General features: G+C 42.0%; 1 protein-coding gene and 2 pseudogenes across 1 annotated transcript; 1 reads left to right on the plus strand and 2 right to left on the minus strand.

Annotated features, from left to right (window-relative positions):
* Positions 1-502: 502 nt before the first annotated feature.
* LOC139471800 (uncharacterized) lies at positions 503-8707 on the minus strand (annotated as a pseudogene).
* A 30132-nt stretch (positions 8708-38839) lies between these two features.
* LOC139471743 (serine proteinase stubble-like) lies at positions 38840-50497 on the plus strand. Its single transcript, XM_071254224.1, has 11 exons — positions 38840-38943; positions 40191-40316; positions 41077-41142; positions 42090-42209; positions 43955-44017; positions 44745-45068; positions 46129-46333; positions 47205-47275; positions 48474-48605; positions 49196-49302; positions 50327-50497. The coding sequence occupies exons 1-11, from the start codon at positions 38886-38888 to the stop codon at positions 50480-50482; spliced, it is 1428 nt and encodes a 475-aa protein (XP_071110325.1). The 5' UTR covers positions 38840-38885; the 3' UTR covers positions 50483-50497.
* A 3327-nt stretch (positions 50498-53824) lies between these two features.
* LOC139471773 (uncharacterized) overlaps positions 53825-59750 on the minus strand; it is a 33424-nt pseudogene continuing 27498 nt past the window's right edge.

Raw genomic sequence — 59750 nt, forward strand, 5'->3', positions numbered from 1 at the left:
GCAAACCCATCCTGGTCGTAAGGGGTGGCTTAGTGGATCGGGTATTTGACGGCTCCGATCGTTGCACATATTAATCACTGGACTTTCTGGTCCAGGCGCAATTATTTACAGGCCGCCGTCATACAGCTAGAGTGAGTGAGTGAGTGAGTATGATTTTACGCCGCTTTTAGCAATATTCCAGCAATACCACGGCGGGGGACACCAGAAATGGGCTTCACACATTGTACCCATGTAGGGAATCGAACCCGGGTCTTCGGCGTGACGAGCGAACGCTTTAACCACTAGGCTACCCGACCGCCCCACATACAGCTAGAATACTGAATATTACGAGTGGGCGTAAAACAACAAACAGACACTGGAAAAGGATGTTTCCGGGCCAACGGGGTCCCGACTGACGAGTTTCACTCCACATATTAGAAAAACACAGCAGACTCAACGTCCGTAATTCTCAGGTTTTATTTGAAGAAGCAACAAAAGTTTTCTGAAAACTGTATGTATTTTCCTCTTGTCCCATTTGCTTGGAAAAGGCCTTTGAATAAGATCTAAGGGACTCATACAATGAAACAGACTTTACTAATAACATTGACAATACACCTCCGGGCAATACTTGTCCCTACAGCTCAGTCGACACCAATCGTCTAGCTGTGGAATCCCTTGCCAGTTGTTGATACCGTGGCATCTGCTGTAGTCGAGGTGGCCAGCCGTGGCGGGTGGGCGGGACGGGGTGGCCTGGGGTGGCACCCAAGGAGTGACCGAGAGGAATGGGTGTTGCCCTGGAGTAATCGGTGGTCTGAGGGTCGGGGCGCGGGTAGGCGCTGGCGTTCTTTTAGTGGAGGGAATGAAGAACAACGTCGGCTTTGCTGTGGCTGCTGGCTGTGCTGTGGCTGCTGGCTGTGCTGTTGCAGGGGCTGCGGTGTGATGTCCCCAAGGACCGGGACAGTCGCACTGGACGGATGGACAGTTACCCTTAGCGCAGTTCTCTATACACCACTTATCCAGATCTGGAAATCCAAACCATAGATTGACACCATGGCATGATTGGAATATCGCTGGAATATGTCCCGCGGGCCGAACCGTTGGCTTGGGCGTGGCCATGGGTGTGACGACGGGTCGTGTGGTTGACCTGCTGCCCAGTGTTGATCTTGGGCCAAATGCGTCCGGGCAGTCGCATACAGCTGTGGGACAGTTTCCTTTCTGACAGTTGGATTTGCACCACTGGTCAAGCTGGTCAAGACCTGCCAAGTTGTTAACGCCATGACACGTGCTGAAGATACCATAATTTGGAGCAGTAACCGGGGGTAGCTGCGTCACGACAATGGGTCTGGAGGTGGGCCTCGGGGTGAAGACTCGGGGCGGGGTTGTCGTCACTGGACGGAGGGTGGGAGGGGGTGTCTGCGGCCTTCCGGTTGTCACGGCAACGGGAGCGGGCGTCAGAGATCCACCACAGTCGCCGATGCAGATGTCGGAGCAGCTGAAGAACTCTTCCTGAGGTCCACATCCCTTGCATTCGTGGCTGTGAGAGTCCCGGCCCTCGTTGTTGCCTACAAAATAGTGATTCAATTAACGTTCTTGCAACGTCTACGACAAAGTGAGTGAGTGAATTTTGTTTAACGCCGCTTTTAACAGTATTCAAGTTATATCACGGCGTGTCAGCTTAATGTGGGAGGAAAGCCCGAAGTGATGCAGGTCTCAGACGTTTACCATTTCGGTGAAACCACGAGCACGGATATGGTGCTGACAAACCTAGAAACATTATCGGGGCGAACCGGGATACGAACCCACAATCATAGATTTCTGGCGTGCCCAAGGGACGCAACTCTGCCCAGCGAATCGCGGCGCCTTAGACCACTGGGCCACCCGTGCCCCCGTCTACGATAAAACCTTCCGGGGATAAATTAGCAAATGAAGCGACTTAGCATTTTTCGTTGGGTTTAATGCCAAAACATAATGGACTTGGTTTTGTTTGTTTGTTGTTCCTTGAAGCAGAAAGCAATATCCCTTCTATACTACTCAACATATGAGAGAGATAAAGGGGTCATTTTGTCATATTGTTACTGGAGGGCGGGAACTGGTGTCTTACTTTCATTATACCCTGACTGGTCGGCTCGGAGTCAGTATACTGTGTCTGAGTGGGTTATTCATGTTAAACTGCGGCATGGTATCTCAGTGAGCTAGCACTATAAATCGGCATCAGTCCGGACTGGTACAAGCAGACACACGTGCATGCACGTCGCTATAATAGTGCAATAATCGTGAACGCGACGATAAATCCCGTTTCACCTCCTTACTTTTATTTGTTTTTAATTGAATGCTTCAGTTGTATTACACCATCTCCAATCAACTAATCACACACACACACACACTCAGAATACATCAGCCAATCACACACACACTTAGAATACATCAGCCAATCACACACACACTCAGAATACATCAGCCAATCACACACACACACTCAGAATACATCAGCCAATCACACACACACTCAGTATACATCAGCCAATCACTCACACACTCAGAATACATCAGCCAATCACACACACACACTCAGAATACATCAGCCAATCATACACACACTCAGAATACATCAGCCAATCACACACACAAACTCAGAATACATCAGCCAATCACACACTCTGAATACATCAGCCAATCACACACACACACTCAGAATACATCAGCCAATCACACACACACTCAGTATACAACAGCCAATCACACACACACACTCAGAATACATCAGCCAATCACACACACACACACTCAGAATACATCAGCCAATCACACACACACACTCAGAATACATCATCCAATCACACACACACTCAGAATACATCAGCCAATCACACACACACACACTCAGAATACATCAGCCAATCACACACACACTCAGAATACATCAGCCAATCACACACACTCAGAATACATCAGCCAATCACACACTCAGAATACATCAGCCAATCACACACACACACTCAGAATACATCAGCCAATCACACACACACACACTCAGAATACATCAGCCAATCACACACGCACACTCAGAATACATAAGCCAATCACACACACACTCAGAATACATCAGCCAATCACACACACACACTCAGAATACATCAGCCAATCACACACACACTCAGTATACATCAGCCAATCACACACACACTCAGTATACATCAGCCAATCACACACACACACACACACACACACACACACACACTCAGAACACTCAGAACACATCAGCCAATCACACACACGTCCCACACTCAGACTACCCCTATCAAGTGTTGAGAAGTATCTATCACCAAGGCTTCTGACTTGTCAATGACACAAACTAAAAATCATCATTTTCTAGTGTTTTAAGCGTTGACTCATCGCGCCAAAGAACGAAGGCTTAACTCACCCATCTGCCCGAGGCAAGAGAGTTAACTGACTATAAAAGTCCAGTTTCCACCCTTGCCGAACTAGGCTGGTATAATGGAGTTATATTTTGACTCGACTAACGAGTCTATGCATAGTCCAATCAAAATCGCGCAACGAAATCGAAATCCGGTTCGTAAAATATAAGCAAATTTCGGTCGATTGCAGGATTTGCACAGCATGTGCACCGCCAACTCGTTATCAACAGATATTTTCCAATCTTTTCATGTTTTTAATCAAGGTGCTCTCGTGATTTGATGTACTTCGCGATGGAAGACCCGTTTTATTACAAGATAGATCTTGACTTGGCGTTTTATTTGAAGCAAATGCAAGTCACACGAGAGGTGGAATCTGATTGGTCCATAGGAGAGGCTTTGAAGGGACATAACTCGTAATAACTCCTGATGGCGCTACGATCGAGCGAGGAATTCCAGCCTAGTTCGGCAAGGGTGGAAACTGGAATTTTAAAGTCAGTTAACTCTCTTTCCTCGGGAAGATGGGATACACCTGAAGCCCATTCTTGGTATGACAAGCAGAAATCATAAAACCCAACTCCTGTGTTGGATTTGTGTATTACCTGCCCGCCATTTCCACTGAAGAACACACTGGGAGCACGTTAATCCCGCCGGAAGTGACGCAGTGAGGTAGAGTTTGCCATACTGGGAGCTTTGTAGATAATACCTAGTGCCGTTGGCGTTCTTCAACTGGAGGAGGTTCTGGTCTAAGCATGCCTGAGTGACAACCTTCTTGACGTCATCGTTCTTACAAAGCCGGAACTCGAAGTAGCCCTGATGATTGGCGGTGATCTCAATAGTGATGGGGATGTCCTGCCCCGTCTTGTACCCCCGGGCAATGATCCCAAGCCCGTATTTGCCCCCAGCTTCGTTATCGCGAGGAGAGGGTTGTTCATAGGGATCTCCGCACACTCCACATTTACCGTTCTCTGAGTACCATTGGTTCTGGAAATAATAAGCATGCACAAGTTCATGAACTCCATAGCACTGATTGTGATACCCAGTTATCTCCCGAAGGCACTTTCAAGCATATCCCTTTCAGGTATTTTTCCCATGGTACTTCCGGGTTGGAAATAGAACCGGTTCTATCAACCTCTGATGCACTAAGAAGCGATTTAACGGATCGAAAACAAATTGTCCCAGAAAATATTTGAAAAAAATGAATATCTTTCTCACTGTTAATTGTCCGCCACAAAAATGACATTGTTCCAAGATCTTTTTAAAAAAAAATATTTAGACTCATAAATTTAATTTTTGAAATATCTGGGTTTGCAGCTGTAGTTGACAAAATATTTAGCTTCCATGCAAAATCACAATCTATCTCTCGTCTTGGTTGGAATATTGCTGAGCGCCGAGTTAAACAACGCCCAAGAAATCCTTGTTTATGAAATATGTCTGGAAACTGTGAACCTACATGATTTGATGTGATTGATCCCGCTGTGTTTGGGGTTCAGCAATGTCAGCATACTGTGGTTGGGACGGAACACAAGTCCTCAAACCAGTTTTATCTACCTCCTCCGCCCTACCACGCCGAGCGGCACAGACAGCCCGATAGATAACTCAACGACTCAGACATGGCAATGCCAAGTAACACCTCGAGACATTTTTACAGACAATTTTAAAATTCAGTGCGAAAAGCCATAGGTGACTCGGTGACTCAGGTGATTGCATGTCATTGTTTCTCAAATAATAATTATTGCATTGATGGATGCTTATGGTGTTATATACTGGATTGTCTGATTGACTCGATCATTTGGAGACACCGAATATTGCTGAGTGCAGCGTTAAGGGACATACAAACCAAAAAATGTCGGATGTCAGTCGTGTTTTAAGATATCTTAAGAGCGCCATACGACTCTTGCTCAAACATCCAAAGATCAGTTAAGCTTTCAAAAAGTTTTATGGTAGAGATGTGGAGGACATTTCCAAATATGACTCATCAATGTCTGAGAAATATTAAATCCAACGCGGTTTCCTATTTTGACTTGCACCATTATGTTCTCGTGTTGTTTCAGGTGAACACTTGACATGCCTTTGCATGTGTTGGGACCACCGGTGAGGCAGGACACACACATTTTCGCGAACATCTGTTATCATCACTCTTTGATAGTGATTCATAAACACATGCTTATGATATAGTCGGAATCGAACAATGAACCCTGTATTTACTAGATACTTCTTAGGAATTTAGAACTTATATAATATAATCATGAAGTATTAATTTAAGGTCAGCTTATGAATCACCTCGAAAAGTCCAAAAGCGGCTTCTTCAACTTTTAATTTTTGTTCTACACCTACTCACGAACTCTTCATCGAGAACTATAATTATATTCATGACCAAGTGTTATTTTGAACCATAAACAGCAAAAAAAACCTTTTGAAATTTCATGAGTTGTCTCCACTTCATCAAGGCCGAGCTTGATGGGTCTCATACTAAGCCTACGATACAAGATGGTTTTACTTGTTGCAATATAGCATCTGAGTGAGTATGGTTTTACGCCGCTTTTAGCAATATTCCAGCAATATCATGGCGGGGGACACCACAAATGGGCTTCACGCATTGTACCCATGTGGGGAATCGAACCCGGTTCGTCGGCGAGACGAGCGAACGCTTAATCTACTAGGCTATCCTACCGCCCCTATAGCATCTCAGTGCACAAGCACAATAAAACCGGCATGTGTCAGGGCAAGTACAAGTAGCCACACACACATGTGCATGGACGTTTAACCCCATTTCTACCCTGCAGGTTGTTATTTTGGGGGATTGATTCTCCGTAGTCCATCATTGGATGTTACAGGTCGTTGTCGCAAGGAAGGAGTATTGCTGTGCTACGTCTGGCAACAAACAAACACTTACTTTTTTATGCAAATTGTGCGAGTGCCAGGACATGCTTACCCTCTTTGCAAACACCTGGTGTCATCACTGATTTTCACTGATCAATCTGTAAATATTTCACCGGGGCGATGATACACATGGTAAGTAAGGCATTCGGCCCATGAAGATCCGGGGTAGAATAGGTCTTCAGCATCCCATGCTTGCCGTGAAAGGCGACTATGCTTGTCGTCAGAAGCGACTAACGGGATCGGGTGGTCAGGCTCGCTGACTTGGTTGAAGCATGTCATCGATCCCAATTGCGTGGATCAATGCTCATGATGTAAATCACTGGATTGTCTGGTCCAGACTCGATTATTTACAGACCGCCGTCATGTAGCTGGAATATGGCTGAGTGCGGCGTTAAACAACAAACAAACAATGTAAGGCATAAATTACTGATAACAATATGTAAGAAATCTTCCTACACTTACCATGAGGGAAAGTGAAAATTTCAAATATCAGCCCAATGAGTAATGTTTCTTTTGTTATTCCCGTAGAGACCCGGGGCAGACTGTGTCCCCAGCACCCCATTGCTAGTCGTAAAAGGCGGCTAAATTGGGAAACTGGGAATTCCGATTTGTCTTATGCTGTCGTAAGGGGTTACTAAATGAATCGTGTGGTCAGGCTCGCTGACTTGGTTGGCGTTTCATAGTACCCCGACGGCTTAGATTTCTGCTCATAATATCGATCATTGGAATGTCTTGTCCAGTGTCGATTATATACAGGACGCCGTCATATAGCTGGAATGTTGCTGAGTGTGGCGTTGGACACACACACACACACACACACACACACACACGCACACAGTGTAAATGGTAACAATATGGACATACCAATAGCCAAGTGGGAATTAGAATGTGCATTTCACAAAATGATAAATGGTGAAGCCATCGGTGATGGCGAGCTACTTCAACTTGTCAGATTAAGTGTTTTAAGTGGAAATCTAATTTGACTGATGTATTACTCGAAGGCATATCCGTTTCATCTGAAGTGTTCCATTAATAAGGAAATTATCACCAGTCGAAGTTCAGCGGTGCTGAAACGTCTCACATGAAAATATATACGAGCGGTGTTTTCTATTTCTCATTTTCACCTCCAAGTGTCCCAGTTTTGAAACTTCGAGAATCTGTCGGTGATTTATGTGTGAAGTAAAACAAAAATATCATTCGGAGGACAATTCATTATCAGTGAGTGAGTGGGTGAGTGAGTATGCTTTTACGCCGCTTTTAGCAATATTCTGTCAATATCGTGGCGGGGAATTCCAGAAAGAGGCTTCACCCAATGTACCCATGTTGTGAATGGAACCTGGGTCTTCGCTGCAATTCATTCTCAGAGAAATATGTTCCTTTGGCGTTATGATGAAAAAAAGTTTTAAAAAACACTTGAAGGAGTGTTGTAGCATATTTGAAACTTAAAAAACCAGAAACAAAACTATAATTTTTATTTGATTAAACCTGTGATATAATTTCACGACTTATGTTATTCGAGCCAAGCCAGAACGTAAAACAGGCGGTAGTTTTTCTTCCTTATTAGAGTCACTTCGGATAGACATGTGGCGTCCTTTGATTGGAACTGGATTGGAAGGTTTAACAAGATTAGGGCGGTCGGGTAGCCTAGTGGTTAAAGCGTTCGCGCGTCACGCCGAAGACCCGGGTTCGATTCCCGACATGGGTACAATATGTGAAGCCCATTTCTGGTGTTCCCCGCCATGATATTGCTGGAATATTGCTAAACGCGGCGTAAAACCATACTCACTCACTCACTCACTTTAACAAGATTAACTTTCGTGTGTTTTCAATAGAACTCGGTTACCCGAAGATATTTTAACTGCGCTAATGTGAATTCGTAACGGCGTGAGGTTTCCGATGTTAAATTTAGCACGGTACAATGAGCATTAACCCCTAATGAAATACCAGTGCACACAGAGGCGTTGGGTAGCCAAGTGGTTAAAGTGTGCACGCGTCTCACACCAAAAAACACCGGGTTCGATCCCGACATACGCGCAATATTTGAAGCTCAATCTTGGCGTAATCCACCATGCTTACCGTATTTCCTCTATTAGACGCCAGCCTCTAATAGACGCCGGGTCGATCAATTGATAGAATTAATGATCCCTTTTGGGGGAAATTTAATAGACGCCGGGCCTCTAATTGACGCCGGGTCAAAGGCTTGTCCGAAGCCCGGGCGTCTAATAGAAGAAATACGGTATGCTAAAATATATTGCAAAAAGCAGCGAAAAAACAAACTCACTCACTCGCTAATACTTACAGAGAATCCACCACAGTTGAGTGAACCCCCATCGCCACATAGTTGACCGTCCCGGGGGGTCATACACATACCCATGGCCCCACGCCCCTCCGACCACGCCTAGAATCACGACAACCGCTGCTAGCATTGTTCAGCCGTGGAAGTCCCAAGTGAGACTGCTGAAATCCTGTCCTTTCCGTCCCTTATCAAACCAAATGGCGGCGTCGTTATCGGCGTTCGTGACCCTACCCTGAACCTCCTGAAATGTATGTCCATATTGAAAGCTTTCAATAACCAGATACCGACTGATTTTCATAATGTCACATCAACGCAGGCATTTTACATTGATAAACATAAGTAATCCCTTAACCTGGGCCTGTGTTACAAGTATCTAGTTTTCAATATCGCTGTCTGCGGTATATACACTACTGCCTAAAAGTTCATTCCCCTAACACGCGTTGAGAACGCGTGTAACACGCATGTGACACGGGTGCTCAACGGGTTGCACACGGGGTGAGCACCCGTTGGACACGGGTGTGCAACGGGTGTGCGTCGCGTGTGCAACCCGTTGCACACGCGTGTGCCACGCGTGTAACACGGGACCGGGTTCCAGTTGAAGTTGACAAATTTATCAAATGAATAGTGAGATAAAACAAAACAGTGAGATGTGAAATTTGAGTTAATGAGCGGCCATTGAGCTGTGCTCACCAGACCGTAAATACAAGGTCGGCCCATCTTAATTAGTGTTCGGTTGCTAGACTTTTATGGCATGAACCATTCTACTAGGGTCCAGTCTAGCCATTGTGGCTAGCCGACAGTAGAACAGTAGTGAATTTAGATGCGAGTTTATTGCTAGGGGAACCCCCGTGTTGACACGATTGTCGCGGGTTGGTAAATGTTCGCCATTAATAAAATGATTGTTTGTGGATTGCGAACATATTCATTTGCCCACACGAGTCATTCCATTTGATTGCAAATATAACGTTTTTCGTTCGCCAAATTTATGCTTTAGACAGTACAATTATGATATAGCCGTCACCACTACTAATGTCTCATTATTTCACGTAGGAATATGTCCCATTTCCCCACACCCCACTTTCTGTGTTGTATTTTGAAAGAATAAATAAAAGAAGGTTTTGTGTGGGACACTTTTATACTAATTATAAGAGGATGTTGTAAATGAATATGAACAGCCATGCTGTCTGACAGTTGATAGAATTTGAGATCTTCACAATCACCGGGTGTGACCATGTTGACAGAATCTCGTTAGGGTTTGTGATTTTTACATTTGCCCAATGACTATGGTGATTATTGCTGGGGATACCAAACGTAACAGTTTATTATTAGAGGTTGTGAGTACCTATACCACGTAGATAGGATATCTTTAGGATTTTAATCCTTCTTTGAGAGGCATTTAGAAGTTGGAGTACTACGTTAGGAGAAGATTTATGGGTGACTTTAATCCTTTCTTTCTCTGTGGGTAATCCTTTCATGTTGATTGGAGGAAGTCACTCAACCAGGTCATGACATGACATCTTTTCTTGTATAAACATAGAAACGATGCTCACTCACTCACTGTTAATCTTCTGCAGTTTGCTGGTAAAGTGGGGATAAACCTCAGTGTCAAAGACGATCAAATTTAGTTCGAATCCTTGTTTATATGTGACATCTCCCAAATGGGGACATTTTCATAAACTTGGCAAGTGATGATGAATTTTAATATTAATATTATTATAGTTTATGAAATTGTTAATAAAACTTTAATAAAATTGTGCTTCACTCTCACGAAAAATATATTGTCTGTGAGTAAATTTATATGTCACGTTACATCGGCATTTTTCAGTGATATTGGGACTACATGAAACATGGCTGGTTTTACATTTCTGATACAGGTGCTTGACTGACTGAGTAGTTCATGATCAATAAGATATGTTTAAATCAGTCAAGTTTGCAACAATAGATGAATAAGTTGATACATTTGGACCGCAGTTAACAACTTAAGACATAGAGACAGGGAGGAGATATATAACCAAACCTATGATCCTGTTGAGACAGTTGACAGTTAGAACGTTGGATTAAATGACAGTAACGAATTTGAACATTCCCCAGTTATATCATAAAATACATCATAACTCATAACAGTACCGAGAGACAGCTTCCAGACTTATACTAGTATTGAAGGGACAATAGCTTTTGACAGTTTTAAAGTAAACTCACCTTAAGGTGCTTGGCAAGTCAAAACTTACCTCCCTGTATATGTTTTTTAGGTTTGACAGCAACTATGCTTGTAGATTTCATAGATAGACATGATTGGTTAGCTAGATGTTATTACAATAAGCGAAAATGTCTTAAAAGTCCACAGTTTGTTGAAAAGTACAAAAAGTGTGTTATAGATCTATCAACGTTTTCTTTTATTGAACATAATATTTGCACTATATTGCTGTAAGCTGTAAATAATCTAGCCTCCCCATGTACGTAACTTACATATATTTATGTATGACCAGAACAGCAAATAAAGTTCTGGTAGATAGGTACCTCGGAGATTTAACGTGCGCTTTCCGACTTTAGCCTATCTCGCACACGGGGAAGCACTTATACTATTAGGGTAAAAAAGCGTAATGATTAAATAAAGAAGTGCAAACACCACCCCCACCCCCGGTACGCCACTACTCTGGAAGAAGTGGTACAAGTCTGTGTAGTTTGTGATGTCTTACTCGATGTCCTGTCCCCCCTTCTTGTGCACCATGACGAAAGGGACTCCTTGTTTGGCGTAGAGATATTCCTTTGGGGTGTTGATCTGATCAACCTTGAGATCCGGCCGGGGCTTGTAGTGGTTGATCGGAATGTCTGATTTTTCCACTAGTAAATAAAGTTCTTTGGTATGAACTCTTTTATCCCTGCTGACGTTATCCTAATGTTCAATTTCAGTCTGCCTCACCAAGCGTAAGAAAGCATTGTACATGATAAACCACACTGATGCAATGTTCTATATATATATTTGTAGATATGAAGCATTCTAGTTAATTGTGGATACACTGGGCAGACAGAATTGTGTTTATTTCCAGGCCATCCTGATCGTCGTTTACTACTATAAGGTGTATGGTTGGAGGCAAGATCAAAGGCGCCGCACAGCATTTATTAGATAACAGACGGGGTCGTCCGTTTCGCTTTGAACAACCACCCCACCTGTCTGTAGGAGTTATATAATCAGTGCGCAAATAACTGTGTCAAGTCCACTGCCGGGCTGATGCGGTGTCAGTGTCAGCGATGAACATGAATGCCCAAATCATAGACCTGTAGCACTCACAAGTTGCTTAGCCAAAATATTTGAAAAGTGTATATTCAATTCTCTGATAACAGCAAATATAACCTTAGAAAAAGATTCAACATACAAACAATCAAATGTAGAACACAGACCTATGCTTATTATAATTTCTTCTGGATATGATCAACCTGCGGAACCCTCTATCCGATGAAGTAACTAATGCTCGCTCATTAAAAGAAATCAAATCCTTAATTAATCGTTCTGATGCAATTATTAATAATTTGGACTTCAAATATTTTCATAGATCATGCCAAATTGTCCACTGTCGCCTTAGGCTCGGCTGCAGTGACTTAAACGCTGATAAGTTTAGACGACATGTATCAGACATACCAGACTGCACTTGTGGATATCACCTTGAAGATGCAATTCACTTTTTCTATAACTGTTAAAAAATACGATAATATCAGAAACACTGTGTATTTCTACACACATGGGTATGGTCTAAACATGATATTACATGGCAGTAGTTAAGCAGTTCTACAAACATGACTCTTCTTAAATCAGTTCATGACATCATTGGCAAAAGCAAAAAGGTTTGAGTAGCTTAATGTTATGCATGTAGTAAAGGAAAACTGCATTACCTTATTTCACAGACACCACTTGCTTCAGTGTACTGGCTTCGTGTATTTCATTTTTGCATTTTGTATGTTTATGTTCATCACTCTCTTATATATATATATATCCAGCTGTTGTTAAGTTGTTACCTGGAGAGGTATTACATAAGCAAGTTTTGCTTGTTTACCGATCCAGATTTCTTTTGAAATAAAAATACGTTTAAGACAACACAGCTAACCCTAAAACACATGATTGTAAACTATTCAAAAAGGAGCACTAATCTCTGGCTTCTTCTCGGGTGTCGAACTCAAACTCAAACTCATTTTTTCTTAGAATAACATGACATACAATTATCTACAATTTTTATCATGTACAATTTAACAAAAATAATAAAAATAGGATACGTGGATACTAATACAATTTACCAATTGTCTCGTACACATTGTTAAGGAATTTAGATAGGCCTTTTAGATTTCTTACACTGTTAGTGGTCATAATTTTCTTAAATGTTTGGAAACTTAAGATATTGCTTATTTAAGAGTTCATATCGCCGTTGGTGTAAAGCTTCACATAGGAATGAATAATGCAATTCATCTCCCACAGCGATAGAATCACAGAGTGGACACTGGCTGTCTTCCCTGGGAATGTTCAGCCATCGACCAGTTTCAACTGGTAATCCTTGGTTAGAAAGTTCTGAATTTTAGTATTGGGAGAAATATTGATTTTAAGAGCAGTAGATATTTCGCAAATGAAGGTTGATTCTTCAGGTAATACGACCTTTGGATTTCCGCTTGGGCTTACTAGCTGCCGTGAGTCAAATTGCTCGTTAACGCAACCGAGCGTGACAAGAGACTGGGCTACCAGTCTGCAAGGACAGCTAAATAAACTTACGCATTTTTGAAAACTGATTGGTTACCCGTGATCTATGAAGATTTCAACAAAGGGCGCATGGTAATTAATTTCTTCAGCCTAAACAAACAGACAAATAACGGCGAAAGCTCATCGGATGTCGTTATTTGGAAATACCCCTGATTGTTACAGTTTGATAATAAAAAAAGTATCCCTGAGTGAAAGCATTTGTGGATTTCGGATTGCGTGGATGATACAATTACTACTCCCTTGTTGTCATCCACATTTTCTGGTATAACCCTACACTTCTGTATTTGTCGTAATTCACATGCTGCTCAGTTAATGAATTTATATTATGTATACTCAGTTGTAGCACCACTCAGATTACCGGATAAAGGTTCAAATTTGGTCTTTCTTGTACCTGGGGTAATTATTTAATCTAAATCCAGGTTTGAAGTGAGGTGGAATGTGAATTATGCACGTGGCAGCCCTGCAAGAGATGTATGATCAGTTGATTTACTTTTTTTGTAAATCAACTGATCATTCCCAGACATCAAAGGATCAACAGGAAATACGTTGATATCTTGCACAGTGGATATGTCAAAAGTAAGTGTTTACATGTGAAGGTAGGGTTACTCAACCTAGGGAATACACTCATATCATGGCGTGAAGTACAGATGTAAAAACAACATACTTTGTTCAAAGGGTAACCGATAATACACTGACTGGTTGTTCATTGTTATCTAACTCAATGTATGTTTTTAAGAACCGTGGACATTATAAAAATAGTTGTCACGTGGGCTTTCTCAGCTAACTTGGCACCTATGTGAAACAATTGAAACAAACTAAGTGATCAGTTAAGAAACAGACACGGGTTATAATATTCGATACATTTAAATAACGTTTAAAAACGATATATTTAAATATTTTAACATATTTCATATATATTCCAAATATTGGTTCCAAATAATTATTATTAAAGTATTTGATTCTCACATAGACATTTGACATCGAATAAGTATTTTTGTACAGCTGCAGACGCAATGGATATTGTTCCTTTATGTTGATATTCCCGGATACATTATAACTTTGGTAGGTTGTAATAATGATATTTGCATTTTGTTTTCATTCATTCGCTGCAGCTTTGAACAGAATCATTCTTGTTCCTTTCCGTTTGGTTGGGAAGTTTTTCGATGCGCGATAGACGTTGTTTTCACAAGTATTTTCTTTTGTAAGCGTGTATATGTTACAGTCAATGTGTAAAATATGATTCACTCAGGCAATTTATTAAATATCTAAATATTTCAGTCATTTTACAAATTGACTGAATAATCCATTCATTTATTTAACCGACTGACTAAAAATGATAAAGACGACCAAAAGAGCTTAAACACATCACAATATATTAATTATGCTAAGAAAAGAAGCCAAACAATACAGAATTTGGAATTCGTTATCATATTAATAAAGATGGACATATTTTTCAGTTAATTTGAAAAATAAACTGAATATTTAGGCGTTTAATACATTTCCTTGGTGAAATCTGTTTACATTTTGAATGTAAACATATACACACGGTAAAATAAGCAATGTGCAGATGAAATATTTACTTTGTGTTGCTAGTCAAAATAGTGTACACGAAGATCGCACAATTACCAAGCAAGTGACTTATCAAAACTGCATCACCATTACCGATGCTCCCCACAAATATACCTACATTTCAAAAACTGTATTTCATTTTTGTTGATCAGTGTGACCATATGTCCTTCTACTTTCAATAAAAATGCGCTTACGAATGGCGAGCACAGGTCGCGAACAAGTCTAGATTTCTGCTATATCATCCGGGTACTCACTGAGAAAATACAGTAATGCACAGGTAACAACTACTCCCGCGGAATTGCTTTAGATCAGTGCTCCTTTGTACGTTAAAATACTATATATTGTGAATGCCAAAATGATGTATCAAGGATCAAGTAGAAGATACATTGACCGTTGCACTGGGAGTTTATTCAACAGACCGTGAAAATAACACTGCTGTATCTTATTATTTATTTTAGATGACGCAGTCAAAGCTCACTTCTCCTGGCGGCCATTATCGAACGGCCAGCTAAAACACAACCCCGCGCTTACGTCTACAGGTCTCTTCCTGTAGTACGGTAATTAGTATTCTCTCCCTCAAGTGTATCCTCAATGATATAACCCACCCTCATTAATTACATGCTGCTCTTTTCCAGCCTCACGGCTATGGAGCTGTGATAAAGAGTCCAAGTCATCATAAAGTAATTAGGGTCCAATAAAAACAATGCGCCGCCAAACCTCATACATATTATCACTGAAAGTCGTACTACAGACGGTTAATGTCAAATCACAATAAAAGCATTTCAATTGCAATAACATGTTCCAGGACCATGTATTCTCTTAACACCATCGGATTTAGAAGCAATGGTCGTATAAAACAAAACACATCTATTTGATCACAACAGTATTCATGTTATTCCCACAAAATCACATAAAGAAAGGAGACATTAGGAAATACATGTGCATTATCATTTTTCGTCAGGATAACAAAATTTTCTCTCCTTGTTACCACCTCCAGGTTCAGCTTAAGACGGGTCCTCCTTTGGTCAAAAGTTTGTTCCCCCTCTAATGAGTGTGTCACGCGTTGCACACGAGTGGCGGACGGGGTGCACACCCGTGTGCAACGCGTTGCACACGGGTATCACACGCGTGACCAACCCGATGCACACTGGTTGCGTAACGCGTTGCCCATGCGTGTAAGGGGAATGAACTTCTAGGCAGTAGTGTACATGCCCCTTGATATGCAGTAACACCACATTACACCAAAACGCGGTCGCTATGTATACGGTCGAATTTCTTCAGCAATTCTTTTGATGTGTTTTTTAATTTAATTTACTTATCAATATTACAGCAATTGTGGTTTCAAGACAAAATAAAATTGCCTCACTTGTTGGAAATCGTAACTGCTTTTTTGCGAAACCTTTTTTAATAAGTCTTAAACTGAGGGGCAAAAGAAACTATACCATTCAGTTGATTTTATCACATGTTCAATTTGCAGTTGAAAATAGTGAGTGAGGGAGTGAGTGAGTTTGGTTTAACGCCGCTTTTAACAGTATTCCAGTTATATCACGGCGTGTCAGCTTAATGTGGGAGGAAAGCCCCAAGTGATGCAGGTCTCAGACGTTTACCACTTCGGTGAAACCCACGAGCACGGGTATGGTGCTGACAAAAAAACTAGAAACATAATCGGGGCGAACCGGGATTCGAACCCACAATAATAGGTTTCTGGCGTGCCCAAGGGACGCAACTCTGCACAGCGAATCGCGGCGCCTTAGGCGACTGGGACACCCGTGCCCCCCAGTTGAAAGTAGCTTAAGTTAATGGTATTATAAGTAAAATAGGAATTGTACTGGCGTTTAGTCGACTCTCAACAATACTTCCACATAGTTTTATTTTTTTTAAATATGATTTGATCATTTGATACACAGCCTCTGATGGGTATCTTGGACACATTATGTTTGAGAAATAATAAATCAGCTTTTTTCGGCCAAACATTTCAAAAATCGTAGATGTCACGTGGTTGCAAATTCATTTCTTACCCAGTCTTCATTGAACCAATTTATTTTTCCACAAAATTACCAATAAACAGATTGCATTTTACTTACTGTTTCAGGAATGTGTGATGGTTAAATAGACATAATCAAATTTAAAAACAAATTTCAATTACACAATACACAAACTCGGTACACTTTGTTTTATCCCTCAGTATATTATCTCTCATAAACAACTGCAACACTATTAGTCCCGACAAGCCGGTCGGATGACAGTGAACTGGAATACAGGCGAACGTCATAGAAGATCAGACCGCCTCCGTGGTCTAGTGGTAGAGCGATCCCCGGCCGCGTCATACCAAAAGACGTTAAAATATGGTACTTGTTGTTACCCTGTCTGGCGCTCGGCATTAAAGGGCTAAAACAAGGACTGGTCGGCTCGGAGTCAGTATACTGTGTCTGAGTGGAGTATTCATGTTAAACTGCGGCGTGGTATCTCAGTGAGCTAGCACTATAAATCGGCATCAGTCCGAACTAGCCACACAAACACATATAAGTGCAATAATCTTGGACGCGACGTTAAACCCACTTTCACCTCACCTCACCTCTTAGAAGATCCGGTAAGGTCATACATGCATATGATTGTAGTTGTGGGATCTGTTATGGACCGCCTCCGTGGCCACATGGATAGAGCGTCCGCCGGACTTTAGGAAAAGAGCAATCTTATAACAGCAATGCAACCTCAATCTGGAAAAACTATTTAATTCTTATGTAAAACGTCACTTTAATCTGTTGTAGGCACATTACCAATTTTTTTTTTTTTTTAAAACGCGCTGATATTTTTATACAGCGTTAAATTATGCCAGTTAACTTCCTGAAATTAGATTGAAATAAGCTCATATTTAAGCTCCCATTTCATGAGTGAAATTTTTAAATAGACTGTGAATATATCTCAACATCTGTGATACCTTTTAAACATTTCTCTGTAAAATATAAATGCTTCATGTAACATACTTTCTGTAATAAAATTTTATTTTAAAAAAGTAAAGCGTCTGCCCGGAGAGCGGAAGGTAGGCAGTTTGATCCATGGGCAGCGCCATACCAACATACTTAAAATATGGTACTTGTTGTTACCCTGCCTGACGCTCGGCATTAAGGGGATAAAACAAGGACTGGTAAGTATTCTGTTTGATTGGGGTATCCATGTAACAATGCGGGGTGGCACTATAAAACCGGCATTAATCCGGACTAGTGTAGATCCGGGGTAGAATAGGTCTTCAGCAACCCATGCTTGCCGTAAAAGGTGACTATGCTTGCCGTTAGAGGCGACTAACGGGATCGGGTGGTCAGGCTCGCTGACTTGGTTGATGCATGTCATCGTATCCCAATTGCGTGGATCGATGCTCATGATAGCAATCACTGGATTGTCTGGTCCAGACTGGATTATTTACAGAGCGCCGTCATATAGCAGGAATATTGCTGAGTGCGGCGTGAAACAACAAACAAACAAAACAAAACAAACACGCACATGGACACGCACACGTACACGCAAACGTGTCGCAATATAAGTGCAATAATCTTGTACGCAACGTTAAGTCCCGTCGAACCTCGCGTCCATCCTATGGACCCTTTCGCGATACAATCTAGACGCTGTAATTGGAGCCGTGTATGCAACTTGAACACTGTGTTGTCAGTGGAGTCTATATTTGAGTTATCGAACGAACAAAGTGTGGAGTCAGGTACATAATCAATATTGCTAGGACTGCTGTTCCCCGGGCCTCGTCCGCCTTTAAAAGCGTGGCACACAAAACATTGCACGACATTCTCTGTGCCGCCCTTCGTATCAAACTGCCCCCAGAACCCTATCCCCCGTCGAGACATCGGAAAGTCAGTGAAGGGGGATGTTCCATAAGCCTGAACTTCAAGTGTGTTGTTGAAGTCTGTTTCAAGCAGCTGTGATTAGAGAACGCAGTAGGTTACAATCAACCCTCCGTACAATGTACTTTATAACTTAACCTGAGCACGATAAAGACACGTTGTTTGTGAGTAGCATGTTCGTGTAAGTCGGTGACATTAAAGCGGTAAAGACCCATGAAGATCCGGGTTAGCATAGGTCTTCAGCGCAATTGACCGCCTCCGTGGTCTAGTGGTAGAGCGTCCGCCCGGAGAGCGGAAGGTCCGGGGTTCGATCCCCGACCGCGTCATACCAAAAGAGGTTAACAGATGGTACTTGTTGTTACCTTGTCTGGCGCTCGGCATTCAGGGGCTAAAACAAGGACTGGTCGGCTCGGAGTCAGTATACTGTGTCTGAGTGGGGTATTCATGTTAAACTGCGGCATGGTATGTCAGTGAGCTAGCACTATAAATCGGCATCAGTCCGAACTAGTACAAGCAGACACAAACACACACACGTGCATGCACGTCGCTATATATGTGCAATAATCTTGGACGCGACGTTAAACCCCATTTCACCTCACCTCACCTGAGCACAATGACTCTCGTGAGAAGATATATTTTTGGATATTCATGGACACACTTTCATCACGATAAAGACCCGTTGTTTGTGAGCAGCATGTTCGTGTAAGTCGGTGACATTAAAGCGGTAAAGACCCATGAAGATCCGGGTTAGCATAGGTCTTCGGGAACCCATGTTTTCAGGTGAAAGGCGACTAACGGGACCCGGTGGTCAGGCTCGCTGACTTGGTTGATGCATGTCATCGTATCCCAATTGCGTGGATCGATGCTCATGATGTCAATCACTGGATTTTTCAGACCGCCCTCATATAGCTGAAATATTGCTGAAAGCGGTGTTAAACAACAACAATCAAACACACAAAGCATTGCCGAAAGATCTTTTTCGACAACGGGCGACCTTGACCTTCGGCACAATAAGCAGGCTTAGATTATCTGATCTCAGTGCTCAGGGTGGAACACGGGGCTGTAGCCTTTTGCACAGACGACCGCCTCCGTGGTTTAGAGGTAGAGCGTCCCCCCGGGGTTCGATCCCCGACCAAGTCATACCAAAAGACGTTAAAAGATGCTACTTGTTGTTACCCTGTCTGGCGCTCGGCATTAAGGGGCTAAAACAAGGACTGGTCTGCTCAGAGTCAGTATACTGTTTCTGAGTGGGGTATTCATGTTAAACTGCGGCATGGTATCTCAGTGTTCTAGCAATAAATCGGCATCAGTCCGGACTAGTACAAGCAGCCACACAAACACACACACGTACATGCACGTCACTATGTAAGTGCAATAATCTTGGACGCGACGTTAAACCCCATTTCACCTCACCACGTTTTCACTGGTTTGAGGATGAATCTATTGTTATCGTGAGCCAATAAAGTTCCTTATGAGTAGGATCTTGCAATAGTGAATATGTAATATGACTTAAGACAGGGGTAGATCCTAGAATTTTACCCACGATCTGATCATCCCGATATTGCGTACCGGCATATAGCATACACGTGATATCTACCTGATGTGCCTGTACGTGGTCACATCGGAATCAATAATAACACCCATGAAACCATGTGTATACACATGAAAATACTTACTCTCTTATCACAAGTTGAACAAATTTCGTTCTCGTAAATCAGTTCATATGCAGCACAATCCTTCAGAAAATATTGCTTTTACAGTGTATAAAATATTAACGGTGGTTGAATGGTATTGACGTGGTCGTCAACACACAAAAACGACTTCGGTGAAACGGAAAATGAAAATGTAAACATTTCCATTATAAAAGATACTGATATGTGTTTTCTATTTGACAAAACCTTATTTTTAATACCCAATCTAAGAAAACAAATGTTATAGTGATGAAACACTGATGCATATTAATCTGTTTTAATGTTTTATGTTGTTTTGTCTCTCATAATCGCCAAATGTCAATTTAAATGTTGTACAGAAGTTTAACAAAAATAAATTATTGCCGCTCTATGAAAATAAAGCCAACAAAAACGTGTGTAGGTGGGTGGGGGGTCTAAACTTACACGTCAACGTCCAACCCAAAGGGCCTGCAGGGGCCCGTTCCACAAAGCCATCTTAGCGCTACGACTAACGTAAGTCTATGTTAAAGTATGGGAGTTACAATCATCTTAGCGCTACGATTGCTTTGTGGAACGGGCCATGGTTTATAAGTTTACAGTTGTCATCATATGATACGCACAAACCTGCGTATATCATGTAGTTGACAGTTATGATATTAAGATATGTATCTATAAGTGATCCGCAAATTTAATACAGTTTTACAATCCCAGAACATTAGATTTACATGTAATTGCATTACAGCATGAAGCACACTTGCACGGGAATATGTTCCCGATACGCTTCACATCCTCCTAAACACGACCCTCGCTCTTTGCGCTTTTCACGAGCAGCCGTTGGGTCGCTCCGTCTTCTAACGTTTGGGAAGACGACACCAGTGAGCAGACGTGTCAATTTCATAGACATGTTGTAATGGAAGATACAGTGTCTTTAGATCCCTCCCTCCTATTCACTGAGGAGCATCGTTGGTTGGGAGGATGCAAAGGAACTACTTTCCCAGTCTGGTTTCTCTGATTCTTCCAAAGTCATGGAGTGGCGCTGGTGTCAATACCAGAATGTTGGATACACGAATACTGGGGTGCTGTTAAGCAGAAAAGGCACAAGGAAAAGTAAGTAAAGTTTGATTTTCGTGGAGAGCATTCGGGACCACGGACGTGTAAGCTGCGTTTTGGCAACCCGTTATATCTATAGTTGTCACTTTTTGGCCGTAAACATTAAATTGGATACAGGCTTTGTCAAACACGACATACCTTCAAAAGTGCATTGATTTGGCAATGGGAACTTCCATGAATTATTTTCATGAAGTGACGTTTCTTTTGCCGTTCCGTAGGCTGGGGCGTAGCAAGCACTTACGTTATCCTTCATAACCATAACATTGACAGCCTGACATGATGCATGTTCACGCGAGTACCCCCAAGTTCCCGGCGTTACGTGATCACTTAACGCCTCAAAGCAGAAGATATTTGTAATGGCGTCGGTCCCTGGCACCAAGGATATAATCTTTATGAATTCTTTGACGATGGGCATTTCTTCGTAAGTTGAAAAAGTAGATACATAACTTCCTGATTGTACTGTAGATTATAGAAACGTGTCTGTAAGATCCCTATACCGTTGTCAAGCAAGACTGACTAGTGTAAGCATGGTACATCATTATTTGTGGTTGGTGTAGGATCAACAATAACAACAATGTGCATGCCTGAGTGAATGCACAGTAACGGGAGGACAATATCGTAACAACGTGGGGCGGTCGCGTAGCCTAGTGGTTAAAGCGTTCTCTCGTCACGCCGAAGACCCGGCTTCGATTCCCGACATGGGTACAATGTGTGAAGCCCATTTCTGGTGTCCCCCGTCGTGATATTGCTGGAATGTTGCTAAAAGCAATCAAACTCACTCACTCACTCACTCACTCACTCACTCGTAAGAACGTGATGGACAGAGACCACCCGAGGAAGCCAATTAAACGAGATAAAATAAGTCAATACAGAAGACAAATTGGTTGATTAATGTCAAACTTTGCAGTTACAAACAAAATTAAAACATAGATATTAATAATAACAGCGAAGTCCAAACTCAAAGGCTTATTAGACACAAAATAACACAAAATAACAAATTTAATTGAATGCAATAATAAGAAGCCGTCACTTTTTCCGCCACAAAAAAAACAGAATTAAACCCTTTCATTTCTGCTGGAAATATCTCTTTCCGCCTACGTTTTTCTCTTTGGCAATTGGTAAAGCCACGGGTGGATCTTACCTTATCTAACCTAAAGAAATCTGAAACGAATCAACCACAATATCAACAAAAATATAATCAGTTTAGAAGCGAATATAACACCATCAAATCAAATCTATATTTACAGATGGATCCAAGGATGGTGATGCTGTTGCCAGTGCCTGTCGCTGGTTCCAGAACTTTATAAATTAGATTAACAGATAAGTCTTCAGTTTTTACAGCTGAATCAAAGGCCATTTTAATTGCTCTAGACTCGCTGGCCTGTCTTCAGGCAATGAAAAATACTTTTCTATATAAAAATTTTGCTACTGGCCAATACAACATCGTCTTTTGTTGGTTAGCCAGCCACGTTGGAATCGTTGGTAACACTTCGGCTGATGCTGCAGCTAAGGCAGCACTCAACAAATCTGACACCACTTTTTATATCAAAGTGTGACTATAAACATGTAATTAGATGTTACATCAGAGATGCGGACGTGGGACACACAAAAAGTATAAATAAATTACTGGCAATAAAACCAACTATCGGTAAAACCTACTTGGGTTGTCAGTTCAGAATTGAATAGGTCTTACTGAGACGTCATATTGGCTATTCACGATATACACATGAATACTTATTAAAAGGTGAAGATCCTGCTTGACTGTTGATTTTTCCATCACAAAGAGATAAATATTTCAAATCATCTCAAGGATCTTTTTAAAAAATATTTACTTTTTTTTTTCTTTTTTTTTAAAGAAATAGAACTTATTGATGAATTTTGAATTGTGTAGATAGTATTTTTTCTATGTATGTTTATTCATACCACAGTTTTAAACATGGCATATGTGTGTAATTTAACTTTGCTTACCATCACCAGAACCTGGAGGGTTGGTTCTAAATCCTGCTGGGGTATCGCGCAGGGAGAGGGAGAATAGTAAGTCCCCTTAGTTTGGTGGCCTAACCTTGGTTGCTGAAGATCTGTAGTCCGCGGGTCTTGTCCAGCGCATTAACGGGGAGAAGTCATTAAAAGTTAATTGTTTGAAGCGCATGTAAAATACCATAGATAAATCGACAACCTATCAAATACGAATTTAAAGCTGTGTGGTTTCACCAAGACACTGTATGTGGTGATGCAATCAGGATTTCTATAGCAAAACAATAAGTGAAAGTGCATTAGATGTACATGAGGACAAACGCATTTCAGTGCAGTATACTTTTTTAAACTTAAATGTTTCTACAATATCCCTCCGAAATGCATGTATTATTGAAAGGATGCAAATACATGTTGATTGAAAACGCCTATTCTAGGAAAACAGGGGAAAAAATAAAAAATATTAGAATATTGTTGTATCGCTGTGGCTCTATATTTGCTGACCATCTTTCGGTGCCCTAGCTGTAGTTGTAATCTGAACATTGATACAAGGATGTAAACTAAAATAACACCAAACATTTTAAAAGACATTTTCCCGATATTTTTTCAGGTGTTTCCAGTGTGTGTGTGGACCACATACAATTTGAACATCTACTTCATCACGTAATCAACCCGGTAAGGTGAGACTGATATAGGAACAAGAGGAAGACCCATCAGTAACCGGACGTCGCCTTGCTGCATGTCACATCCGATGTCATCGACCCTATCGTGAACAGATCTTTGTCATGCGCATCACATCGCACGATGGGCAGCGGCTGGAAGTCATCACAATGCCAGTGGGGAGACGTCATTCACTGATTTTTATGTCGCTCGGCATAATGCCTAATGAGTAGCAGGTCCTCGCAGCGGTAGGACCATTCACACAATAAAGAGATTAGAAATTACTGTTATTATTATTATTATTGTTACAAGGTCATAGTACATTTTAGACTGGTTTGCACTGAAAGCCATCAGTTGGAATATACTCGGAGACTGGGTCGAGAAGGTATGGCTTGCCGTAAAAGGCGATCGGGTGGTCAATGCATGTCATCAATCACTGGATTGTCTGGTCCAGACTCGATTATTTACAGACCGCCGTCATATAACTGGAATATTGCTGAGTGCGGCGTTAAACAACAAACAAAATATGGCATCAATATGTAAGAAGTCTTCCCACACCTACCATGACCTCGGAGACTTTATGCGACCTATAAAACTTTTCTGAGGAAATATTGCTTTGTTTTAAATGTTTTGAACATCGATCCAAGCAATTGGGAAATCCATGAGAATCAAGTGAGCCTGGGTTGAAGACCTATTCTACCCCCGGATCTTCACGGGTCGGTGTTCATGCATGGCATCATGTGAATCACTTGTCTGTCTGGTGCAGACTACAATAATCGACACTGAAAGACCGCAAAAGCAATTTTAAGCTAGCAATCACAAGCGCCAGATCACATGGTAGCTGAAGTATGACAGCAGTATATTCAAAGACAAAGTGTCTGACAGCACTGGTTTTCATGACAATGATTTTGGGTCTTTCAACATTCTGTACTGTGCCGATTCTCGGTGTCACGTCAATATAATGGACAAAGAATGCAGGAAAGGTAATCATGAAATTGTGATGTTGAGTTAATATACCAAAATTAGGCAGAACATTTGCCATGAGCAACACAAAATTTACCTTTTCATTCATATGGAGTCCTTTTCAAAAGTCACTGATTGCTAGCTGGAAATTGCTTTTGCGTGCTTTCATCACATTTAGTATGCCAAATTCACATGAGCATTGGGATACGATGACGTGCATCACCCGATCCCTTTTGTCGGCTCTTACATCAAGCATGGACTGCTGAAGACCAATTCCTATCTGGGTCCCAGAGTATGGTAGTGTTATGGATAACAAAAAGACTGGCGGTTGTTACACATTTATTTCTCCTCAAATACACAATTGGGATACTCGGGTCTGTACATGTGAATTAAATTAATTTCCCAAACACTGGTGTCACGTCCCTAGCAACCACCACAACATGACCATGTACCCATCTCACTATAATGAGAAGGATTTATTGTCAGATATTGTTTCAGTTTATTTGACACTGTTAATTCCTAAGAATATTCAACGGGAAATGTCTATTTTTCCCATCGAACTGATAAATACCATCTTGCACAAGCACTCCGAAGATCTATGCTGGTGATGTCAAACATGTGAGTTGGGTTTAACGCCACTTTTAACAGTATTCCAGTTAAGTCGCAGCGTTTCATCTTAGTGGATGCCAGACGGGTGCAATTTGGTTCAGTTTGACAACCCAGTGTTATGCTTCAACATTCTGCGAACGTACACCTACAAAACACGTTTTACTGAATCACGGCGTGTTTTTACATACTTGGTGCTGACAAACCTAGAAACATAATTGGGGCGAACCGGGATTGGAACCCACAATAATATGTTTCTGGCGTGCCCAAGGGACGCAACTCAGCACAGCGAATCACGGCGCCTTAGACGACTGGGCCACCCGTGTCCCCTCTTTTGGTATGACACAACGGGAGTTCACACCACCAGCATTCTGCTCTCTGACCCAGACTTTCATGGCAAAACAAAATCCGAAAGATTGAGAATACATCAAATTAATGTTGTGAACCAAACCTGCTCCCGTGTCCAGGAACAGGGCCATCCTGGACTGCTTACTACGGAGGGGCCGACGCCATCAACTGAAATTGAGAAACCAAGATGTTCTACGCTTTCCTTAAAGAATGACACTTTGAAGGTCAAATCCACATGCTCAAGTGTAAGCCTGAATGTATGACCATGCATCCTGTCTAAACCTGTGTAGTTTGGTGGAATCGCAAACGCATGTTGAAGACTTAGTTCTTAAGATGAGCGTTTCTTCATAGCTAGGAAGACTGATGACAGGCCCTGTGGACAAATAATACAGAGTCAAGTTGTGCAACGTACACATAAAACATTACAATCTGATATCACATATTGACGCCGTTTAACTCCACTTAATACTGTCATATCACAACGTGGGAGGAAAGCCTGAAGTGATGCAGGTCTGACGGACCTTGAAACAACCGGGACGAAACGGAATTCGAACTCACGATCAAGGGTTTCTGGCGTGTTCAAGGGACGCAACCATGTACAAGGAGGACTGGGCCACCCGTGTCCCCCAAACAACCTTTGTCATGTAAACTGACAGTTTACATAAATTGATAATGATTATATTTAGTCATAGCACACTATCTGAATGTATAAAATATAAGAAACAAGCATGAAATATTCACATCCCCCGCCAAAAAGACATGTCCGGTTGTGTGCAATGCATTAGCTCCTGTGAACTATGTTCACTGGGCCTTTTTGTAAATAGCGTAATTGCAGCACTAAAAAGTTGTTATTGGTGTTGTTTTGCCATGTGCTGTTTATGATAGAATATGTAACTGAATTTGTAATGAGTAAGGATGAGACATATGGACGAACAACTTCTTTATTACAATTAGGAGCGATGGTTTTGGTGTAGGTTCTAACACCCTTATCTAGCAAGTGAAGTACAGAGTATGGTTGACAAGAATATATAGTGTTTACACAGTTGAGTAGGTTTAAGATCAGTTACACTCTTGTATTTTGTAATGAGTTGTGTTTCTGCATGAAGTTAGTCAGTGAATGCAACAACTGTGTCCATGACACTTTTGGAGGAACATACACTCAAGCAATGCAGAACTTACCAACAAGAAAGAAAATGTATTCAATACTATGAGATGACTGTGAGTATGGTACGGTTTTCAAGATCTGCTCCGGAAACGAGGACTACCGCCATTTTCAGACTAAATCAAAGTTGTTGCCATGGAAACTCTAAAAAATATATTTTTTTAAAATCCCAAACTATCGAAAGGCACCAGTTCACCGGACGGAAGGACAGGCGGACGGCACCCATTCCTATATCCCCCTTCCACTTCGAGGCGGGGGATAACTCACCGTGTGCATGACACCGAGCCCAATGACGTCAGATACGCCAGGTATATAATTAGTCATGGTGACCCACCTGAATGTAAATATGTCAGTACAAAATAACTTTACCTAAATATGTTAAACAGGTATGATCCGACATTCTATATCACGCACAGCACAAGATGGAGCTAACTTAAGGAATTTTTAAGTAAGGAAGTATTGAAGTAAACCAAGAAAGGGACCGACCGTTTGATGGCTTAGATTTTATCGGAAAAATTAATTATGCTTCAGACTGAAAAAGATAATATTGTCGGCCACAAGGAATACATTGTTGCAAGACAGTTTTTGTTTTAATATTTCCACTTGCACCCAGGGGAGACACCAAAGAAAATTTGCCAACGAGTCATACGGTACCCTGTTACTGAATATGAGTTGGGGCAAGACAGTGGTGACTGCTGGTGTCGAAGTGCAGTAAGTTAATTGAAACTTAAGTACACTTGATAATATATACGTAATGACATTAGTGCATTTCTATTCACTGAGCAATGCTACCGTCTGCAAGATACTGTCATATGTGGGCAGTTTCTGACAATGTCTTGGAATACAGAACATCACTTCACGTCCAGCACAAAGCTCTTCCTTATGCAACTTTGTACATGCAAGACAAAATCATCAATGGTTTGAGGAGCTTTCTGAGCCAAAGTATGGAAATCAGTAGCTGCGTTTTGTTGATGTACAACAGTTCTGTCAGTTTCTTCTATCAAACATTTCTTTTATTTATTTCAAGTCACGGGAACAGACCTAGTCACGGGAACAGACCAAGTCACGGGAACAGACCTAGTCACGGGAACAGACCAAGTCACGGGAACAGACCAAGTCACGGGAACAGACCTAGTCACGGGAACAGACCAAGTCACGGGAACAGACCAAGTCACGGGAACAGACCTAGTCACGGGAACAGACCAAGTCACGGGAACAGACCAAGTCACGGGAACAGACCAAGTCACGGGAACAGACCAAGTCACGGGAACAGACCAAGTCACGGGAACAGACCTAGTCACGGGAACAGACCAAGTCACGGGAACAGACCAAGTCACGGGAACAGACCAAGTCACGGGAACAGACCTAGTCACGGGAACAGACCAAGTCACGGGAACAGACCAAGTCACGGGAACAGACCAAGTCACGGGAACAGACCTAGTCACGGGAACAGACCAAGTCACGGGAACAGACCAAGTCACGGGAACAGACCAAGTCACGGGAACAGACCAAAACACCCAAAATACAGACCCTGTGGTCAAACAAATGCAACAAGAAACAAATCCCCAGGCTTTCATTTCGTAAATGTTCTCGATCCATGGAGCAAATATCATTTACTAAGGATAATTAACTGCCATTTTCAAACTTCCCCCGAAAGTCCAAGCTGTTTGGGGTTCCCAGAGCCACCCAAAACTCTCTGGGTCGGGCATACTGGCCCGACATGGTGGCACACTCAACAAAAACTATGACGAAAATTCAATACAAAGTCAGTTTTCACTCACACGCTGTATTTTCATTTGTTGTATCTTCCAATGTTCTTCACCTGCCACCAAATGTAAGTGTCAACAAGGAAGGCTAACGGCCGGCACGCTAAACATTCACAGCTCGACCACAGGACGGAGGACAAGGCTGATCTGCACATGCTGCACGGACGACCCGTTCACCAACGTCGGTCCTGATTGGTTTGTCGTGTCACGTGTCGTGGTCCGTGGATATTGTCATTTTCAAAGTAATTCTGTCACAACGTTTACATCTCACAATAGATTGACACTTAAATACAAGGTGAAATAAGGGCTTGTGCAGCCACTGGACACACCTCTAGAGCCACCAGTTACTTTGATCCCCACCGTAAATCTAGGGATATGTTCACTCAACCACTGTATGTGTGTGTTTGTTGTTTAACACCGCACTCAGCAATATTTCAGCTTTTTGAAGGTGGTCTGTAAATAATCGAGTCTGGACCAGGCAATCCAGTGATTGACATAATGAGCATCGACAGTCAACCACTAAATACATGAAGGTGACACACGTTTCTGCATGTACTGGGCGGTTGGGTAGGCAAGTGGTTAAAGTGTTCGCTTGTCACGCCGAAAACCCGGGTTCGATTCTCCAAACGGGTACGATGTGTGAAGCCCTTTCTGATGTCCTCCGCCGTGATTTTGTTGGAATATTGCTAAAAGCGGCGTAAAATCCTACTCACTCACTTACTCTGCATGTACTGTTGCCCTTTCCTATCACGATTTCTCGTCTTACATTCTTCCAGTTTACCTCAAGGGGAATGTTTCTGACATGATTGCATGACATTGGAGAGTAAGGTTACTCACAATTACTCACATCGTGTTTGTTGCTCCAAGCCACACAGCGATAATCCAGCTGACGGGGGTCTGTAAATAATCCATCTGTACCAGACAATCCAGTGATTGACCTCTTGGTCATCGATCTATGCAGTTGTTATACAATGATATCCATGGTAACCCGATCCCGTTAGTCACCTCATACGAAAGCATGGGTTTCTGAAGACCCAGTTTGAATAATATCCCTATAACACTACTGCCTGTATCAAGATTTGATTCAGCGTATACTATATCTAACAGTTAATACTTACTTAGAGGACCCCGATGTCAGACAAATTACTAATTAAAGTCTGGTCATAGATAAGATAGATCATAGATATACACAGAAATACCCCGTCATACCCATGCAAGAACACCCCAGAATACACAGGAATACCCCGTCATACCCATGCAGAAACACCCCACAATTCCCAGGAATGCCGCGTCATACCCAGGAACACCCCGTCATACTCATGCAGGAACACCCCAGAATACCCATGCAGCAACACCCAAGAATACCCAGGAATACCCCGTCATTCCCAGGAACACCCCACAATTCCCAGAAATACCCCGTCATACCCATGCAGGAACACCCCAGAATACCCAGGAATACACCGTCTACCCATGCAGGAACACCCCAGAATACCCAGGAATACACCGTAACACCCATGCAGGAACACCCCAGAATACCCAGGAATACCCCGTCTACCCATGCAGGAACACCCCAGAATACCCAGGAATACACCGTAATACCCATGCAAGAACACCCCAGAATACCCAGGAACACACCGTCATACCCATGCAGGAACACCCCAGAATACCCATGCAGGAACACCCCACAATTCCAAGGAATACCCCGTCATTCCCAGGAACACCCCACAATACCCAAGAATATCCTGTCATACCCAGAAATACCCCGTCATACCCAGGAATATTCTATCATACCCAGGAACACCCAAAAATATCCAGGAATGCTCCGTTATACCCAGGAACACCCCAAAATACCCGAGGATAGCCTGTCATACCCAGGAACACCCCCGAATACCAAGGAATATCCTGTCATACCCAGGAACACCCCACAATTCCCAGGAATACCCCGTCATACCCATGCAGGGACACCCCAGAATACCCAGGACGACCATATAATACCCAGGAATACCCCACAATAACCATGCAGGAACACCCCACAATACCCAGGAATACCCCGTCATACCCAGTAACACCCCACAATACCGGGGAATAGCCCACAAAACCCTTGAATACCCCGTCATACCAAGGAATACCCCGTCATACCCATGTACATACCGTCATACCAAGGGATACCCCGTCATACCAAGGAACACCTCACAATACCCAGGAATACCGCGTCATACCCAGGAACCCCCCCACCCCCACCCCCACCCCCTATAAAACAGTAATAACCCGTCATAGCCAGGAACACCCCTCAAACCCCAGGAATGCCCCGTTATACCTAGGAACACCTCACAATACCCAGGAATACCGCGTCATACCCAGGAACACCCCACAATACCCAGGAATACCCCGCCATACCAAGGAACACCCCACAATACCCAGGAATATCCTTTCATACCCAGAAACACCACACAAAACCCAGGAATGCCCCGTTATACCTAGGAACACCCCACCATACCTAAGGATATCCCGTCATACCCAGGAACACCCCAGAATACCAAGGAATATCCCGTCATACCCAGGAACACCCCACAATACCCAGGAATACCCCGCCATACCCAGGAACACCCCACAATACCCAGGAATATCCTGCCATACCCAGGAATACCCTGTCATACCCAGGAATATACTGTCATACCCAGGAATATCCTGTCAAGAATACCCCACAATACCCATGCAGGAACACCCCACAATATCCAGGAATATCCAGTCATACCCAGGAACACCCCAAAATACCCAGGAATATCCTGCCATACCCAGTAATATCATGTCAAACCGAGGAACCGCCCACAATATCCAGGAATATCCTTTCATACCCAGGAACACCCAAAAATACCCAGCAATATCCCGTCATACCCAGGAACACCCCATAACACCCAGGAATATCCCGTCATACTCAGGAAATATGACGAGTGAGAATGTAAAAGTGATGCAATTTAAAGAGGAGCAAGGTCTACTTGACTCGGCGCTTGTGCAACAATTTGTAATTCTGTGTCCGGCACACTTTATAGTATTGTCATAATTTGGCCATTGCGAGGGATGGCTATGATGGCTGCAGTAAATTCATCACAGATTAGCTTACCATCTGAGGCAGAATAGTCCAGGCAATCTAGGCCATGTTTTCACTCAACTTGGAACAAATTGCAACAGAATTTATATAACTACAATGCATTTCTACAAGGTCCCAAAAATAACATACAAAAAGTCCCAAGCAATCCCAGTTTGTGAAATATGTCAAGTTTGCATAATCCAATATGGCCACCAGTTGTCAAGTTTTCTTCCATATTTCAGATGAGGTCGATCTTTTGATGAAAAAACATGTGTTGCATTGCGAAAGAGCCATATTCTCTTTCTAAAAAAATATTAACAACTACTGAACGTTTTCGACTATTGACAGATCTACAAAAAATCAAGATGGCCGCCAATTCAAGAATTTCCAAAATGTGTCTTAAGACATCAGAAAATTTTAACTTTAAAACAGTGCGCAAGGACGTAAATGCATATAACTTGGCACAATAACTCACAGAAGTATAGCTAACACTTTAAGAAAAGAAACTCCGTCACTTGAGCCAAAATGTCCAAGATGGCCGCCAAGAGATTGTTGGATAGACATGGAATATCAATACACTGTTGGTCTCTTATGACATATTTAAGTGATTTGAACTTCTACATTAGGGTAAACAGACCAAAGGATGCATGTAGAATGCTCAATCCTTTACATAAATCCAATACAACCACCAAATATCTACATTAATCTCTTAAACGACATAGCTAATGTCGTTACCTGCAACGAATAGTCACAGAATTCACCATGACAACTTTACTACTATTCACAAAATTATGTAACTGAATGAGCATATTCAAATGTTGGTGAGGTGAGGTGAAATGGGGTTTAACGTCCCGTCCAAGATTATTGCACTTATATAGCGACGTGCATGCGTGTGTGTGTGTGTGTGTGTGTGTGTGGCTGCTTGTACTAGTCCGGACTGATGCCGATTTATAGTGCTAGCTCACTGAGATACCATGCCGCAGTTTAACATGAATACCTCACACACAGTATACTGACTCCGAGCCGACCAGTCTTTGTTTAAGCCCCTTAATGCCGAGCGCCAGACAGGGTAACGCTCTACCACTAGAACACGGAGGCGGTCTCAAATGTTGGTATTGGATAGGGAGATAGGGAGATAACTCACCGAGTTCTTGTGAAACAACTGGTTGTTGGTAAATTCTGAGAGGACCTCATGGGGTCACACTTATTTCCAACAAGTATTTACATGAATGAAAATAAAACCTGCTATAGTGTTTGTCCTGTTAATAAGTATGTACATACAATAACAATCAACATTGATATTTAAACTCGCCTAAACATGTTAAGTCCTATCAAACTGTTTTAGTGTTAAATGATTAAACAGTTAAACATTTTTTAAACTTGTCGGCCATCTTGAATTTTTGTAGATTTGTCAATTGTCGAAAAGGTTCAGTAGTTTTTGAGTAGCATTTTTGAAACACAATGTGGCTATTTCGTAAGACAACACATGTTTTTTCATCAAACGATGGAACCTCATATGAAATATGGAAGATATACTGATAATTGGTGGCCATATTGGATTATGCTATTTGACATTTCCCAAACTGGGACTTTTTGTATGTTGTTTTGGGGACCTTGTAGACATGCATTGTGCTGAAATAAACTCTGTTGCAATTTGTTCCAAGATCAATCCTATTTAGCCTCGGCTCAAACTGTAACCGAGACAACAGTACTAGATGTTAACACGTTGTTTGGTTTGATAAAAAACAAGGGTACAAACACCGGGCAATATATGGTGACAAAAGATTGAAATGGTGACTGCCCGTGTGATATGCGCCTAATAGTTTTCGCTTTGAACGTCTGTTTTAAGCTAAAATAGTCAGAAAGTAATGAGAACAATGTACATGACATTGTCATTGGCTTTCTTTAACATGTTAATGCATAAATACATTCGGTCCACATAGGCCTAATATTTGACGCATTGAAATAACAGAATAGGTCTCCAGCAGTCGTAAGAGGCGACTAACGGGGTCGGTTGGTCAAGCTCGCTGACGATTGATGCATGTCATCGTATCCCAATTGCTTGGCTCGATGCTCATGATATCAATCACTGGATTATCTGGTCCAGACTCGATTATTTACAGACCGCCGTCATTTAGCTGAAATATTGCTGAAGGCGGCGTTAAACAACAAACAAACAAACAAACAAACGCTATAACAGAAAGTTCGGCCAAAAGGCCAAGGCCTAGTGTGTTAACAGAATTAGGCAGATATATTTGGCCCCGGGCTGTAGTGGGAATGCATGTCTATTCTATGATTTAAAACAAAGTTTTAAAAAAATAGATACGAACATCACATCACATACTTGATTGGGCAGATTTAGTGTGAATGAGTGAGTTTGGTTTAAGGTCGGCTTCAGCAATATTCCAGCAATATGACGGGACAGATTTAGGAGTCTTATATAGTTTAGTCGGGTCTTCCGTCTCAGTCGTATATTATAATCAGTTCAAAGGATGGAACTTACAAGCAAATATTTCTCAATGTACTGCTAAATGGAACAAGCCTATCGGTTGAAGAAACGCCGTGTTGAAATGTTTACATTCAGACTTTTGTTTTTCCTGGGTGACAAGCTAAACAAACGTCTGTGTCTAAACAGTGTGTGAAGCAAGCACCTGATTCCTACAATATATAAAATTTATGTTTCATCTAATTTCTTAAATCATTCTAACAGTAGCAACAGATAACTTACCCACCGAGTAAATCCTAATACGACGTCATTTCTGGAGTTTCGAACGTGCGCTCGCAACTTGAGGCGACTAAACGGACCGGGTGGTCAGGCTCGATGAAATGGTAGATGCTCATGATGTCAATAACTTGATTGCCTGGTAATTTACAGCCCATCGTCACACATCTGGAATAATGCAGAGAGCGGCATTAAACAACAATCAGACACTATCTAATGACATTGTTTTGCCACAAAGACACTATATACAGTCACCTCAAATAAATTAAAGCAATAAAACCATTCCATAGTCATAAGTAATCTCTACTAAAGACAGAGTCGATTGTACGATCAGACACTATTAATGACATTGTATAGCCACAATCAAGACACTATATACAGCCACCTCAAATAAATAAAAGCAATAAAACCATTCCATAGTCATAAGTAATCTCTACTAAAGACAGAGTGGATTGTACGATTCCAACTATATCATGAGCATGTGTTTATGACTCACTGTCAAATAGTGAAAATACCAGGTGTTCGCGAAAAGGTGAGAGCACCTCACCGGTGCCACCCGTCACAAACACATGCAAAGTCACAGTATAGCCACTTTGGTCATTCTAGCCATTTTAAAGTAACTTCACAGCCAAATAACTCTCCACCTAAAACCCAGTGTATTTTGCTGTAAGACCTTTTCCGCCTGTGCCATCCTTGGTTGCCATTAACACCTGTCGCTGAAACAGAATCCGAAGCTTAAAACTGACTGAACAAAGAACCTGGTACAGGTGATTACTGTGTGTATTAGAGTTGGACAAACTCGACCGGTAAACAAAAGCACATAGCTCTATTTGTCTTTGGTTAGGCGGATCCTAACACACGTGGTGTGGGATTGCAACAGATTGGTAACATACGGTTATTGATTTGGGACAGCGCAACAGAGGAGTGGGGATATGTTTATTTTCAATGCCGACATGTTTCAGAACTTGACCAAAAAAAAGAAACTACCTGCCACAAAAATTACATTACTGCAAGGATTAATTCTTTTTTTTTAATGATCAGGCTGATTATCATGTTTTGAAGCTGAAGCTGAAAATATATCTGATCTCCATAAAAATTCCTTGTTTATTTATCGTAGTTTGCCTTTAGCGGTACATGGAAATTTATTTAAACGTCCTTGAAGGTAAGATAAAAAGTAGTCAAGGAAGATCGAAGAAGAATACAACTTCTCAATGTAGACAAAATACTTTCTTTTTTTTAATTGAACATTAATTGTTCGGGGTTTTCTGAATGCACACTGCACACGTGGATACTCCATGTCAAAGTTGGTCCAACCAATGCTGGTCGTAAGTACATGTATATAATGTGCATTTGTATATGACGAAAGCCTGTAAATAAACACTATTGAGATGAGGAGTGGTCCACGCCGCTTGGGTATGCTGACAGTCATAGAGCCTGAACACACGCTCCGTTAACAGCTGTAAGTTGCAAGGGATTGCTTGCGTGTTTGTTGTTCAACGCCGCCATCAGCAATATTCCAGCTGTATGGCGGCGGTCTGTAAATCATTGAGTCTGGACCAGACAATCCAGTGGTTGATATAATGAGCATCGATCTACGCAATTGGGATACGATGACATACATCAACAAAGCCAGCGAGCATGACCACCCGATCCCGGTAGTCGCCTCAAATGACAAGCATAGTCGACTGTAACAAGGATTAACCTTGAATGTTTCACCAATGAGTTAAAGTCCTCCCTGATCTAAAATCAATGAGATTTTTTGGCATGTGGTGAGACTTTGCAAATTTTCAGAGACATTTTGTCCTCCCGAAATGGAAACTGTTTTTGATATTCGGTATTTGTGACTCCGAAATTATGTTGCAATTAATGTTACTAGATTATATTGATACATCCTCCGATATTTTCGAACCTTAATTATTCCACTGTAAGTATTGAAAAATGTTAACATTAGTATTTATATTTCTGTTCATTGTCTACTTTAGAGAAAATACATTAATATTTATGTATTTCAGTTTATTGTCGAATTATTTGCGAGAATAAATATAGATAAGGCATGTTTACCACCATTAGCTGTTCATTTCGTTGGCATGCGGAGAACAAATAATTTCTAGGTCTTCCACAATGTCTGTTAAGATCGTAATTTAATATATTCAAAGCGATGACATGAAATAGCGACAGTTGTAAATGGTGTTACACTTTGTTGGCAAAAAATATATAATTTACATTCAAACGACCCTGACCACCCGATCCCGTTAGTCGCCTTTTACGGCAAGCATGGGATCCTGAATGACCTATTCTACCCCGGAATCTTCACGGGACGCACACTTATGAGCAGAATGATGATTGTATTTTCAAGCATATTGTGTAAAAGTGCAGTTTAGTGCCCCGTTACAATTTGTTTGTTTGTTGATAAATTACTTCAACAGTCCAGTTTCAACCCATACCGAACAAGGCTGGAATTCCTGGTCTCGATCGTAGCGCCACCAATGAATATTACGAGTTATGTCCCTTCTGTATCTCGCCTATAGACCCTTCCGATTCCACCTCTCGTATCACTTACATTTGCTCCTAACAAAATGGCGGCGCCCAGTCAAGACGATCTGATCAATAACCAAGATCTGTGTTGTGATAAAACGGGTTTTACACCGCAAAGCGCATCAAATCACGTGAGCACCTTGATTAAAAACATGAAAAGATTTAGAAAATATCTGCTGACAACGAGTAAGCGGTGCTCATGCTTTGCAAATCCTGCAATCAACCGAAATCAGTATGACAGTTTACGAACCGGATTTCGATTTAGTCCTGCGATTTTGATATGACTGTGCAAAGACTCGTTAGTCCAGCTAAAATATAACTCCATAATACCAGCCTAGATCGGCAAGCCTGGAAAGTGGACTTTTATGGTCAGATATCTCACTTGCCTCGGGAAGATGCACTCTGTAATATTCCAGCTAAATGTTTATGGCGGCGGTCTGTAAATAATAATACGGACCAGACAGTCCACTGATTTACATGAGCATCGATCCACGTCATTGAGACACGATATCAAGCATCAACTACGTCAGCGATCCTGACCACCCGATCCCGTTAGTCGGCTCTCATGACAAGCATGGGTTGCTGAAGACCAGTTCTAACCCGGATGCTCACAGATCCGCATATCAATAATGATAATAATCATCATTTTGTTTGTCTTTTCTTACTTTATGTTGAACGCCGTCGCACTCAGCAATATTAAAGATTTATGGCGGCGGTCTGTCAAGAATCAAGTCCGCACGAGACAATCCAGTGATCGATATTGTGAGAACCGATCCACGCCGTCGCACTGCGATGTCGCACAATCAACCAAGTCACCGACCCTGACCCCCCAAACTATTTGGTCGCAGTCCCTATTTGTCAGATATCTTATGATTACATTGATGATGGTTGAGTGTGTGTGTGTGTGTGTGTGTGTATATATATATATATATATAATTAAATAAGTGGAGTAAGATTGAACTTATTTAATTATTACTATATTGTGCCTGAGAGTTAGAACTTTACTTATATATTATATATATATTTGCTTTATTTTCATAACATATTGTTACATCCTGAAATTGTTTAAATAAATAGCATGATCTCTTTTTTCATTTTCATGTTTACACCAACCAGGAATTCCCCATTATAATAATTTCATTTACTATCATTATTATTAATTATATAAAATTACATATGATCGTCATCTGAATATCAAGCTTTGTTTAGATAGTATGGAACTGGAACCCCAAAGTACTAGTTTACGACCCTGCAAAAAGAAAGATATGCACACATACCGAACATTTTCTGCAAAATATGCTTTGATACTTGGAAAAACGTCCATGAAGTAGTTTCATGAAGTGACGTTTCTTTTGCGGTTCAGTATACGATGTGAATAGTTTCTCAGGGGCCATATGATGACTTGTCGAAAAAGTGCGATATGAAATCTGCAAATATTTTACAAACAAATATTGGATTTGGTTCTATTTGCCCTGATGTCACACGACGGTTAAGAGAATAGTATAAAATGCACAGCTTTGCCTGGATCATTGGAAGGACAAGAAAAGTTCACATAATGATGACAGGTCTTTTTCTCGCTCTGGCTGTCCTAGCCGGTGCCGCCAATGCATGCAGTAAGTGACACCTTATTCATGTGTTGTTGGGATTGCAAACTGGAATTTGTTAACAAGATTCTTATAATAACCGTAATAAGCGGTGATGGGTGAGGTGAAATTGGGTTTAACGTCGCGTCCAAGATTATTGCACTTATATAGCGACGTGCATGCACGTGTATGTGTGTGTGTGTGGCTGCTTGTACTAGTCCGGACTGATGCGGATTTATAGTGCTAGCACACAGATACCATGCCGCAGTTTAACATGAATACCCCACTCAGACACAGCATACTGACTCCGAGACGACCAGTCCTTGTTTTAGCCCCTTAATGCCGAGCGCCAGACAGGGTAACAACAAGTACAATCTTTTAACGTCTTTTGGTATGACGCGGCTGGAGATCGAACCCCGGACCTTCCGCTCTCCGGGCGGACGCTCTACCATTAGACCACGGAGGCGGTCCCGTAATAAGCGACTTGCGTCATGACGCTCTGCTGTCCGATAGCTAAAGCATTGCCGGAAGATTTTGTTCGTTTTTTGTTTAACGCCGCACTTAGCAATATTCCTGCTATACGACGGTGGTCTGCAAATAATCGAATCTGGACCGGAATCCAGTGATTGACATCATGAACATCGATCCACGCAATTGGGTTACGATGACATGCATCAACCAAGTCAGCGAGCCTGACCACCCGATCCCGTTTGTCGCCTTTTACGACAAGCATAGTCGCCTTTTACGGCAAGTATGGGTTGCTGAAGACCTATTCTACCCCGGATCTTCACGGGTCTCTTTTCTTGTTCAATAGTTGGCGCCGCAAATCGAAATGCGAATGGTGCGCATAAGATCTTAAGGTTTACAGGTTAAACCTTTACGGTGAATCCTCATTAAGAAATTTTCTGCAGGACATTGGATTGGGGCAAGTGCAATCATTTTGAACTGTTGAGTTTATTGTTTTAATTCAGCTATATGACGGCGGTCTGTAAATTATGGAGTCTGGACGCGACTGCCCAGTGACTGACATTTGGAGCAATGTGCATCAAGTCAGCGAGTTTAATACTTTTGAAAGTACGGTTGCGGCATTCGGCAAATATCAAAATCGCTGCTTTACTGTTATCCAGTCTATGATTGCGAAATTCGATACTTTTATCTGTTTCATATTTGTTTAAACTTGTATTCAGTCGATGAATGTAGCTCACAATACACTAGTATCCTTTTCTACTTTTTTTCAATCCAGGATTGCAGTACATACTTTTTCCACTTTTTTTCAGTCTATGATTGCAACAGTCTGTACGGCTCCCTATACTGCACTGACTGTGAGCCAACGACGACAACGACGACACTTCCCCCACCAAAGTGTATGGCAAACAACGATGATAGACTCTGCTGTGACACTGGTATGGTATTTCATAAAGTGATGGACAATTACTTGTGCGTTGGGCTGGAGATGGGTTGTGCTGGTGGGGTTTTAAACAAAATTCACAGACCCTTCCAGAAAATTAAATGGCCGCTCCCCCAAAAGGAGTTTTAAAATTTACTTACTAAGAATAAGGAAGTTTAAACGTAAAACTCAGTGTGACAACTGTAAATCCGCGTATGCACGTTTATAAATTTCATAAACGCAATTGTATATTGAAATCCATTCTTATAAATAGATACGTCAACAATAACGTCAGACTGCTTAATTATTAACACGAGAAAACTGTACGCAATCAGTGACAACGTACAGCCAAATAAAGCAATACAAGCCCCACCCATTCTCTTATCAGCCAATCAGGAAACATTTGTCCGTTATTGAGCGTGGCCTATTTTTTCGGTTTATATCCATGACATCACATGTAACATAAGGACGATTCATTATCAAGAACATTATCACAACATTCATGAAGCATTATGTGTGACCCGTCTGTGTTAAGGCAGGATGTCAACACCAATATTTGGGGTGCAGGGAGTTCTGCGTTTTAAGATTTGGAGAAATCTGTGTCAACTACATAATGATTGTACAACTACTTGAAGCTCATAAGGCCAGGACGTTGTCATTAGTGCCACGTAGGAAACTGAGGCACTCTTTCTGTGAAATTAAGGGAAGGTGGCATTAGCCCGATCCTACATTTGTTTTATTTTAAACTTTAACCAGTGAATCATTTTCTATTATAGATCCATCCGCATGTCCCGAGGTTGACTGCTCGTGTGAAGCGCCAGACTCCATATACTGTCAAATTTGTAAGTATGACTCATGGCGTCTTCTGTGCTCTTAGAACAACCAGGTCAGAATTGGTCTTCAGCAACCCATGCTTGTCGTAAGAGGCGACTAACGGGTCGGCTGGTCAGGCTTGGTTGATGCACGTCATCGTGCACGGGTGCACGGGGGCACGGGTGGCCCAGTCGTCTAAGGGGCCGCGATCCGCTGTGCAGAGTTGCGTCCCTTGGGCTCGCCAGAAACCTATGATTGTGGGTTCGAATCCCGGTTCGCCCCGAATATGTTTCTCGGTTTGTCAGCACCATATCCGTGCTCGTGGGTTTCACCGAAGTAGTAAACGTCTGAGACCTGCATCACTTCGGGCTTTCCTCCCACATTAAGCTGACACGCGGCGATTTAACTGGTATACTGTTAAAAGCGGCGTTTAACCCAACTCACTCACTCACTCACTTTCATACATTGAAGGTCAAAAGACCCAATACTAGTCACGAACACCTTCATGTCAGAGATTCTCGTCCCTTTTGCACTTATTTTATTTTACTTGATCAAGAATACCAAAATTCAATAGTGTATTTGAGAAAATGGTTGTTATGTCCGTAATATGTCCGATAATTTGCACTTGAAATGTCGAATAAAGGTGACTGACAGGATCGGGTGGTCAGGCTCGCTGACTTTCTTGATTCATGTCATCGTACCCCAATTGCGTGGATCGATGCTCATGATGCCAATCACTGGATTGTCTGATCTAGACTCGATTACTTACAGACCGCATCATGTAGCTGGAATTTTGCTGAGGGTGGCGTTAAACAAACAAACACATATTTAACAGATATAAACTTAGACATTTCAAGTGGGACAAAAATACGGTCCATGAGCTCGTCCATGTAATGCGGCAAAGTGTAATATCATGCTGAAGACAAAATCGTGAGAAAAAACGATAATTGGTATTGTTTTCTTTTGGAATTTTCAGTTGCTTGCGATTCCATCTATGGCAATATGTGCTCAAAATGTTACGTACCGCCAACAACAACGACAACAGCTACGACAACAACAGCGGTGTCAGTACCAGTCTTCTGTCTTGGAGGAGGATGTAAGTGTGTTTTATATCAACAGAAATCAATACAATACATTTTCTCTTTCCTTACACCTCGTGAATGATTCATATTGTCTATCTGATTCAGTCGGGCGGCCGGGTAGCCTAGTGGTTAAAGTGTTCGCTCGTCACGCCGAAGACCCGGGTTCGATTCCCGATATGGGTACAATGTGTGAAGCCCATTTCCGGTGTCCCCCGCCGTGATATTGCTGGAATATTGCTAAAAGCGGCGTAAAACCATACTCACTCACTCACTCTGATTCGGTCATCGGGGACATGTGTGCACACTTCAGGACTTAAAGCACCCGAACACCGGGTGTCCTGCTTCTCCCTTTGCCTTCCTGAGGGTTGAAATCCCAGTTGTGCAAATATTATTCCTATACCATCCCTCCGCTAGCAGAGCGATGGGGTAGGTTGTGCGTCCCATTCCCCATGGACCGATGCGTGAGACCCGTCAAGATCCGATGTAGAATAGGTCTTTAGCAATCCCTGCTTGCCCTTTTATAAAAGGCGACTATGCTTGTCGTAAGAGGCGACTAACGGGATCGGGTGGTCAGGCTCGCTGACTTGGTTTATGCATGTCATCGTACCCCAATTGCGTGGTTTGATGCTCATGATGTCAATCGTCAAAAAAAAGACATCCTAATCATTACTAAATATGCTTGGCTATCCATCACTGGTATACCTTTAGTTATTTAAGAATGTAGACCACATATCCTGTCCAAAGAATACGCTGATGCAACTGTTGTCATTTTCTGTGACGTCAACGCTGTAGTTGGTAATATTATTTCACATGGAATGCCTCTGCAACACTTCCACTTTTTCACCACATGGAATATTTGATATATCTAGAAAGTACTGAGACACCATGATGTCAATCACTGGATTGTCTGGTCCAGACTCGATTATTTACCGCCGCCGTCATATAGCTGAAATATTGCTGAGTGCGGTGTTAAATAACAAACAGACAAACAGACAGACAAATGTATTCGGTACATCAGGCCACCGGCCCATAATACAATGGAAATATACTGTATATATATTTGCATGCCGAGTAGATTTAATAATGATTTACCGTTCAACACTGTGTTTCCGTTCGATGTTCATGACTTGGGCGAGAAATGTACCTAAGCCTTTTATAATTTGTTCGTTTTCAGCTGACATAAGTCTTATAAAATTCTCAATAGAGGGAGGGGTAACGAGACGCTTGGGAAAAGAGTTTCTTCTTGCTCTAGAATACTGGTCACAAATCATAAGAACATGGAATCCATCTTCAACATGGTTATGTCCCTTTGAAAAACAGAAAGTACAGACACTTTCATTATATGGGATGTTGTTATGGGTTGTTACAGTGGTGGTGTAAATAACAAACAAACAATGCGTAAAGCCCATTTCTGGTGTCCCACGACATGATATTGCTAGAAGCGACGTAAAACCATACTCACCCTCTGCTCTGCTAGCGCCATAACAGAATGGCAAGTGTTTGCCACCTCCATGGTCATTAGGGGACATGGGTGTCCAAGTAGTTAAATGCGCAGTGGTCTTCGCAGGATTGCCTCCCTTAGATGTACCAGGATCCGATGTTTTCGAATTCCAGATTCGCCCTGATTATGACCATTCTCCAAGAGCACCTAAGCGTTTATACAACAAACGTCTACGATCTGCTTTCCTCTGCTTCAGGCCGAAATACTGCCCAAGCAACGTTAAATACGCGTAACTCATTCATTATTAATTATTTCCAGTGTACTGTGGGTTTGACATCTGTTGTCCTGCCGACGCCTGTGCGGAACATCCAAACTGTTTCGGTAAGTCTCTTTTGTGTTTCTCCTCGGATACGTTGAACCCACAGCAATATACGAAGGAGCGTTGTGAATGTATTCACACTATAACACAGCCAAAGAATCTAAAAGCATTCCTGGGGCCATCGAATGGTTTTATTGAAAAGATAGAAAATACTGTCCATGTTTCATTTGGAACCAGCAGCGTCAAATACTCAATAAGGCATTCAAATTTTAAAAAATACATCACTTTTATCGACATTGCGCAGGACAAAGGTCATCCGTATATTTCCGCTGCTTTCTGGCTTCATATGCTTGGTGATAACAAAGTTTTTCTGATAAATATTTTTCAACTAAACGTATAAGAAAAACACATATCCATTTTGCAAAGAGGAATATCACATTGTTTTCAATTGTTGGATTCATAGGGACAAAAAAAAATTATTTTTTTTCGCTCTCAAGAACTTTTCGAAGTCCATTTGACAACGTTTTAAACCAATTAGAATGCAGCATACCCTTCCATTTGTTTTACAATTTAATGCAACATCATCGTTTTTAAATAGAAAACACATTTATGTGAGTATCTCTGTGCATTAATAGCAATCATACTTGTCCATGCCATACCTCTTTGGTGGGCATAATAAAGCGGAACTGAGGGAAATTGATAGGTGTGTTTAAGGTATGAAGGCACTTAAACAACAAGGCTGTGTAGTTGATTAACGACACGTACTGGTGTCGGTTATGTACATTGTAGTGCCACCAGAGACAACAACAGAGGAGCCAGAGACAACAACGACAGAGGAGCCAACGACAACAGAGGAGCCAACGACAACGGAGGAGGCAACAACAACGGAGGAGCTGACAACAACGGAGGAGCCAGATGAGCCAGAGACAACAACGACAGAGGAGCCAACAACAACGGAGGAGCCAACAACAACGGAGGAGCCAACGACAACGGAGGAGCCAACGACAACGGAGGAGCCAACGACAACGGAGGAGCCAACAACAACGGAGGAGCCAACAACAACGGAGGAGCCAACAACAACGGAGGAGCCAACAACAGTTGCCGCTGTGACAAGTACGTGCTTTTGAGTGAAAAAATGAGTTGGGTTTAACGTCGCTTTAAACAGTATTCCAATTATATCACGGCGTGTCAGCTTAATGTGGGAGGGCAGCCCTAAGAGATGCAAGTCTGGGACGTTTACCACTTTTGTGAAACCCTCGAACAGGGATATTGTGCTGAAACATACTCTGGGCGAACCGGAATTCGAACCACGGATATAGCTTTTTGGCGTGCCTACGTTACTCTACACAGCGAACAGAGGCGATACAGACGACTGGGCCACCCGTGACCCCTTCGTACTTTTGACAAGAGAACATAAACTTAAGTTGTAAATTAATTATTACCTACGAGGGCAAACATATCAGGGTTCATAAAAATCATATGTGCCTTTGGGTCATATCACGTCACGAGACAACAGTGTATTGTTTCCGTGATCCAGACGTCATTTTTGACGTCATTCGAATCTTATTGTGACGTAGGGCCGGAATCACGTCACTCTAGAAACGATGTCATAGCTTTAGATTGTTGACATCATTCGATAAATTGTGGTTCCGCTGCGGTTGCGACATTATAGGTAAACACTAAAATTCATCTCTGTATGTAAACATCTTCTTCGGTAATAAATAGACAATATATTGTTCAAGTCATACGTTGAGGACACTCGCGCCTAAATTCCGGTATATCCCTCACTCTTACTCGGGAAATACCGGAATTTAGACACTCGTGTCGTAAACATAGCATGACATGAACACTCATATTATATCCCCTATCTTCATGCAGCATGCGGGGCGGTCGGGTTGCCTAGTGGTTAAAGCGTTCGCTCGTCACGCCGAAGACCCGGGTTCGATTCCCGACATGGATACAATGTGTGAAGCCCATTTCTGGTGTCCCCCGCCGTGATATTGCTGGAATATTGCTAAAAGCGGTGTAAAATCATATTCACTCATGCAGCATGCACTCGCGCTGTTTCTCCCACAACCAACCTGATTTCTCTGAAGAATAAAAACGTCCAGCCGATAGGGAAATAGTACATGTATAATTGTAGTATTCTCCTAACAACTACTTGCTATTCCAGGGTGTGCATATAATGACTTCCTGACAACAACAAGGATATTAGGTGGCACTGAAGCAACGTCGTGCCAGGATGCACCAGGATTTGTCAGTATCAACGTTGAAGTTCCCGGGGGTGATCCTCTACCAATCTGTTCTGCCGTTCTCGTCTCTCCTGACACTATCTTCACATCCGACTTCTGTGTTACACAGCTGGCTGCGATTCCAGAGTACGTGAAAGTAGTTACATTAGTTTGTCTTTCAATTATTTTCCTATTCAAATCAGATCAAATGAGGTGAAATGGGGTTTAACGCCGCGTCCAAGATTATTACACTAAAATAGGCACGTGCATGCACGTGTATGGCTGATTGTACTTGTCCGGACTTATGCCGATTTTATAGTGCATGCCATGAGATCCATGCCGAAGTTTAACATGAATACCCGACTCAGACACAGCATACTAACTCCGAGCCGACCAGTCCTTGTTTTAGCCCCTTAATGCCGAGCGCCAGACAGGGTAACAACAAGTACCATCTTTTAACGTATTTTGTTCGAACCCCGGACCAACCGCTCTCCGGGCAGACGCTCTACCACTATACCGGCTCCTTATAGTTTCCTAATGCCTCATGCTTGTGGTAAACTCTGATAAGATACTTATGAAATTAGGTTCCCAGTGGTGGTGAGGTGAAATGGGGTTAACGTCGAGTTCACGATTATTGCACGTGTATAGCCGCGCGTGCGTGCGTGTGCGTGTGTATGTGGTTACGTGTAGTAGTCCTGACTAATGCGTGTTTTACAATGCAAGCCCAGTGAGATACCATACCGCAGTTTTGACATGGATAGCTCACTGAGATACACCGCACTTAAAACCAACGAGACCTTGTTTTATCCCCTTAATGCTGAGCAACAGGCAAGGAAATAAATACCATCTTTTATCGTCTATTGGTATGTCCCGGCGGGGCATCGAACCTCTGACCTTCCGTACTGTTATATTGCTGCTGGTGGCTATATACAATTTTCACACACCAACCACTTTGAAATTTATGATAGCAAGGAGTCGAAGAGTTATGTGAAATTATCTCGTCATTTATTGGTTTTAGGGCATTCACAGTTGCTGTCAATGACTTCAGCGGCACAAAGGTGGCCACAATCCCCGGAAGAAAAGGCGCAGGTAAGAAACTCCGGCTCGTAGTATAAAACCCAACGAAGGACGCAGAATAAATCCCTTATACCCCGCTACGAGCAAGACAGGCTGTACGTAGATTTCTGATGCAGAATAAATCCCTTATACCCCGCTTTGAAGCAAAAAGACGCACGCTTTTACAGAGTCAATGAAAGTCACGTGACATAGCACAAGCTGACCTCTTCTCAATCGAACAACAGTTTTCTATAAATTTTGAATTTGTTTTAATTATTTTACGATGTCATAATTACCCCGACTGATCCTGCTACAACCTATAAGATATTATAAAGGGATATATTCTCCCGCTCTCATTTTTTGCCCTCCCAACCGGGATACATAGTTTTATCAAGATCCATTCAGATCTCTACATTCTGGGTAAGATAAAGTGCTTTTGCATTTTGTTATGGATTTCAACTTCGTATTTTTTCAATGCTTTGGTACAGTTACCAGAACCTATATCAACCAGAGAGTTGTTACAAACTGTGATACTACTGTAATGTTATCGCGCTTCATACCAGAGTTAAGCCTGTCTACCTGTCGAATGTACGAATGGGATAAGTACGTATATATAAAGTGAATGTGTTATTATGTATCTCGCTTATAGTTTCCAAAAACAGGACAATTGATGAATAGAGAGAAAGTGAAAATATCAAGATTCAGTTTTAGACTGCGATTATGAATTTCAGTTGTGTTAACTGTTAAAATAACCTCCAAGACCTCCTATGGCCAGAGACCTCAGCCGCTCCAGAATCCGATCTTAGCCTATGATTGTCGAAAATCAAATAGCTTAAGGTGACGTGAGCTAGTGCTTAACGTCGCGCTCAAGATTATTGTCCTTATATTGCGACGTGCATGTTCGTGTGTGCGTATGTGTGTGTGTGTGTGTGTGTGTGTGTGTATGTGGCTGTTTGTATGTCCGGCCTAATTCTGAGTTTATAGTGCAAGTCCACTGAGATATCATGCCACAGTTTAACATGAAAACCCCTCTCAAGACACAGGATACACGCTCAACCACTAGACCACGGAGGCAGTTCATATAGCTTAACATAACCTTAGACAACTCCTGGAAACTCTTTCGAAGACATGACTAAATCGCACAGCGACCATCGCGTACTACTGTGAAACCTGTTTCAAGAAACCACCGAAATCAGAAACTGTGCATAACGATTGAAATTGTTTCTTTCAGACGGTCAGCTAACTCTTGACGCACCCTTGACCTTTGATGGAGCCAGTTGCCTCTTGCCTGCCTGTATTGCTGACGATACAATGGAGCTGGACATGGCATCCTGTACGATGTTCGGCGCAGGAGTCATCGACGGTACGTCTCATCCATGTATCCATTCAGTTTGTTTGTTTTGTTTGTTTGTTGTTTTACGCCCCACTCAACTCCAACTATATGACGGCGGACTGTAGAATGATAATCAAGTCTGGATCAGACAATCCGGCGATCATCATGAGCATCGATCTACGCAATTGGGATACGATGACATGCATCAACCAAGTCACCCTATCCCGTTAGTCGCCTCTTACGACAAGCATAGTCACCTTTTACGGCAAGCATGGATTGCTGAAGACCTATTCTACCACGGATCTCCACGGGTCAAGTGTCGATTCAGGAATTGCTATGTTTAAGACCGTGGCAAAGAGCTTATTTTCAAAATGGACAAATGACGATTGATTTTCCCCGGAGGCAGACAACCAACACGGCATAATTTAGACTTGAGGCGGGTCATGATGTAAGCTTTTCCTATGATGGGGCTTACAGTCTTGCTTGAAAAGGGTATAATGATCTACACCGAAACATCGCAATTGCAATATCATAAAGTAGTTGGTATAAAAAAAAAAAAATGTTATTTGTCACCCCTCCACTTCTATGAAAATAACTATTCTTTGATTTCTTTGCTACAGAGACAGCATCAACATTCCAAGGAATCCAGTCTGCTGCGGTCTCCATCACGGGAACGTGTACTGACAACACCAACGTCTGCAGCGAATCAACGGCTCAAACATGTATTGTACGTGACTTCCACACTTTTCTTCAAGAGAACCCCACCCCCTCCTAATTCTTTTGAAGCATACTGAACATTAACAGATAAGCTAACTTTAAAGGTGATCGGGAACACTAAAGTACACGTATAACAATACTATAACTAATTTATTAGGCGATGTATTTTCTCCAAAAGACGGTTACTTTTTACGGAAATATCCCTTCCTCTTGTTACTTCAAGTTAGTTCTTTTTAAACGATGGCGTCAAATTATTTCAGCCAAACGTATCAGGCAAAAAGGAACTATATTCATTTTGATTTCTATGCAAGTAGAGGTAGCCCAGAGGATAATGCGTTGGTTAGTTACCCTAGGTTCTGGTTTATAACCCATGATGAGCGTCGTGTCTGAAGTCTGTTATATTATGTTTGTTGCTTAAGCTACACTCCGCAATACCCCAGCATTGTGACGGTGGTGGACTGTAAATAGCCAAGTTTAGGCCAGACAATCCAGTGATTGACATTATATTTGTTGTTTGACGACGCACTCAGCAATATTCCAGCTATACGACGTCGGTTTGTAAACAATCGAATCTGGACAAACCAGTGATTGACATCATGAGCATCGATCCACGCAATTGGAATACGATGACATGCAACAACCAAGTCAGCGAGCCTGACCACCCGATCCCGTTAGTCGCCTTTTACGGCAAGCATGGGTTGCTGAAGACCTATTCTACCCCGGATCCTCACGGGTCTGACGTTATGAGCAATGTTCCCCCGGGTACGATGACACGCCATCAACCAAGTCGTGGTATGGCTTGGAGTGAGTGAGTAAGCATGGTTTTACGCCGCTTTCAGCAATATTCCAGCAACATCACGGCGGAGACACAAGAAATGGGCTTCACAGATTGTACCCATGATGTGGAGAATCGAACCCGGGTCTTTGGCGTGACGAGCGAACGCGAGACCACCACTCCGTGGTATGGCTGGGATATCGCCATGCTGACTCATTCACTGATAAACACATACACATTCTAACATCATCTGTTTCAGGGGGACGCAGGTGGCCCTCTGATATGCCCCGACCAGACCGGCCAGTTAGTTACAGCAGGTCTTGTTGCCGACATGCCGCCCGTATGTACAGGCCCACCCGAGTTCATCAGTCTCCTCCCTGACGCATTTGACGCCTCGGTTCTTCCTGCTTATTAAATCCAATCAGTGGGACTTGTCTCTTGTTATTTTTCCTTATGACATTCCATTTCTTGTAGACATATATTCACAAAAGCGTGTGAGAGACTTGCTGTGCAAGATGAAGAGCATCTTCCCGAGGCAAGAGAGTTAACTGACTTTAAAATTCCAGTTTCCACCCTTGCCGAATTAGGCTGGAATTCCTGAGCTCGATCGTAGCGCCACCAGTGGCTATTACGAATAATGTCCTTTCTATGCCTCTCCTTTGACCAATCAGATTCAACCTCTCGTATCACTTGCATTTGCTTCAAACAAAACAGCGGCGCCCAGTCAAGACGATCTGATCGATAATCAAGATCTATATTGTGATCAAACGAGTCTTACATCGCGAAGTGCATCAGATCACGAGAGCACCTTGATTAAAAACATGAAAAGATGTAAAAAATATTTTGTTGACAACGAGTTAGCGGTGCACAAGCTTTGCAAATCCTGCAGTCGACCGAATTATGCATGACAGTTTACGAACCGGATTTCGATTTCGGTGCGCGATTTTGATTGGACTATGCATAGACTCGTTAGTCCAGCCAAAATGTAACTCCATAATTACCTGCCTAGTTCGGCAAGGGTGGAAACTGGACTTTTACAGTCAGTTAACTCACTTGCCTCGGGAAGATGATCGGGTGGTGGTTCTGGGAATGAACTGATATAAAGAAGCCTGTTACAGATGAACACAGGAGAGGCATAGAAGGGACAAAACTCTAGCTTGGCAAGGGTGGAAACTTGATTTTTTAAGTAAGTTAACTCTCTTGCCTTTGGAAGATGCCAAGTCAGTGACCCTGACTTTCACTTTAGTATCCCACTATTACAAGCACGCAATCAGAATTCCTAATGGAGAAAAAGCGTCGTCGGTGTATACATACTTGTTTGTTGTTTATCACAGCACTCAGCAATATTCCAGCTATGTGACGGCGTCTGTAAGTAATCGAGTCTTGACCAGACAATCCAGTGATTGACAATATGAGCATCAATCCACGCAGTTAAGATCGATTTAGCATTGGGACTCGCTACAAAGATCGATAATGAGAATTATCGTCGATGGAAAGAAATAATAACGATTATCAATAAGAGTGAGTATGGTTTTAAGCCGCTTCTAGCAATATTCCAGCAATATCACGGCGGGGAACACCAGAAATGGGCTTCACACATTGTACCCATATCGGGAATCGAACCCGGGTCTACGGCGTGACGAGCGAACGCTTTAACCACTAGGCTACCTGACCGCCCCTTATCAATAAGAAACTGTTGTCATCATAATAACTCATATAGTTCTTAGACGTTGTTGAGAAAATAAACTGTGAAGCAAACGTACAGATGGGAAGTTGCATATTTTGTTTTATTCAATATGAACATCAAAAAGTACAAATTAAATTATTAATAATCAAAACAAAACAAAAATCCTCAGTTCTTCAGTTTAAAATCTTCATTCAATGCACTTTGTAGTACACCAACATTAACTCAGGTCATCACACGAAGATACAAAACCAGAAATAGACACAAGTTGAAATTCGGGGTTAGGATACGTCTTCAGCAACCCAGCTTGCCGTAAATGGCGACTTTGCTTGTCGTTAAAGGCGACTAACGGGATCGGGTGGTCAGGCTTGTTGACTCGGTTGATGCATGTCATCGATCCCAATTGCGTGGATTGATGTTCATGGTGTCAATTACTGGATTGTCTGGTCCAGACTCGATTATTTACAGACAGCCGTCACATGGCTGGAATATTGTTGAGTGCGGCGTAAAACAACAAACAAAACAAACCAATCATGTAGTACAAAGAGATTATTTCATAAAGTTGTGAATCCTACTGTTAGTATACAGAGTGTCTGAATGTTAATATTTCTCAAGCGACAGAATTTTGAGACACAATTAGTGGTAGTGAGTGAGTGAGTGAGTGAGTTGTGTTTATCGCCACTTTTAACATTATACCAGTGATATATCCAGACGTGTCAGCTTAATTAGGGAGGAAAGCCCAAAACGATGCAGGTCTCAGACGTTTACCACTTCCGTGAAAACCACGAGCACGGTATGGTGCTGACAAACCTAGAAACATAATCGGGGCGAACCGGGATTCGAACCCACAATCATAGGTTGCTGGCATGCCCAAGGGAAACAACTCTGCACAGCGAATCGCGGCGTCTTTGACGAATGGGCCACCCGTGCCCCCCAGTAGTAGTAGGAAACGGACAGGAGTCATAGCAACACTAATATGCTCTGACATCATCACGAAACATGACGCCAAAATGATATCATCACTAAACATGACGCCAAAATAATGTCTGTATTTCGTCAACGACGGTAGTCGCATTACCCCATTAATGGTGTTTACTGCATGGAATCACGATTTTCCATGCCTCTAATGAAATTTTATGAATCCTTCTTTTTTAGCTTCATCAATATAACATAAGTGCATTATGTTGCATCAACAACATATCATCGCCACAACATTTCAAGTTCAATTTTTAATGGACGTATTTCCAGAAGAAAGTGACCAGACCTTGAGATGTTTGAGATGACAACTGATTTGCACTCCAGGACTAGCACTTGTTCATTCAATATGAACATCATAAAGTATACTGAACCGCAAAAGAAACATCACCATGGATAGATATATGAGAAACCTTATTTGTCCAAACACTGTAAACATACTTTGAGACATATTAAAAAGATGAAACTTGGCAAAACTGATCATCAAGGTTGAAATTAAAGTGTTAAATGTTCTTAAAGTGAAACACAACACTTGTCTCTGAGAAAATGGCATCACATGTCAGTATCTAGTGTGTCCGCCATGTGCATTGATGACTGCCGTGCAATGTCGATACATGGAATGGATGAGGCGGTTGATGAAGGCCATAGGAACTTGCGCCCACACTCCGAGGAACGCCTGATGCAGTTCAGCTGCAGTTGTCGGCCTTAGTCAGAAGTCATTCAGCCATCTTTGAATCTCGTCCCACAGGTGGTCAGTGGTATATATTGGGGACTGAGGGCAGGCCACTGCGTGGTTCTGATGCCATTCTGCTGGAGGAAGACTCTTGTTTCGTGATTTTGATTGGACAATGCATAGATTCATAAGTCCAGCCATAATATAACTCCATGATTCCAGTCTAGTTCACCAAGGTTGGAAACTGGACTTTTATAATCAGTTAACTCCCTTGGGTCGGGAAGATGTGTGTTTGAGATCAGACATCATTGATAACGAATCTATTGCTCAGGTTTGATGTGAACCAGATTCTGTGCACAACACAAGTTTGTCTTTTCGAAAAAGGTCATTGCTTTGTGTGAAATAAGTGACATAAAAATGCCCATTCTCTCCTTGACCACTAGTTATCTTGTTGACTTGACTGACTTATTGAGCAGGACTCCAAGGTCATCACAGTCAAATACATCATGGCTTAGTTCTCGGATGATGTCCCTGTTTAGCCTAAAGGCCAGCTCCAGGTCTTGTCTACAGCGCCTCAACGCTTTCTTGGGCAGTTCTGAAAGAGTTTATATTCTTCTTTGCAAAAAGAAAATTACCTTTAAAGTTTTGAGAATTCATGTCATCTTTACTACATGGAAGTAGATGTTGAACTTTCGAGCTTTTCATGTCATGTTCCATTTTTTAAACTCATATTTTAAAAGACATAAAAACTTCACAGTCAGTTCAAAATAAAGTTGAAATTCACTCTGGTGTTCCAGATGTGCAGCTCAGATATTGGATATAGAGAGAATCAAAAACTAACTATTTACTACAGCATTCAACCTGTGAAGATCCGGGGTGGTATACGTCTTCAGCAACCTATGCTTGCTGTAAAAGGCGACTAACGAGATCTGGTAGTCAGACGCGGTGACTTGGTTGATGCATGTCATTGTATCCCGATTGCGTAGACCATTCATGATGTCAATCACTGGATTGTCTGGTCCAGACTCGATAATTTAAAGACCCCCACATATAGCTGGAATATTGCTGAGTGCGGCGTAAAACAACAAACAAACAAATACTACAGAATCAACTACATAATGTTGAAATTCAGTACAACAAGCTCCATGCCCATGATGGAATGGAGTATTGATATGTGTTGTCCATTTGACACAACAGCCAATATTCCAACAAACGAGATTAACAAGAAAAGAGGACAGGGGTTACTTAGAGCATCAGTACAAAGTGAGCAGTGCGGGAGCCTGGTGGTAAAATCATCGGTTCATCACGACAAAGATCCAGGATCGATGTGTGAAGCCCATTTCTGGCATGATGTCCCCTGCCGTATGTTTTTTATGCAAAGTGTGTGAGTGCTACGGGTGCTACCTGAAAGTCAGGAGACGCTTACACTTTTCGCAAGCACCTGGTGTGATCAGTGATTTTCAGTGATCCATTCATATAATTTTCACCACTTTTTAGCCTTTACTATACAATGGAATCTATTTCGGTGGATGTTCAGTTGGTCTCTGGCATTGACATTTTATATTTACCTTTGTCTGTTGAGCACGTATAGTACGCAGTCCACACGGCTCCAGAGAACACATCAGCTGGTGTTGGGAACTCCTTGGTTAGGTACAACGCCCCTCCAAGAAGTATATACGCATGCATGTATAAACTCTGGAATAAAGGAAATATTAAACATGTTTCAACATTACTGAAGCATTACCATCTTACAAAACAACTCAGAACAAGAAAACAGCATCTTCACCATCCCTCATTACAATACTGTAGTGTAATAAGTATATAAGCATGCATGTATAAACTCTGGAATAATGGAAATATTAAACATGTTTCAACATTACTGAAGCATTACCATCTTACAACACAACTCAGAACAAGAAAACAGCATCTTCACCATCCCTCATTACAATACTGTTTGTTTATGGAGTGTAAAGGTTCTACTAGACCAAATCAGAACCAGTTTGGACAGTGCGGTTTTCGTAGGAGCCTTCAGTGCAGATCGAGAGATATCTGCAGGCTGTGATTAGAGGATATTCTGTAAGATTTTTATGTCTTTCAAATGTACATCCATCCAGTTATTAAAACTTACCATGTTTTTGTATATTTAGTACTGTCTTTTTCAACATGATGACTTATGCTGAATGTGACCACAGCTATTTTCAAGTAGGTGACATTTGGTGCGAAACTGGGGGTTAGCTTCCAGTACTCGAAAAAGAAGCTGGCTAAGCTTGTCATTTTTTATTGCTGCTCTAAGGCCAAACTGTGCACACACGTACAGGTAATAGCTGTTGAATGCTTAGTTATTTTTTTTAAAATATAACGTTACTATAGAAGTCTATGGGACAACATTTGGTTGTGTGTAACTGAAAGAATATAGAAGCTTATGTAAACTGTAAAAGACGAGTCCTATAAAGCCGTAAAAAGAGACAGGCACTAGGATCACTTTATGTCATCAGACACCTGTGAAGATCTGGGTTAGATCTTCAGCAACCCATGCTTCTCATAAATGGTGACTATGCTTGTCGTAAGAGGCGACTTACGGGATCGGGTGGTCAGACTCGCTGACTTGGGTGATGCATGTCATCGTATCTCAATTGTGTAGATAGATGCTCATGATATCAATCACTGGATTGTCTGGTCTGGTCTTGATTATTTACAGACCGCCATCATATAGCTGGAATATTGCTGAGTGCAGCATTAGGCAACAAACAATACAAATGAATTCATCATGAACATGAAAACAGCATTATGATTGTCCCCCGCCATGGGCACATTTGAATTGTGTTTGTTCCAACAGTTCCAATTTTACCAAATTTTCGTTTGCAATTTGAATTTGGCACATATTTGTCCTGTCAATCTGTCTGACCTTGACATATGTAAAACCTATCTGGAAGGCCATCATGAACATGACACTTGATGTATTTAAACAATTACTAAATTTAATCAGTGCTTCTTAATCTGCAGTAATGAAGTTTGGGTATACTGTAATATTATATGATAGAGAGCATGATTAGCCCATTGAAGTTGTCAAAAGTGCCAGGCAGAGTTACATCCCTTGGTCTTACCAGGACCCGCACTATAACCATTAGTTTCCTCCCACATTAAGCCGGGATGCTATAACAGTTCTGAAATTCTGTTCACAGCAGCTTAAAACCACCCGACAAACTATTTTAAATTGTTTAAACATTATTTTTAAGTTTAAATAATATATATTATTTTTTACACAAAATTTAAAATATAATTTTAAAAATTACAACGCACTCAGCAGCGACAATGGAAAGCCAATTTGTGCGATGATTACACATTTAACAGCTTTGAAAGCCCTATGAGTTGTGAAAGAAGATTTATAAGGTTTGTTGTATTTGTTTCGATTATTTCAAACAAAAAACTCACTCAGATCCCAACGATTTCAACAACTATGATGTCACAATAGGAAGGTACATCTATCTCAAATGTCAGCGTTATCAAATTGACAATCAGTCCAGCAGTTTCAAATACTGGCAGCCATATTGAAAATTGTATCATTTTAGATTCTATAATGGTGGGATGAAGAATGCCAAGCTTCAGCTTCAGTGATCCAATGAAATATGTTCATGCCAACGGATAACACACATCAGACAAACAGTCAAAGCATCTTTTCCTCAAAATATCTGTTACAGAGTCTCCTCAATCATCGTTCAAACACGACAGTTCTAAAGGTTACAAGAACCCACCTTAGATCACGAACATCTTGTAATATGGCAGTAAATTTTATTGTTCAACAATGATTGTAACAGTGTTACATTGTTTCTGTTGAGATTCGGTAGACGCTCATTGCATCGTGTTTGAACAGTGGTTAGTTGCCAGGAATGTAGTACTATTTAATGGAAGCAGTCGTCAGGAAGTTTCTGTATCCAGATGCTGGTGCGGTATGTAAACGACTGTATAACATTGACTGTGAATGTGTGTTATAGAAACATGGAGAATGTTCTATGTTGTGAGGAACTTCCCCGTGGCTAGTATGGTGAGGTGAAGTGAAATGGGGTTTAACGTTGCTCCAAGATTATTGCACTTATATAGCGACGTGCATGCATGTGTATGTGTGTGTGTGGCTGCTTGTACTAGTCCGGACTGATGCCGATTGATAGTGCTAGCTCACTGAGATACCATGCCGCAGTTTAACATGAATACCCCACTCAGACACAGTATACTGACTCCGAGCCGACCAGTCCTTGTTTTAGCCCCTTATTGCCGAGCGCCAGACAGGGTAACAACAAGTACCATCTTTTAACGTCTTTTGGTATGACGCGGTCGGGGATCCAACCCCGGACCTTCCGCTCTCCGGGCGGACACTCTACCCTTAGACCAAGGAAGCGGTCCGCAGCTAGTTTGACTGTATATAAGGGGTCAAGAGCATGCCTCTCGCATCTCTCACCCATTTCACAATATCAAGACCAGCTTTCCTGTGAGGTTCACTCATCACCCTGATTCCCTGCCAAAGCCATTCTCGGAAGCTTGACTACCATTATAATATACTATTATCACTGACTTTTGAGATCCTACTGTTTTTTATGTATTTGATACTGACCACTGCCAACATATCACATACTGCCATTGAATATGGTACTACCACTCAAATGTGTACTCCTATTGTAATTGCTATGCAGTAATTTGTGTTGATTTGTAAACCTGGTTGAGTTTGTAATACAATTGTATACCATTTGTTGGTTGTTTGTTGGTTTCACACTAAGTTCTTTTACGTAGATTTCTGGGTGAACATGTTTCAATTTGGGAATCGACATGTAACAATGTCATCATACTGGAGAGAAAGGAGGCTTTAACACTAGCACTTCGGTTCATCTTTGATCAAGCCAGGTTACCAGAAACACGCACTGAAGTTGGTATCATAACAGCATTGAAAGATTCATTTCTGTTACCAAACATCAAAGTTGCTACGGCAACCAGAACTCACCTGGAACCAGGCACTCATGGTCACACAGCGTGGAGAAGGCTTCAAGCTGAGTCCTTGGTACCATCGTTCGTCTCTGTAACCAAACATGAGGGCGACGAGCGCACAGAACTCCATCTCTGTGATACAGAGGTTGTGTTTCCAGTTGAGGAGTAGGAAGTAGCGGAGGATGTAACACAGGAAGCCCTCTTTCCTTTCAAACATGTCAAACCAGGATTTCACAGCTGTAAAACAGAGCAAAGCAAGGTTCCAGAGATCCAAATAAGCTGCGTATCTGCGTAAAATACGCATAAGAAATGCAGAAATACGCAGTAAAATAGCATCCAGGCGTATCAAATACGCAACGAACATTACAGATACGCTACAAAAATAAAACTTGTGCGCATCATCAAAATATTGTGAAGTAACCCTGCGTATTCGATTGGCAAATCAGAAAACGGGCATTCCTTCAACCTTGCCAAACTCCACAATGACAGTTACATCATGATCATTTGCTATCACACTTTCTTGTGGAAGAATCGTGGTATTTTTGAGTCCTATAAAGCTCTCGAACCAACACAACACCAGTTTGCAGGGACTACATGAATAGTGTTTTTAAATATTGAACTTAAATACCCACATGTGTAAAAACTAGTGGGTAACAGAAATTTGAATACCCAGATAGAATTACTGATAGCCAATGATTTTTAAATGCATGTGTAAAATACCCACAACACCAAAAGCTTATCTGGAGCTCTGATGTTCTTCAGTAAAAGTTCACACAATCTTTACACAGACATAAAATATTGCGCCATGTTGATTGTGGGCATGATGGTGATGGTGATGGTGATGGTGATGAGGGTGTTCATTTGTATTGGTTTGTTTGTTTGTTTGTTGTTTAACAACGCACTCAGCAATAATCCAGGTATATGACATCGGTCTGTAAAATAATCGTATTTGGACCAGACAATCTAGTGATTGACATCATGGGCATCGATCCATGCAATTGGGATCGATGACATGCATCATGTAGGCGCTGGTATCAGTGTTGGGGGGTGGTGATGGTCATGTCTGTGGTTGTGTGGGTGCTGGTATCAATGTTGGGGTGGGGGGGGGGGGTTGAAGGTCATGTCTGTGGTTGTTAGGTTGCTGGTATCAGTGTTGGAGGGTGGTGATGGTCATGTCTGTGGTTGTGTGGGCGTTGGTATCAGTGTTGGGGGGTGGTGATGGTCATGTCTGTGGTTGTGTGGGTGCTGGTATCAGTGTTGGGGGGTGGTGATGGTCATGTCTGTGGTTGTGTGGGCGCTGGTATCAGTGTGTGTGTGTGTGTGTGTGTGTGTGTGTGGGGGGGGGGGGGGGGGGGGGGGGGTGATGGTCATGTCTGT

The sequence above is a fragment of the Haliotis cracherodii genome, unplaced genomic scaffold, assembly GCF_022045235.1.
Source record: "Haliotis cracherodii isolate W230 unplaced genomic scaffold, xgHalCrac1.p SCAF_23, whole genome shotgun sequence".
Lineage (NCBI taxonomy): Eukaryota > Metazoa > Mollusca > Gastropoda > Lepetellida > Haliotidae > Haliotis > Haliotis cracherodii.

What these genes read in the sequence shown, in the direction of transcription:
- LOC139471743 (XM_071254224.1), top strand. Translation starts at nt 38,886, where the DNA reads ATGATGACAGGTCTTTTTCTCGCTCTGGCTGTCCTAGCCGGTGCCGCC. An exon ending in CTCCATATACTGTCAAATTT is followed by an intron (nt 41,143 to 42,089) that starts GTAAGTATGACT and finishes TGGAATTTTCAG; the next exon opens with TTGCTTGCGATTCCATCTAT. An exon ending in AACAGTTGCCGCTGTGACAA is followed by an intron (nt 45,069 to 46,128) that starts GTACGTGCTTTT and finishes TTGCTATTCCAG; the next exon opens with GGTGTGCATATAATGACTTC.